Below are 72,089 nucleotides of genomic sequence, written 5' to 3' on the forward strand. Positions count from 1 at the left end.
ATTCCATCTGGAACCAAAGAGAAGTAAATGTCCGTGGGGGTGTCAAGCTAAAGAAGTTCCAGAAAGAGCACAGAGTCTTAAAGTGATATCAAGCAGCAGAGCTGGACATTTACAGTGTGTTTTATAAATGAATAAAATGAAACACAACTGGAATATGTTCATTTGCATGTTTTCTGGGACTGTGTTCAGCGCAACCCAAGGCACATTGGCTACTGTTCTCCACTGGTCACAAGCTCTGAAGGGTGGCTCAGAACTCTGTATCATTTCCAGAAGTCTGTCATATCTCAATCTGATCTGACCCCGCCAGAAACAGGGGATATATCATAACTGTTGTGAGTGCTCTGCTCCACCCACTGATCACATTTTATACGGTTAAAATTACAATGAAAAAAAGAAGAAGAAAAAAGCGTGATATAAACAAAAGTTCACTCTGTACTTTGAGGAACTCAAACTCAAAATGGTAGCCACAACACTTGGCCTGGGGTAACTCCAACCTGGAGCAATAGGCTTTCGCGCTTCAACAAGAGAACCTTCATTCGCACCCTGTGTATCCCGATGGTTCCGTATCAGGAGAGACATTGTTGCATGTTCTGGTTCTACAGGGTGCAAGGTGTCCCCTTGATCAGGGCAAGGCTTCCTTGTTCCTCCAGCTTGGAGTCTCCCCTCAGGATTTGCTGTTGTGTAAGCAGACCAGTGGTTCCCCTGAGACACTAATAAAGGGAGTGTGGTGTGTAGGTCTCTAGAGCTGGCGCTAAACTCCCGCACAGGTCTGGGCTGTTCTTTAACGTAAAAGAATTGAGTGTTGGATTCGTGGTGAATGCATTAATACAACATTTCACAAAATTCTCGCTGGTCCTGTTCATGTTTAATGAATTACAGAATGAAGCGCTTAAGGCAGATTTTGTTTATTATTCTGAGTGAGCTCCCCAGCCCCTGGTGGCCCCTCCCTTAACTCCAAACATGTTTAACCAAATAATCAGAACCAGAATAATCAGAGTAATGTGCTTCTCTCCTCTCTTCTGTCCTTTATACACTCAATGCTGTGGCAAAGGCTGAGAGAGAGAGAGAGAGAGAGAGAGAGAGAGAGAGAATAACAATGGAGTGATAGAGAAAATAAGTTGAGTTAAAGAAAGAGACAAATGAGAGTGAGAGAAGGAATAATGAAAGAGTGAAAGAGTAAAAGAGAGATGAAATAGAGAGAATGTGAAAGAGATGATACACAGAGATAACACTCCTTTGGAAAAGAGAGTGAGAAAGAAATGGGCGAGAGAGAGAAAAATAAAGAACCAGAAGAAGAGAAGGATGAAAGAGAGAGAGAACTGTGGAACAGGGACAAAGAGATAAGAGAGGAGAAGGAGAGGAAGAGAGAGAAGGAGAGAGAGAGAGAGAGAGAGAGAGAGAGAAAGCGCTGTCCAGCGGTGCTGCACTGATCTGTGATTAGCGGAGCTACATTGAGGGTTAATCCGGGATCTGTGGCCGGTTCTATCTGCTGCAGGTTATCAGCTCAGCCTCTGCCTGCTCCATGGAGCTGCACACACACTGATAAAGCCCCGAGCACAGAGCGGAGAGCAGGGACACGGCTAATGCCTGACCACAGGCTCATGCGCTTGACCACGAGTGTGACCAGGCCTCAGATTTACACTCCTAATTAGATTTCAACTCCTCTCAGCTAGAAACAACACTGCACGCCTTTATAGCACTCTCTCATTATTTTCACTGGGTCTATTACATTAATACAGGACAATATTAATATTCTGCTGTTCATCTGAGTATGTGCTGCATATTTCTCTGTGAATAGAGACTTACGTTTGAATTTCTTATTTTATTATCAATATAAATTGTATCAGATTGTTGTTAAGTATTTTATAATAATTACATTCTTAATGAGAGCAGTAATATGGAGGTTGAATGTTTTTAAATTAAAACTTACTTGTAATTGAAAATGAGGAAATAATTGATAGTTACATAGTATTTGATGGTAATTAAAATAATTATATAAAAATGATACTCTAGCAATTGATAAATTCTAATTGATAGTTACATACTAATTGTTGGTAGTTAGATTTATAATTGATAGGAGTTGCATTGTAACGGATGTAATATGACAATTGATAGAAGTTACTTTGTAATTGTTAATTACATTCTGAATGATATTAGTTACTTAGTAATAAATATTCCGGATTGAAATGCTACAATTTAAAGTGCGATTATAAATAGTTTTGGTTGTTATTCCTTTTCTTGTTATAATCGGTTTTGTTGTAATTACTACTAATTACTGCTAATAGTTACTTATTTTCTTTCTTAACTAATATGTAATACTAATGTTTTAGCTTCATAATATATCATAATTCCATGTGCTTTAGACAGTTGTTTTGTCCTTTGTTGTTTTTCTGTTGTTGATGCTATTATTAATAATTATGATTAGAAATGATCATGTGTTTATTGTTATCATAACAATGATGACCTATGTATGTGTTGCATGAATTGTCAGATGGTATTTGTCAGTGCATCTCTGGTAGCAATAATTAGTATTCCGAATCAGTATAATGAAAATTAAATTAACACATTAGCAAACAAACAAACCATATGCTATGAAACTGTGCTGTGGGGAATTAGTGTAATTTTTTGTTTTGGTTCTTTGTCATATTTACAATGCTATGATTATTCATCGTGTATGTTGTTGATATTATTTATCAGTCACGGATTTCTCAGATTAATGACACCCGTAGTCATGTGAGTCTACAGTCAGCATTGTTTGTCTGCTACCATATCAAACCATGCTGTCACATCACAACAGAAATATAGCATTCAGAGAGCCGTGTAGGTCAGTGATAATGACTTTTATTTTCACATGGCAGACACTTATTATATATGCTATATACTTCATATGTAATGGCCCTGTTACAGACACTATTTCCCCCTGCTTTTCTATTCATAGATCCTTATCAGCGAAGGTCACTTTGACGGTCATCTGCATGGTTTTGATGACTGAAAGTTCCGCAGGCTCTAGCCCACGCTGCACCTCCTCCATCGTTAATCACAGCGAGCTGCAGGACCATAAACGGGCCAGCAGACAATACTGAGCATCTTGGGACGGCTGCTCCTGTGAATAGCTGGGGCTACTAGTGCTCTTTAACACTTAGGTGCTATTTCAGTCCTTTAAAGAATATAATCTGGCAATGGTGCAATTTTTCAATTAGAGCCTGTTCTATTTACTGCATTGTACTGGGTTGTGTTTAAATCAGGCGGACCAATCAGAGCTCCATTGTCAGGGTTGCAAAACAAACAAATGAGCACCAGGACGGCTGTGTGTTCATAGCAGAACACAAAAGCTTATAGAACTAGCAACACACTGACTATGAAACAAAACGTAATCCTTTTTAATGAGAAGTACAACACATAGAAACAGAGGCTGAAACTCCCCCACTGACCTACGGAAATACCTGCGGATGAGGAATGAGGTGCTGGAGCTCCCATGGTGACCCAAGTGTGTGCAGTGTTTAGTTGCAGTAAATGGTAAATTTAAAATAAAAATGATAAATTCATCTTCACTGCTGCTGCTACACAAAGAATCAATTTATTTTTCTTCCAGAAATTTCTGGTATTTTCAGAGTGTTTAGTCAAAAACACGCTGGACTTGGTGTGAAGTTTCCACTACGTTAAAAGTCTAAAATGAAAACTATATATTTCATCTGAAAAAATTTGGATCGGTGGGAATAAGGTTAAGGTCAGTTTTAGAGTTAGGATTAGGTTTAGTTTTCCAGCTGTTCGTGTGTCACAGAGTAACCTGTATATCCACGCAGGACAAGCTACATTTTGTAAACATTGTAGAAATCCTGGGATGGTGTCTTGTTTCTCCTGGATTAGGGGGGAATTGTGGGCATGCAGAATTGATCTCCCCCTGAGCTTCAGGAGGGAGGAGGCAAACATACTGACTGGCATAACATAACAGAGGAGAATGCAAACTGTCCAGATCTGTCACATCAGCTCACAGACACACCCTCCCAGAGACTGAGGCTGATGTTAGAGTCAGTGCCTCGACCCAGCATTCCCTTCCATTATCGCCATTATTCCCTGTTGTTCAACACTGATCAACCTGCTGTATCTGAGTGAGTGAGTGTAAACCTGGGGTGGAGCCTGCTGTGGAGCTTTGGAATGGACCACATGTGATGATTTGTCAATGAAGCCTGTATATTGCCTGGTATTGGCCGGTGTTGGTCAGCGTTTCAGCGAGGGATGTGCTGATGGACAGATGTCAGGTTCGAGTTGAGGGGAATCCACACAGCTGGCCGCCACCACACAACAGTTTTCAATACCACAGCTGTGAAGAGAGCGGGATAACAAGGTCCCCCAAGCCCTATTATTTGGGTTTATTTGAGAAACTTTACCTGGATGTTTTTGTGAGTGTGTGGTGTGTGTGAGTGTAACTCTTGTGTCAAATGAAACAGACGAAGCCTCAGTTTTCACCTTCCAGAACAAAACACCAGCTCCTTTTGTGCTCGCTTTCCTTCGCGGCAATTAATGCAAATCCGCCTCGCCACCTGTCTGCCTTCGTGCCACGTTGTTATGACTTGGCACTCATTGGGGGTGTGTGTGTGTGGGGGGGGGGCACATTTTTTGAGATGCTTTCATTGAGCAAAGTTGGCAGGAGAATTACTCGCTTAATTCACCAAACACATAAACAAGCAGCCATCGCCACATTATTCACTCTCGTGGCAATTCTGCGAGACATCTTTCATTTCCCCTAATGCCCACCAACTGTAGCACTGGCACGTTTTATTAGTTAGGGGATATATTCAGATAAGGGGTTGGGATTGAAGGGGGAGACAGTACGTGAGTACAAGTATGTGTATTGGGCGGCACGGTGGCGCAGCAGGTAGGTGTCGCAGTCACACAGCTCCAGGGGCCTGGAGGTTGTGGGTTTGATTCCCGCTCCGGGCGACTGTCTGTGAGGAGGTGTGTTCTCCCCGTGTCTGCGTGGGTTTCCTCCGGGTGCTCCGGTTTCCTCCCACAGTCCAAAAACACACATTGGTAGGTGGATTGGCGACTCAAAAGTGTCCGTAGGTGTGAGTGTGTGTCTGTGTCGCCCTGTGAAGGACTGGCGCCCCCTCCAGGGTGTATTCCCGCCTTGCGCCCAATGATTCCAGGTAGGCTCTGGACTCACCGCGACCCTGAACTGGATAAGCGCTTACAGATGAATGAATGAATGAAGTATGTGTATTTCTGTATTTTCTGATACTGATACCTATACTCACCTAGAATTAAGCAGAGTCAGGAGCATTGTGTAGTAGTGTAGTTATTAATTAAAACATTTTTGTTAAGTTAAAAACTTTGTTTCTTTCTGGATACTGTCCATTTTTTATTGAGCATTTTCCCACATTACACCACCCATAATTACATCATTAAAGTATCTATCTCTAAACTACAAACATGAGAGCAACAAGCTCTTGCATTTGCACAGTGTTGTGCATCTTTGGTAAGACAGTTTCCGTTATACTAATACGGCTGGGAAGTTCTGCACCTGGGGGTGTTTATGTCTTGGCAGTGTTTATTTAAGAGCAGCTGCCTGATCTATGGTGTCGGCTCCAATTCAAAATTTGCGAGCAGAGAAAATAATTTAGTGTGAGGAAAAACCACGTCAGGCAACGTTCAGTGCTCTTGCATATCCTGGGAATACACTTTAAGTGAAGAAAAACCCACCTTGTTTGAGGACAGTCAAAATAGTATGTCATACTCACTGCTTTTGGGTGTTCCCGCAGTGCACTTTGCTTGGGTTGCCGTCACTGATTGTAAAATAGTTCCAGATTGCTGACATTTTGAGTTGTTTACTCATTAGCACAGCAACGTGCACTAGGCACAAGGTATCGGATGTTGGTATTGGTGCCTCTTTTGCTATTACAAGTATAAGTAAATGAACACGGTATCTGGTAAATACCCCATACCAGTATCGGTATTCATGCATCTCTACCTTTTATGGTAAGGGTTGCACAGTATTAAAAATGACAATTGTAATTGTATTCAACAAAATTGCACTTAAAAATTAAGTATTCATACACTACTGTATGTTCACGAATGCTAACATTGGAATCACCATGTTTAAATAGTTTAACCCTCCAGTGGACAGGAGCTTCTGACTATTTGGAGTGCTATTTTCAGTCAAATATGCAGTAACTTGTTTAGTTCTATTTGCCTGAGATATAAGAAAGCCTCAGATTTTTTACCACACTGACCCTATGCTCTTAAAAATAAAAATGCGATGCCACAGAAGAACCACCTTTTGTTCCATAAAGAACCTTGTTTGTTAAAGAGACTCCTGAGAGTGAAGAACCTTGTAAATGTTTAAAGAAACTTCACTTGTTTTAAAGGTTCTTTAAAAGTTTAGAAATTATCAGCAAAAATGATCCTTTATGGAACCAAACATGGTTCTTCTATGGCATTGCACGAAGAACCTTTGTAGAACCTTTATTTTGAAGAGCATATGAGGGACAGTGAGGGAGAATGGTTTACTTTACTTAACCCTATCTTGACTTTTGCCCTGAGCTGGATGTGTACAACTGCAAGCATTTTTAAAATCCTTTTGCCATGAGAATTTGATTGGATTCAGCAGTAAATACATTATTGAAGTCAGGTTCTGATGTTGAATGATTACTGGTTCTAGATCACAGATAACAGCCTAATTTTGAGGGCTCTAGCAAATGCTACGCCTTGAGCAGGGTGACCTGAAGTTCTTTTCACACCCAGAAGAGTATAGGGACTGTTACTGCAGGTGGAGATTGGATGTGGGGGAAGGGGCCTGGTATATTCTATGAGCATTAACCCTGACGGACGTGTACTGACTCTGGACAGCAGAACTCTGGACTAGCTCCACGCTGCTGAAACACATCTTTGGATGTACACGTCCTGATGGAGCGTGCACAGCTAATTCTCTGGAGGGCGTGGAGGTCAGGGCTAGAGTCTTTCTCAGCACTTACAGCTCAGGTTTACCATGTTGCTGTGCCTCTGTGATTGGGCAGACAGCAGGCTTTTGACCTTACCGTGTCCATGCTCTACCCCTGATGTAAAACAGCACTCCACTTTCACCAGATTGTAAGCTTTTGCATTGTCTTCCTGTTCTGTATTTTCCCCGGCATTAAGAGATCTTTGTGTTTTTATTTTCTGGGATTGTCCCTCTGGAGTGTTTATTTATCAATTTGCATAGAAATAATTGCAGATGTGGCCATCCTGAATGACATAGAGCAGTCCCTATCCTTATGCACCTTTCCCCAGTGTGTCATCATGCCCCTGTAACGTACTTGAACATTAGCTACATTTGAATTCATCCAGCTGTGTTTTATTTTGAACTCATAAACACAAGAATTCAGCAGCTCATGAGCCTAAGGTTCTTTTAAGGATATAATATAAAATATTAAAAATTGAGTATGAGAAATAGCAGGCAAGATATCTGTGTTTGTACATTATGACTTGTTATTGATTGTAATAATTTCATAAGGACACAGGTGGCGCTGTGACTAAAGCTATGCAAAATCCACAGGAAAAACCACAGAAACAGTGCTGTAAACTGCTGTGGGAGAACTTTTAAAAAGGATATAATTCTGCCGTTTAATTACATTTTTAGAGCTTAGAGGTTATGGTTAGGTGTTGTAGAGTATTGTAGAATAGTTTTTAATGTAATACAACTTTATAATGTAACTTTTGATTTTCCAGAACCATTGAATTTAACCAAACTTCCAATGCAACCAAGACCTTTATCAGGTATCATTTCTGAAATAATACAAACATGGCCTCTGCAGTTTTCTGGTTTTAAACTGCTGAGTTTGTTCTTTCACTCAAGTTGTTTTTTGGGGAAGGTACATTTACAATATTCACTACTTGGGCCTGTGAATTTCTTGATAATAGGAAAGTCTTTCTGGAGCACTTTTCATCGTTATATGAGCACTTACAGCTTTGGGGATTGTTGAGAGACGTTTAGCAATAAAGAGGATTAGAAAGTGAAGAGAAATGGATTAGGATTAGAAATAGTTCTTGTCTCTCTCTTTTTTTTTTTCTCTGTATTTTGAAAAGAAGAAATTACTGCGATTATAATAAAGCCGTTATTCAAATCCAGCTTCAAATGGGCATTAAGAAGTCACCTTCAAACAGCGGCACTTTTCTTTCCCAGTGAACACTGGGCCGTGAGCCTGGACATTATTGTTGATAGTGGTCATTATTTTTTTTTCTGACGCTTCAAGTGAAAACTGAGAAATGATTTCCTTGTTCTGAGTTTGGCGAGGTGAGCTGCGGCTGGAATTCTAAAATGGTCTAAAAATGTCAGTTAAAAAAAAAAGGCGAGAAACGCAGCAGGAGCATTAATATCACTCATTCCGACTGCCTTTCTCAGGGACATGTGCAGATCTGGCTTCATCCTCCTTTTGTCCAGTAATGTTCCTAATGAATAACGATGTGTAAAGTGAAGTCCTGGCGTGTGACAGTCAGATGTGAGGGTTAAAATGAACAGGCTGTTACTATCTGTCAGTATTACCGCTGTCAGGCCCTTGGTCCATAGAGGCTCACTATTTTCATTACATACCTTAACTTTCTCCCATTGATCATGAGGGCTAGGAGCACTGGAGCCAGATCTACGGCCTTGGTTCAAAGATTCGCAGACACTCCTTATATAATGATCCATTTAATCTATTTTAAATTCAAGCTAAATTTTCACTTATGTAGGTGCAGCAGCAAAGGTTCACCCAATGTCAAGTGTCAGCTAGAAGGGTATGAAGACCTCCACCACTGGAAGCCCATCCATTCTTGTTATGAGTTGGGGTGGTGTCTGTGATCAAGAATTAATCATCGAACAACAGTACGTCATCTCACGGAAATTTGTGGTTGAATCCGACAAGGTACACAAATGCCATATTAACACCATTCAGTTCAACTTGGTTTTCTGACATGGTGCTGGTTTGTAAGTGTGTGCTGTGCTGGTATGAATGGATCTAGAGTTATTAACCACTGTGTCCCCTCACTGTTGGACCACCTTGTAGAATGTGCAAAATGACCCATAGCTTATCTGTTGCTGCACAGTTTGTGTTAGTCATCCTCTAGTCCTGACCACCAAGGAACAAGGTGAAAGGAGGCTAATAAAGTATGAAGAGTAACCGATAGACTATAAATTGTAGAACTGCAAAGTGAACATATAAGGGCAGTGGAGCTGATAAAATGGACAGTGGAGTGTGGAATACTGGAGTGTGTGACCAGACAGTGCTAGAATTTTTCCTCATCTCCCTTTGTCTGCTATATGTTTGTCATCTGGACTTGTCCCAAAAGTAACACGTCCATCTTTCAAATGACCCGAGGAGAGAGAGAGAAAAGCCTGGACAGGATTGTTCCATTAAAATGACTGCAGATGTTTAACAGTATGAGGAGGGGTCCAACAGCAAACTTGTAAAACTAGAACAAGTCTTGGCTTTTGCTGATTTGTAATTGGTACCAGGGTCTTTTTCTTTTTTTTTTGGCTCCAATCCACATTTCTTGTTTGGCATTTTTATTTATATGAATCGAGTATTTTGAGACTGATATGGACCTCATCCGCCAAAGATTTCCAATCTCCAAGCCTAGCACACACTTGTCTTTTGTGATATTGATGTGACGACTGTGCTTTTATGAGCTTCATGTCTTCATATAGGCTTCATGTCTCTGGAGGAAAATTGTGGAGATACACGCTGATTCCTAGAGAAACTTCCTGCAAACTGCCCTCCGAGGGTCTCCATTTTAGCTCTGCGGTCTCCTGATTAGTGTCTGTGGTATCTGCTCTTTTAAAGTGCTAGTTTTCTTCATTGTCCTCCACGGGAGCCAAATAGCAGGAGACAGCGAATTGCAGCCTCTTCCTCAAGGTGATCTAGAAGATTACACCCAAGTGTGGGACTTGAGGGGAGTTTAATTCCTGATGAATGTCAAAATATCCAAAAGCGCAAGCACCTGAGAGACACTTAAGCTGCTCTGTCTAAACAAAGCAGCCAAAATCAATAGCATTAGGCGCGAGTGTAGAACGGCTTCCACAGCTGTTGGGGGCACAATGAAGTGGAAGGTTTGTCACGGTGAAATTGCAGGCTGTTCCAATTGTCCTTGAAAATTGCATCCGCAATGGATTTACCATGATCAGTTCCTCTATATATGAGCCTTACAGGCACATGGGCCATGGGCTGAATGCCAAAAACTGAGCTGGAGAAAGTGCTCACGTTACACTATCACCAAACATACCTCCTTCACCACAATATCATTTAACACTAATTACCTCACTACACTATCAATGACCTGCTGACTAAACGAATGCAGATGAACTTCTGCCCAAAAGAGATTCCAGCCCTGTGTACTCAACTATTTCACATTTCCACATTCCCTCTGTAGTATGGTTGCATTATACTTCTAACATAACTATATCCACATTCATTCACTGTCTGTAACCACTTCTCCAGTTCAGGGTGCAAAGTAGGAACACACACACACATGCTCGCATCGACGGACACTTTCGAGTCATCAATCCACCTACCAACGTGTGATTTTGGACCGTGGGAGGAAATCAGAGCACCTGGAAAAAACCCACGCGGACACAGGGAGAACACACCACACTCCTCACAGACAGTCACCCGGAGGAAACCCACGCAGACACAGTGAGAACACACCACACTCCTCACAGACAGTCACCTGGAGGAAACCCACACAGACACAGGGAGAACACACCACACTCCTCACAGACGGTCACCCGGAGGAAACCCACGCAGACACAGGGAGAACACACCACACTCCTCACAGGCAGTCACCTGGAGGAAACCCACACAGACACAGTGAGAACACACCACACTCCTCACAGACAGTCACCTGGAGGAAACCCACACAGACACAGGGAGAACACACCACACTCCTCACAGACAGTCACCCGGAGGAAACCCACACAGACACAGGGAGAACACACCACACTCCTCACAGACGGTCACCCGGAGGAAACCCACGCAGACACAGGGAGAACACACCACACTCCTCACAGACAGTCACCCGGAGGAAACCCACGCAGACACAGTGAGAACACACCACACTCCTCACAGACAGTCACCTGGAGGAAACCCACACAGACACAGGGAGAACACATCACACTCCTCACAGACAGTCACCCGGAGGAAACCCAAACGGACACAGGGAGAACACACCACACTCCTCACAGACAGTCACCCGTAGGAAACCCAAACGGACACAGGGAGAACACACCACACTCCTCACAGTCAGTCAACTCGGGAACTGTTACAGAAGCGTTACAGAAACTGCATCTCCTGTGGGCTTTCTGTCCACTGCGCTGTCAGAAAAACTCACTGTGCGTACCCTCAAGGGTACATGTTCTGTACTTTTAATTCGGGAAGGTATTTGTATCTTATTTTATTATAACTGTATATGCTCCGTTTCATCTCCAGGACTTGTGTTATTTTGTATTATTTTACAGAGTTTTATAATGAAAATGACATATATTCACCTCTCTTTCAGGAGAAGAGAATGTAAAGTAGCTTGAGGAAGCAGCTGCACATTAAACCACTGTTGTACCTTTAAAGGTACAATTACACTGTATGTACCTTTAGTGACAATAATGTAACTGTTGGTCCATGAGTGTTTTGAGAGTGATCTGTTTTCTCTGTCTGGTTTTCTTACGGTTTGTGTTTATAGTATGGCTTTGCTGTTTATCCATTTAGTATTGTTTTAGTTTGTTAGTTTCAGATTAATGTTAATACTCGTTTCATTATTGGTGAAAACTACACTGATTACTGTTCATTTGGTTTTGGAATAATAGCTTTTTGGTGCCAGTCTCTGCCTCCAGTCTCTGTTTATTACAAGAAAGAAGCAAAAAGAAAATGTAAAAAAAAGAGTAATTGGTAAAGATATTTTACTTTGAAAGAAAACTGAATAGAATTTATTTGTATGAAACATGCTCTGAAGGTATTTACTGCTGAGAAAGTCTTAAGGAAAGCTGCAGCCTGAACAGAGTTGTTAGCAACAACATTCAGTGGCGTGATACAGTGGTTGTGAAAGAAATGTGCTGTTGTTTCACAATAGGTTAGAATGCTTATCAGCCAATCAGAAACTGTACTTGAACTCCATCCCTGCAGGGAGAGGCAAACGATTGGTTGTACCCAGAGTTCACTGAGGACTTTCTACTTGAAACGTCTGATGTGTATCACACAGTGCTCCAACTTTCTGCCTGATGATTACAACGTTAGGCTGAGTGTTTTAGCTCAGTGCTTGTCAGGTCTGTAACCTTGACTGGTGTATTTTATTTTTGTATATGTTCATTATTACCGCTCCCTTGAGGGCGAAGGGCTGTGGTGCGATGGAACACTTGCCCATTAAATTCAGCAGGTTTCCAATCATGTGCTTAATGTCCCTGCTCACAGCTGGCCAGTCACCCCCCACCACTCTATAACAAGACCGTGCCTTTCATACCCAGACAGTCCTCTATGGCAGATGTGGGCTAAAGGATAGAGATGAATTTTAGTCATCTCCATTTCAGCCACTAGCTATATCTTCCCATAATTACCCAGTGCTACCAAGACAGGACTGTGAAGACTAGCATGTGCTTCCTCCAGGACAGTGCCACATGAATACAGTTCAACACACTTGAAGGAGGACGCTAATCAATTAACTACAAACGGGGGAAGTGGGAAATCGTGAAAGTTGTAAATCTTGTTCCAGTCTCTCTCCTGCTCTCCGGAAATCTTGCTTCAATCTGGCTTCAACTCACTGGAAATCTCAATCCTGTCTAGTGTCACTGCACCCACTTGTGAAGATCTCTCAACTCCCCTGGAAATCTTACTCCAGCCACTTGGAAAACTCTTCGAGACGCCTAGCAATCTCACTTCAGACTCACTCCAGCTGCTTGGTAATCTTGTTCCAGTCTGACTCTAATTCCATAAAAAACTCACTCTAGTCTCATTTCACTGCCTGGAAAACTCATTCCAGTCTCACTCCACTGCCTGGATATCTCATCCCAGTCTCACTAGAGCCACCTGGATATCTCATCCCAGTCTCACTAGAGCCACCTGTAAATCTCAATCCAGTCTCATTCCACTGCCTGGAAATCTCATTCCACTTTGAAAGCTCAATCCAAATGCCTGGCAACCTCACTTCAGACTCATTCCAGCGTCCTGGTAATCTCATTCCAGTCTGACTCCAATTGCTTGAAAATCTCACTATTCTTCAACCACCTTGGAATTTCACTCAGGTCACGTTCCATTTCCCGGAAATCTCACTCCAGTCTCACTCCACTGCCTGGAATATCACTCCAGTCTCATGCCACTGCCGGGAAATTTCATTTCAGTCTCACTCCAACCACTTCTCAGACCTGTCTCTCTACAACCATGTGGAAATCTCATTCCCGTATCACTCCAGTACCACTCCGGTCACCTGGAATCACCCTTTCCAGCTTCCTTATCAAAGTTGACACCCCTGAGCTTTCTGATGTACAGCACTTTATCAGGGAAATATATGCAGCACAGTTTTCAAACTAACAAGCATTAATCACAAACTGCAGCTTTTTACTTAAACAGCTTGCCCTTTGCAGAGAAAAAGAAAGAGAGTAAGAGCAACAGTTAATTTAGCTTGTTCTAGACAGGTCTATACATCTCTTTCATATCTTTGCTATAGGTAACATCCTGGGTTGCTTGTCAGGTGAGAAAATCTGTGCTGGAGCTAAACCAGGCCAAATTTTCCCTCAGGATAAGCGTCGCACTGTTGGACTATATTGGGGATGAAATTACCCTTGAAGATTAAAACATGGCGCTGTGCCGCTGAGCAAGGTTACTGCCTGATGCCTAGTGCAGAGGAGAGTGGAATGCACACACACATACATACACACACACACATACAATGCTACTCCATTTCAGGGGAGCCAAAAACATCTGGGATGCCTGTCATGCATGCAATTAAGTAATTACATTTTCTAAATCAAATTACACCAAGGGCCCATTAATAAAATGACCAATTGCCCATATACAATCACCTTAATGCAATGCAGCATTTAGCGCCCCAATTAAATCCAGTTACGGAACGTAAACCATCTCTCGGATCGCGGGTGATATTTCAGCTGTCTTTTCCCCCTCTTTTTGATTAAAGGCACCAGAGCAGGATTTCATTAAAGACATCGTTTAGCATCTTTTAGCATTCCGTCCCTTTGCAGGCTTGTCTGCATTCTGCTGATCGGCTAATCCCTTAAAAGTGGTGGTGCGGTAGCATTGATTTTGCAGAGAATTTCTCCTCCGTCCCTATGACAGCTCAAACCGGCGGACTCTGAATTATCGATAGATGGAAAACGGCGCCAGTTGCATATATGCATGAGTTTAGCATCCAGCTACAGTACAGTCACGAAGGGACAGCACTTGATTGGTTCTTTAATGTGTGAAGTTATGGAAGTTTAGGAATGAGGAATGGAGCTCAGGCGTTGTAGAAAGATTAGTCCAAATGCAGCTGAGACCTGTCTAGTGTCCAAAGGTTTTCTCTTCATTTTGGCCAGACCTACACATACTACAAAGACACGGTGTTTCTTTCTAGATCCAGTGTATTCTTAGGGAGTTTGTCGTAAATTTGCTGTAATAACAGCCTCTACTACTTTAGAAAGGCTTTACATAAGAAGTTGGCACTTCTCAGGTTTTAATTTGATGGCATTTTGTCACATAAATCTGCTGATGTTGGGAGATTAGTCCTAGATCATAAAATCCACTATACCTCACCCCAAAAATAGCAGATAGTGTTTTTTTTTTAATCGTGTGAACAGTCCTTTAATCTTTAATTTAAAAACCACTTTTGCCAACACATGGCATTGAACATGGCAACCTCAGAAGTGGCTTCTCCCAAGCATTTCATTCTATTGACAGTGCAATCATGAATACTTTTCACTAAACAACCTGCCATGGCATATCCACCTTGTTCAGTGCGACAGTGTGAACAATGGACACGACCCCATAAAGTCGCCATCTCGACGTGGTGTCGCAGGGCCAGGTCTGTGCAGCTACACCTCAACAAAAGGCAAGAGTCTCTGAAGGAGGAAATAAAAATAAAACATCCACGTCCAGCCTGTACGGAAAGGTTAAAAGATCTCTCTAAGATGTCCAGCCTAATTGCACCCAGTACACTGTAAGTGCACTTTCAGTGTTGACAGGAGTGCAGAATTCATATTCACTGAGACTTGGGCGGGCAGCTTTTTCTTGAGGAGGGGCCCCCTGGCCTCGAGGTCACCACGGTTCAGTGAGGTTCATGGTCATGGCTCAGTGACTCATTGAGTTTTCAGGCACCTCTTGACCACTTCAGCATCAAGCCAGTTTAATTAGCATTGGCTAGCTCTCTTCCTCTGCAGCAGGGAATGGACTAAAGCAGTATATACTAAACAGGGGATCACAATGATCTGCAATTATAGCGGCATGTCACAAGACTTTTTCCCCCATTTTGGGTCTCTGGGACTTCAACCTAGAGTGCGTTTTCAGTGGCAGTCATTGATGGCTACACTTATTGATTTGGACTTATCCTTGGCTAAGCGCCTGGAACTAAAAACCAAATAACCAAGTCTTTCACTTCACGGGCCATACCACTGCTGCACACGCGGAGCTCTCAGATACGTGACCACTTATTTAAATGGTAGGAAATCTGCTTCCAGAACAATCCCTATAGCAGTATATATTTATATAGAGTAGATTTGTGTGTGTATATAATATATAATAATTATATATATATATAATATCGTATTTTGAAAAGTAGATATTATAACAGTATATATAACAGAAGGGTAGTCAAATAAGAACATAGCAAACCACAAAAAGGAAAGATATTTAGCCATAGCAAATTTGACTCGTTACTCCATAACAGTGGGCACAAACACACACACACTCAGAAATGTGAAAGGACAAAACGTTGCAGGCCTGAATCATGGCTTGTGTAAAGTGAGGCTCAAAACATTAACAGCCACTTCAAGTGGCTTAATGCAACCAAAACAAAACTTTAGTTGGTGCGTGCTCAGTACTCACGACCTCTCTAGGGAAAGTTCTGGATCTCTGGTGCCAGCAAGAGGACATAGAGCCAGTCTGAGAGCAGTAAAGGGCAAAAACGAGGCCCATGGAATGGTGAAATGTCCGAGCAGTCCAATACAGCTCCCTGGTCAGCAGTTGTAGCACTGTGTAGCTCACTGAACTCTGCAGAAACACTCGCCGTGTCCTTATCAAATGTGCTTAAAAGTGTCACACTTTGGATGCATTTCAAGCATGAAAACTAGCTGTTGTGCCACAAGGCTGAATCAGCTTGTTGCTCTGGCGCTCTCTCTCTCTCTCTCTGAAATTTATCTCAGCAGAAATCAGTGAAAATTAAGTTGTATTATCACACATTAATTATTGCACTAATAAAAATGAACTTTCTAGAATTTCCTGTAAAACCTATATATTTACAAAATAAATTTAATAAATTTGATCTGGGGGCGGCACGGTGGCGCAGCAGGTAGTGTCGCAGTCACACAGCTCCAGGGGCCTGGAGGTTGTGGGTTCGATTCCCGCTCCGGGTGACTGTCTGTGAGGAGCTGGTGTGGTCTCCCCGTGTCCGCGTGGGTTTCCTCCGGGTGCTCCGGTTTCCTCCCACAGTCCAAAAACACACGTTGGTAGGTGGATTGGCGACTCAAAATTGTCCTTAGGTGTGTGAGTGAATGTGTGTGTGTGTGTGTGTTGCCCTGTGAAGGACTGGCGCCCCCTCCAGGGTGTATTCCTGCCTTGTGCCCAATGATTCCAGGTAGGCTCTGGACACACCGCGACCCTGAACTGGATAAGCGCTTACAGAGAATGAATGAATGAAATTCTATCTGGTTACAATTTGTTTGCCTCCTTTCACTCTGTTTTTCAATAGACCCCAAGAAGAACACCACAGAGCAGGTGGATCATTCTCAGCGCTGCAGTGACACTGACGTGGTGTGTTAGTGTGTGTTGCGCTGGTACGAGTGAATCAGACACAGCAGTGCTGCTGGAGTTTTTAAACATGGTGTCCACTCACTCTCCTCTCTGTTAAACACATCTACGTCCTTGATCCACGTTGTAGATGTAAAGTCAGAGACAGTAGCTGCACAGCCTGTGTTGGTCCTCTTTTTGGGGGTTAGTGGGAAAGGGGCCTTACAAAGAGTAGCAGACAGGCACCGGTTTGTAACTGTAGAACTGATGAGTGCATATGTGTACACACACTCCTGAATCCTTCCCACCTGTACAGCAGTAGTGTCTTTGTTCTTCTGGAAGCTAAGGCGAGAGTTGTAAGTGTGTGTAATTGTTGCCGTGGTTTTTGTGGGATGGGGTCAGCACACTCAGGCGGCTGATCAATGCCTCTGTAATGACTCCTAGTCTCTCTCTGACTGTGGCATTTAAAGGCAATCAGCACATCTTGGCTCACGTCGAGCTGGAGAGGAGCGATTTGGCGTGTGATAGTGCACCCCTCACGCCCCCCCTCCCCCCACACCCAGTTTTCTTTTGTACTCCTCAGCAGAATGGGCTGCTGTATTGATTGGACGCTGATGTGCTGGGAATATGTGTGAGAGGTGCCATATAACACCACTGCAATGGACAACTTTTCATAAACACGAAAACAAACTTTGGCCTAGAACACACTATGCATGGGTAAAATGACCTTCTCACTGCCTTAGAGTGGGTCTCACAGCATTTAACAACACAGAAGCCCATTGCCACATTATATCAGAGGTAAAAGATCCCACTGTCTTTTAAAATAGGGGGAAACGGTGGTAATGCTCTGTTAGCCATATTAGCATTTTTCATCATAAATCTAATAAAAAGCTGTTAGAATTGTAGCCTCCAATTAATTTTTCAGGTCTTGTGACTGAATATGAGGATGAGTGGACACTGTATTAAAACTTGAGCAGCACTGCTGTGTCTGATCCACTCCTACCACCACAACAGTGGTATTTTATAATTATTATGCTGCATATAGGGCTTTGAAGCAGCTGCACATGAGTAGTCTCACTTCCAAGCTGCAGTTGGAGTGGTGTCTGTGATCCAGAACTCCAACACCTACCTGACCTGAGTGAGGTTTATGTGGATGACTGCCTTCAAACTCTCACAGAAATCTTCCAGTGTGGTGTCCATCCAGGAGAAGGATCTTTGTTCAACAGTTGGACTTTTCAGGTTGACTTGGACTTAATGTCAACACTGATCTACTCAGCTCTGGTCTTTCTAGAGCTATTTTATGCTGCAGCATGTGATAATGCAGCGGAGAGGATATATACATGGTCCTGTGCACCTGGAGGTGCTGCTGTGACTTTTTCCGCAGTTGTCCGTTCACTTTTGGCACAACTTTATCTCTGTAAAGGCCTCAGAGGATCTCACTTATCTCTCCCACAGCAATGAGAAAAGCAGGAGAAATTACAGTCGTCCATCATCGCCAATCCTCCGCAGTTTACTGTCCAATTTGTCTGGGAACAGCGCAGGAGAAAAAAATAAAAAATAATAAAGAAAAAAACGTGCTGCTTTGTGCTGATCAAATGGACAGGAAGTGGGTCGGCCACCAGGGGACCTTTCTAAAACCTGTTTATCTGCCGCAACAATTAGGGAGAGAGAGAGAGAGAGTCCCTCTTTTTTGGAAGGGTGGGGTGGGGTTTGGATGCTGCTTTCACAGATGCTGAAAAATTCACTCGACAGCTTCAGTTTGCCTAGATCAATTAGACCTCAGGAGATACAGGTCCTCATTTTTTTTATTTTTTGATCTGTTATTTTAGTGCACCACGGTTGAATGTGAGTGGGCGCACACAGTAATGACACCTGCCAGAGGTCAGTAAATACACCAGCAGGAATGTGAGAACTGCAGGCAGTGATTTTTTTTGCCTCCATGCGTCTGGAAATTAGTTAATATGAGTCTCAATTCACAGCAGGTTTTCTCTTGATTGTCGCGGTACTGTATTAGTTCATGTGGCCAGTGGCATTTAATGGAATATCTGAGGGGTCATCAAAATCATTGGAGCTGCGGCCACTTCTTCACAAATAATCTTTGTACCAGACCCCAGCTCCAGAAGAGATGGATTTATTTTTTGGTAAATGCAATGAATACAAGAATCTGTGGTATGTTGAGTCATTAAAAGTTTATTTAACCAAAAGCCCTAAGAGACTCTTATTTTGTAAATATAAACACATTTTGAATTTGGCCACTGATTATAAACACTGTTTTTGCACAGTCTTGACTGCAGTCGAGCACAAACTCAGTGTCTACAAAGCTAGGTTGTTGTAGCACATACAGAATGGAGCCTAGCATTGTCTTGCTGAAAAACCCATGGACTTTCCATTACTACATGTCACCTGGCAGCATATGTCCCTCTAAAATAACACAATGTCCTTCCAAAAATATACAAGTCACCAAGGCCATGGACCATAATGTTGCACATCCCTTTACATATGTTGGCTTTTGCATTTTTCACTGATAACACACTTGTTTTGGCACAGAGGGCTTGACATTTTTCCTCAGAACAATCTGAAAAGATTGCCAGACTGACCACAGCACATGTTTCCACTGTTGTTTGGACCACGTGAGGTGGGTTCAACCCTAGAGAACTTGGCAATGTTTCTGCATCAAATTGATGTATGGCTTTCCCTTTGTGTATGTTTTCAGGGTACATTTCTTGAATATGGAATGTGTTTTTATTTACAAACTACATTCTAGATGTATATTTGTGTCAGTTAAATAAAGGTTGAATACAATTAACAAATCGCAGATTCTTATTTTATTTTAGAAAATGTACTAACACTTCTGGAAATGGGTTTTTATATAAACAAAGCGTCCAATAAGTAGTGTGTGGAAATTTGTGGCATCCCCAAAAGTCATATCCTTCAATTTTCTAAGTGAAAACTCATGTGTCAGAAGAAATGCTGTTAAAACAAAGCACATAATCAATGTTCTCTGCTGAATCTTGAATATGCACTTATATAAAGAGTAGGGAATTTCTCAGATGTGAGAAGCTCCTCCTTTTCCTGTTCCTGTTGGAGTGTGAGACAAGTGTCTGTGTTACAATGCTCTTGTTTGAATGTTTTGAGTATTGACTGTACACTATGTATAACTGTGTAAGAATAATGATTATTTTTATATATGCTGGACTACTCCTTTAAAGTCGCTCGATGTTTACTTTGTACCATAGCTTTCCTGAGGACCAGAGGCCAGAGTGTTCGGATTCCACACCTCACAAAACTGGACAAAATTGTCCTTAAGGTAAGCATTTCTTGCTTGAGTTATTTCCCCCATCTCAGCAGCTTGGTTTGTAGTTTTGGAGCTGGAGAGTGTGCTTGGTCAGCACGGACCGGACAGGGCGAGGAGTCACGACTGGGGGAGTGGACATGCTCTGGGCCTTTAGGTCACGCATCTGCATCTCTGACCGGCTCGGCTGCTCTAGTGCCCTTGGGGAAGAATCATTACCTCACTGAGTGATGTAGCACCTCAGTGAGCACTGAAATAAATCAGCCTTGGAGTTTACACTGGCACGGTCTCTGTTTTTAGAGGGGAGAGGAGAGGGAGAGGTCAGATACACACCATACTGTACATCACAGTACAATCTCCAAAATAATAAGGAAAAGCATCTGCAATTTTGAATGGAGTTTAATGGAAAAATTGAGAAATTGAAATACATTTTGGTGCATTTCCAAATTTAAAGGACAGGGTCATTCTTCAAATTGTGTCCAAAAAACAGATCAGAAATTTGAACACTGCCCTTTACACTGTGTCTTGAACAGAACAGAAATGTGTCCATGAACAGATACTATGTGGTGAGCACATGATCATTTTAAGGGAGCACTACTTAATATTAAGTGAGCACATAAGAGGCTCACTTTGTATTATTTTGTGCTCACTACATAGTATCTGGTGCTCACTAGTTAGCATCTAATAACCTCTGGTGCTCACTAAACAATATCTAGTTTAGTATATCTAGCTTACCACATAGTACTGAATCCTCAATTTTTAGTATCTTGTGCTCACCACATAGTATCAGGTGCTCCCAAGTTAGCAACTAATAGTACTCTGTACTCTGTACTCTGTTGATAGTATCTGCTGCTCACTCAGTAATGTTTAGTGCTCACCACAGTATCAGACATATTATCTACACATTATCTGGTGCTCACTAGTTAATGTCTAATAGAAGCAGCAGTATATCTGATGTTCTTCAGTTGTTTCAAACCAACAAATTTGAAAAATAAAAATGTATAAACAGCACATTTTGACATATCTTTTTATTAAACTGTTACACAGCTCCAGGGTGTTTTCCCTGTGTCCATGTGGGTTTCCTCCAGGTTCTCTGGTTTACCCCCACTGTCTTAAAAACACACATTTGTAAGTGCATTGGCTCAAAAGTGTCGCCTTGGAAAGGAATAGCTCCTCCCCCAGGGTGTGTTCCCTCGATTCCTGGGCGGCTCCGGACCCACCATGACCCTGAACTGGTTAAATGGTTACAGACTATGAATGATTGAATGAATATTATACATTTTAAAATAACAATTGTACACTAAAATATGTGGGAAAATTCCATACATTTCTTAATGTGGAGAATATACACAGTGATTTTCACCTGGAGAACTGCTTGTCATTTATCCTTCGCTGTTGGAATTCTGCTAATACCTCCACATGTAAACGGTTAGTGCACTGTGTCTGAAGACGAAGGAAAGCAGCGAGGCAGTGTTGTACCCAGCATGCTCGCAGGGTACAACACTGCCTAAATCTGTTATTTGAGATGTGCTGCAATGCTCTAGTTTCACAAGAGGCCATGAGCAGATCCTGAAATAACAGTGGAACAGTTGCCTGCGATGATAACAGGGTATCATTCGGATTGTTAAACCAACGTCACAGGCTGTACAGAGCTGGCATGAGTGAAGGCCATTGGTCTGTCTCCTCAGCACTCAACAATGGAGTGACCTATGAATAAACACTGCTTATATGGACCACGCCTGTGAAGGCTAAATCAGGGATGTGATATCAGATATCATTTTCGGGCAGGTGCTCAGAGCGGCTTCAGAATGTGCGTAAAACACCTCTCTCCACTTCCTTTTCTCTAATACGTTCAGACTCTCTCTCTTTCCACTTCTTTTTTCCCTCTACTTCTTTTTCTCTAACACTTTTTCTGTCTCTACACCTCCCTATTCTCACTCTCTCTCTCTCTCTCTCTCCCCTGTCTTTCTGCCCAGTCTAGAGTCCTACCTGTGAACCTGTTGGTTGCCATGGAGACTCTGGGGCCTGATTAAAGGCAGTGATGGACGGTGACCTCATGCCGGTGCTTCTCCACCCCTTTCAATCAGCTTCTCTTTCCTCTCCACGCCGCTTCACCATTTCCTTCCTTTACTTTTCTGAGGGCAGAGGAAGAGGCTTTTGTGGAAGTGTAGAGTGGGGCTCCAGCAGAGAGTTGACTGAAACGGTGTGTGTGTATGTGGGGGTGTGTTTGTGTGTGTGTGTGAGAGATGTGCGCTCAAGACCCTGATGGAATACGAACACACACACACACAAACACACACACACACACACACGCACAATGACAGCAATTACCTTTCGGTCCACCTCAGTTTCCTCCATGACTCATCTCGCCTCTTTCATCAGAGGCCTGCTCGCTGAAAAGCTGTGGGGCCTCTCAGAGCAGTCGGCCCCTCACTGAAAACTGTATATTAGACATCATTGGGAACGCTGACGTACAAAATTGTTCTCAAATAATTCTGCTTGCCAACTGCCCAGAGTGGCATCCACCTTGCAGTGGCCTACTGACTGAACCTGAGGGCCCCGGGGGTGTCTTAATAGACCTCTAATACCTTCTGGGATCTGGGATGCTGATATTAGTTGTGGACACTCATCCTTGCAGAGCTTGTTGATAATATACACATAGCATACAGGGGTAAACTATATTTTGTACACATTGTATGAATGCTGGGAATGGTGTATTAGTCAGACACGTATGAGATGATGTTGAGACCAGCCTGCAGCACTCAAGTGAACCTGGTCTCTTCTCTCAGAGCTGGATTTGTTTGGGTGAGAGTGGGTTCACCGTGCTTTTGGTGAACGGTGGAGTGGCAGCCTTCATTGTCCGAAAGGAGCTGAGGCGAGGAATAATATAGGGACGAATGGAGATTGATCTGGAATGAACTGACAAGATGAGGTCATTTGAACAGCAGGCTGTGATTAGACAGAATAAGAGGCAGTTAGGGGGAGAAAGGGAGAAGAAGAAAGGAGCACCTATTTTTCTCCTTTCGCCTCGAACGCTGTCCTGAAGCTGAATGAAATTGCTATTGACATTTGTTTTTCTCCCGTCTCCTGTCTCTTTTCTTATCCACCCATTCCAATTTTCAGTCTGCCTCTAATGTGCCTCCATATCTCTCTCTCTCTCTCTCTTTCTCTCTCTTCAGTCTCTCAGGTCAGAATCGCTTTATTAGCAGGACTGTGTTGCCAAAGCATTATAGCAGCAATAACAAGGAGAAGAATAAAGTAACAAATAACAATATTAATATTTTATTATAATTATTTTAAAATTTTCATTATAATTTAATTATAATAAGTAACAAAAAATCTAATTGAAATGATTAATTGAAATGATTAAGACTGGGGCTTGGGTCAGTAGGGCGGAGTTACAGAGTTTTGGGGGTGGGGTTACAAGGGGGTAGGAGTATGGAAGGTGTTACCCATGGTGTGTTCTCCCTGTGTCCGTGTGGGTTTCCTCCCTGAGGTGCTAAAACACACATTGGTAGGTGGATTGGCGACTCAAGTGTTCGTAGGTGTGAGTGAATGTGTGAGTGTGTGGCACCCTGCCAAGGACTGACGCCCCCTCAAGGGAGTGTTCCCGCCTTGCGCCCAGTGATTCCAGGTAGGCTCCGGACCCACCGCCACCCTGAACTGGGTAAAGGTTACAGACAATGAATGAATGAATGAATTAATGAACACTCCTAATAATATTAACAATTAAATCAGCCAAATTGTTAAAAATGTAATTATGACCAAATACTGTGGAATAAACAAAATTAGATGTTCATTAAATGTTATAAAATAATAAGGTACATTAAGCAATCTTTCTCTCTTACTAGCTCTCTCTCTCTCTTCCTCTATACCCCATCTTTTTCTCTCTTCTCTTCTGACTCCATTCTATCTCGTTCTCCCACTTTGTTCTCTCTCTCTCTCTCTCTCTCTCTCCCTCTCTCTCTCTCTCTCGTTCTTTATATTCTTTAATGTTCAACAGGAAATGGGTGACGTGAATGTATTGTTAGGAAGTTATTTTTTCCTGTCAAAGTGTAAAGAGGCAGAAGAATTCTGTTCTTATCGTTATTGTCATCAATGGCATCCAATTTAAACAGAAGAGCGGGGAGTGCTGCAGGGTGAAAGGCAGGAAGCACAATCACAGAAGCCGTGTTCAGCTTTAAAAGGCACGGCGTCAATTGCGGTGCATACCTAGAGCAGCATGCGTCGGATGAAAAGACTTCCAGAGGAGTGGCGTGATTAGGAAACCATGGATTCTCACCCCCCTGACAGAGTGACACGGGAAAGTCAATCACTCTCCCAGTAATCTGAGAATTTTCTTGCCATTTCATTCTCTTATATATATAATTATATAAGATATATATAAATATCTTATATATATTTACTATTTTTGTAGTTTTAAATTTCTACTCCTTATTTTTGTGTTTCCGCTCATTGCAAGGCTCTGTGAACTCCACCAGCTCTACCACACACAAATCCCAAGACATGTGAAACCCTGCTGTTCTTTGAACCTTGCTCCTGGCACAGTACTGGACAGTTCAACACGCTTGCAGGAGAACACTACATCCAGTTCTGTCGTATTTGGCCTTAAGTCAGTTTGGGTCCAAAACATGGACATTAGATTAGTCTTTAATGTGTCAAAGCTCTTTTCAAAAGCCCGTGTATGGTGGACTCCCCTTGTATTTGTTAGATACAGCTTCTTTTAAAGTTTAAAACAAAATGGGAAGCTCTAGAGCAGCACATGAGCCTAAGGTAACCACGCTTAAACCCAAGCCTCAGAAGGCTATAAATCAAATCAACACGGGGCAATAGAGCAGTGAAAGGAGAAATGTCACCTCTGAGATGAGTTGAAGTGCTGTCTGTGATCCAGACCTAACAATCCAGCAGCAGTATAAGGCTTCAGTAACATCCTCATGGCTGAAAGTCGTCAAATCCCCACAGCAACGTTCAAAATCTGAATTTCTACCAATAAAAAGGACACACTGGAGCAGAGTGTTACCACCACCATGTTTATCTCCAGCTCTGGACTGCTATGCCCAGACTTGCTGATAGTGGTCCCTGTAGGTTTTGTTAAAGGCGTATGTTGTGGGAAGACTTCCACGGCACCGTGTGAGTGTTAAATTACTGAGAGTAAATTTAGTTCCAAAGTCTCATGTGGGTCATAACAAAAAGACAGTCAATAATTATCAAGGATGAGAGGGGTGTCGGCAATCACGAGGTGTTGCACTGGCCTTTTCCAGTCTCTTGCCATCAAAGAAGAACTAGCAGCTTTGATTTCATGTTCTTTTCTTTTAAAACAACCTGTCGGAGCCTTTAACTGCCAGCTTTCAAGACTCGCTTCCTTTCTTCCTTTCTTTTTTTTTCTTCTGTGAACAAATTCTGACGCTGAGGTGATTTATATATATATATATACGTATCAATGATAATCAACATTCATTGACCCATTTTGGACGGGCTGATTATGTCATATTACATTTCAGATGAATACACAGCCTGCTCTCAATGTCAACGTGTGTGCATTGTTTATTAAAAGACATTCCTTTCATGGATTCATGAAATGTGTATAAAATATAGTTGAAGCTGTGCGTATGTACACATGAATTTCAGCCTTAACCCTAACCATAACTGTAAAATATAGTCCACACCATAATCCTAAACCTAAGCCTTAGTCTAGCCATAAAAATTAGAAGCTGCACAAATTTCCTCTTGTGTAAAATACTCCCATAACAGTTTACAGCACTGTGTCTGTGATTCACACTCCGTGAACACGTGAAATTGTCCACGGATGTAAGTGTGTGAGTGACTGGGTGAACGTGTGAAACTGTCCACAGGTGTGAGTGGGTGAGTGACTGTGTGAAATTGTCCACAGGTGTGACTGGGTGAATGTGTGAAATTGTCCACAGGTGTGACTGGGTGAGTGACTGTGTGAATGTGTGAAACTGTCCACAGGTGTGACTGTGTGAGTGACTGGGTGAATGCGTGAAATTGTCCACAGGTGTGACTGGGTGAGTGACTGGGTGAATGTGTGAAATTGTCCACAGGTGTGACTGTGTGAGTGACTGGGTGAATGTGTGAAATTGTCCACAGGTGTGACTGGGTGAATGTGTGAAATTGTCCACAGGTATGACTGGGTGAGTGACTGTGTGAATGTGTGAAACTGTCCACAGGTGTGACTGTGTGAGTGACTGGGTGAATGCGTGAAATTGTCCACAGGTGTGACTGGGTGAGTGACTGGGTGAATGTGTGAAATTGTCCACAGGTGTGACTGTGTGAGTGACTGGGTGAATGTGTGAAATTGTCCACAGGTGTGACTGGGTGAGTGACAGGGTGAATGTATGAAATTTTCCACAGGTGTGACTTGGTGAACATGTGAAATTGTCCACAGGTGTGGCTGTGTGTGTGTGACTGGGTGAATGTGTGAAATTATCCACAGGTTTGACTGTGTGTGTTACTGGGTGAACGTGTGAAACTCTCCACATGTGTGACTGGGTGTGTGTGTGTGACTGGGTGAATGTGTGAAATTGTCCACAGGTGTGACTGGGTGAATGTGTGAAACTCTCCACATGTGTGACTGTGTGAGTGACTGGGTGGGTGTGTGTGACTGGGTGAATGTGTGAAATTGTCCACATGTGTGACTGGGTGTGTGTGTGTGTGACTGGGTGAATGTGTGAAATTGTCCACAGGTGTGACTGGGTGAATGTGTAAAACTCTCCACATGTATGACTGTGTGAGTGACTGGGTGAATGTGTGAAATTGTCCACAGGTGGGACTGTGTGAGTGACTGGATGAATGTGTGAAACTCTCCACATGTGTGAGTGTGAGTGACTGGGTGTGTGTGTGTGACTGGGTGAATGTGTGAAATTGTCCACAGGTGCGTGAAATTGTCCACAGGTGTGACTGGGTGAATGTGTGAAACTGTCCACAGGTGTGACTGTGTGAGTGACTGGGTGAACATGTGAAACTCTCCACATGTGTGACTGTGTGAGTGACTGGGTGAGTGTGTGTGACTGGGTGAATGTGTGAAAGTGTACACAGGTGTGACTGGGTGAATGTGTGAAATTGTCCACAGGTGTGACTGTGAGTGACTGGGTGAACGTGTGAAACTCTCCACATGTGTGACTGTGTGAGTGACTGGGTGAATGCGTGAAATTGTCCACAGGTGTGACTGGGTGAATGTGTGAAACTGTCCACAGGTGTGACTTTGTGAGTGACTGGGTGAACGTGTGAAAATATCCACAGGTGTGACTGTGTGAGTGACTGGGTGAGTGTGTGAAATTGTCCACAGGTGTGACTGGGTGAATGTGTGAAAGTGTCCACAGGTGTCACTGTGTGAGTGACTGGGTGAGTGTGTGAAATTGTACACAGGTGTGACTGTGTGAGTGACTGGGTGAGTGTGTGAAACTGTCCACAGGTGTGACTGTGTGAGTGACTGCGTGAATGTGTGAAATTGTCCACAGGTGACCCACCATGACCCTTCATCCAGGACGTAAGATTAATGGAGGCACAGAGCACATCATGCTTTTGTTGAAATTCCGTTGGTTAACTGAGCACTAGGGGGTTTGACGAATTATCGTTTTGAATTCTTCCGTTTGAAATCCAATTAAATTCCCCTCATTTGAAGACATTGTCGGAAAGCTTTGTGATGTTGAAACTCATCCTTTTATTCCGTCTTCTACCAATTCCTTCACCACGGGCGACGTTCCAGGTGAGCAACGGCAATCCCTCCATCAGTGGTTGAGGGATCTGTAATGAATGGATTATGGACTTTCAGCTTCATAAGACAGAGTAAGGATTACAGGCGACACCCTCTTGAAAAGCACCTCGAGTAATTACTGACTATGATTACATTTCTAATGGCAAGGCTGGGGAGGGAGGACATAACTGCAGTGACATTAACCCAGCGTTTGACTGGGAAGTAATAGCCAGCGAGCGCTACTCAATCCTCTGTGGACATTTGATGATTGGGAATGAAATACTGGTAATGATGAGAATGACTTCGCATAATCATCCTCGGAGAGACACATCAGGTGATGGTCCTGTTGCTTTATATCTGTGTGGAATAGTTGGAACAGTAGGTGAAATATATAGTAAAAAAATTTATAATTTGAAAATCCACTTAAAATGTGCATTAAAGCATGAATGAGTATAAAAATATGCCATTTAATGTGTTGCTCTATTAATTAATTTCTTATTTAAATTTGATGTTGAGAGCTGGGCAGTTCAATACTTTGTTCACTCGTCAATTTCATTCGAAAGAGGAAGGAGCAGCCAGTGTGCACCACTTTGTTTCACAAGGGTCTGTTTTTGTGGAAGCACTGTATTGACAATGGCCAGGCACTAGTGGAGTATCTCTCTCTCGCTCTCGCTCTCTCTCTCTCTCCCCTTTTCTTTTTCTCTCATCTGTCCTCATCTTCTCCTTTTCACCTCCGTCTGTCTCCCCGCAGTCGGCCTGATAATGCGTGCGGCTTCAGCCAAGACGAGAAACTTCCGTCCGATTTCACTCTCATTTTCTGCTTCATTTCCCCTGCGCTTCCTCTCTGGCTCCTTCCACAGTCTGTCTTTTCCTCAGCCGTCTCACTGACCCCAGCCGCCCCTCGTCCACTCCTGTCCACTCCCGTCCACTCAGGGCCAGCGCTGAAGCAGAAGCCCAGAAGAGTTCAGCACAGGTGACGAGTGATGAGTGACTGAGCCAGTAACACTCATGACTTCCCTCTGACGCGCTCTCTCTCTCTCTGTCTCTCTCTCTCCCCCTCTTTCCCTCTTTCCCTCTCTCTTCAGTGTATTGTCGCCACAGGAGGGGAAGTGGCATGAAAAGCGCAGCAGGAAGAGAGGCAGGCCACATTATGTGGTGACACCTGCAGAGCCAAGTGACCTTGTGCAACTCTCCCCTCATTCTCTCTCTCTCTCTCTCACTCTCACTCTCTCAGCTCCGCTGATCTGTAACTCCATTGCCAAACATCAGCCTGACTGACCCTTTCATGCAATTACTGTGTTATCGTAGTTACATAATTATTACATTGTAATGACATATTCATAACACAAGAAATACACACAGACCATTTGTAGCTGTCATGTCATGGGTGAGTGACTGGGTGAATGTGTGAAATTGTCCACAGGTGTGACTGTGTGAGTGACTGGGTGAACATGTGAAATTGTCCACAGGTGTGACTGTGTGAGTGACTGGGTGAATGTGTGAAATTGTCCACAGGTGTGACTGTGTGAGTGACTGGGTGAATGTGTGAAATTGTCCACAGGTGTGACTATGTGAGTGACTGGGTGAACATGTGAAACTGTCCACAGGTGTGACTGAGTGACTGGGTGAATGTGTGAAATTGTCCACAGGTGTGAGTGTGTGAGACCATTTGTAGCTGGCATGTCACGTCAGAGAGACCACTGTAATGTAGGCTTTATGTCCTTTAATGCTAATACTAAATAGGTGGTTAGTAAAATATTAGAGAGACTCCACCGTTGGGGAGCTCAGGTGTCTGAAATTTCTGCCGGGTCAGTTTGAATATACCCCATTACGGCTGACCATGAATCGTAATGTCCACTTTATATGCCATGAATTATGGAGCCACTTGTCTGTGTTCATCTCTCAGGCCGGAGAGACCTTTCCCAGAAGTCTTCTACATTCCGCATCCAGCACATCACACATTATACGACCACCACTGGAAAAAAAAAAGCTGCGATGGTGAGAAGGCGGGCACCTGGAGGTGGAAATTGAACTCAGCGATGTGTATAATTCTGGAACTCGGTTTATGACAAAGCCCATGAGTTTTGGTCTGTGCTTATTTAAGCTCGTGTCCTGGTTAGGCCAGCGGAAAGGTCAGGACGGGTGGCTCTGAATTAAGTCAAGGAAGAGCTCTGAGGCCACTGATTCAAGGCAATCATCTGCACTGAATAATGGCAGGAGCTTTCTCAAACCTGAAGGAGAGAAGGAAAGATGTAGAAGAAACCGGGAAAAAAATTGAAAATAGACATTACATCTTTGCTGTGAGGGGTTAATAGCATTCAGCCATGACATCATTAGTGAGGCCACAAGTTGGTGCTGGATGATTAGTTCTGGATCCCAAACCCCGCCCCAGTGGCACTTTTCCCCTACATGGTACCCACTCGGTTCGGCTCTAATCGACTTTTTTGCTTTTCCATTAGGCAAATTCAGTCCCCTGTACTTGGAACCGGGTGCTTTTTAGTACCTGCTCTCTTGTGGTTCTAGATGAACCAAATAGTTACTAAACCATGACATGGAAAACACTGCAGAGTGCTGATTGGACAGAGATTTGTCAGTCATGATGTACTGCAGACATCCAGGACAAACTATAACCATTTGTAATATCTCCATGCCACACCAGAAATCAAACTTGTTTTTATCCAACTCTCAATCGTAGCTTGTAAAATTACACCATTGTCAAGGTTTTGACAGGATTCAAACGTACCTTGTATCGGTAGATAATGAAATAAACCAAAAAGAGCTGAATATCCAAGATATTGGCTAGAATTTAATGACTCTGGAACTGCTCCACAGCTCAATGCTGGGGCCTATATACCCTTCAAGATTTTGTGTTGTGCATGGTGACCTCAGAGTCATGTGAACATCCCATTCCATCTCATTTTGTCTTATTTAATGGAGATTACACAATGCCTACTTTTGGTCCTTTTTGGGGTCAATCAGGAGGTGCTCTTCTTGAGCTCTCTGTGGATCCCAAAGCCTGGGCGCAGTGTCAGGGACACTGTACTGAACGAATGACACTGTCCTTAAGATGAGACCTAAAATGTCCCGGTCCTGGTTCTCTGAGGTCATAAATGTGTGAGGGTGATACTCAGACATCTGGCTGTTTCTTACACTGTGCCTCTGAATCAAAAATTAATAAACAAATAAAATAAATAAATAAATGTGGCTCAGTTATTCTCCTGCCAGCTATAGTCTCTCTACCTAAGGGCTGGTGTATGGTCAGTGTACTGGAGCAGATCTGATGCAACTGCATCATCAAGTGGGTGCTGCACGTTGATGCTGGGTAAGGTTACTCCCTAATTTCCCAAAGAATTTAAAGTGCTTAGGGGTCTAGAGAAGTGCTGTATAAGTGTAGACATCAATCATTATTCCTGTGTGTGTGTGTGTGTGTGTGTGTGTGAGAGAGAGAGAGAGAGAGAGAGAGAGAGAGTGTAAGCAATGCAATGACACTCCTCATAAGCCTGTCCTTTAGTCCTATAGAGGTAAATTGTTCTCATGGCTCTTGGTGTAATTTCCATGGACGATGAGTTGCCCCTTTGCCATACACCCTTCACATTGACTTGCATCTAATGAAAAGGGATAACAGATATCAGATTTGTGCCCATGTAATTTTAAGACACACACACACACACACACACACACACATGACGAGGGTTAAAAGCTGCACCTACTTTTAAAGGTGACCCGAGCTGGGAATGACCAAACACTCATTTCCCAAGAGCCACAGTGAGCTGGAGCATTAGAGAGAAAAGCAAAATTACAGTGGACCGGAAAAGTACACACAAGCACCACCTGCAGCTTTTGTGCCCACCGTTTGTGAGTGCTTGTGTGTGTGTGTGTGTGTTTGTGTTTTTAAACGTGTCGCACCCTCCCTCTTCCTCTCGCTCCCCTGGTGGTCCCGCCCCCTTGCTGCGAGAGTGCAGGGCTAATGGTGCATTATGGTGTGCGCATCATCGCCTCAAGCCTGGTGGAGGAGTCCCACCAGGGGGTTTGCTGGGTGGGGTTGGGGGGGGGGGGGGGGGGGTGCGGCCACAACTGGCAAAATGTACTGTTGAAAGCTAGAAGTGAAGTCTGTCTACACTGAAGACAAAGAGAGGGAGCTCAGGAAAGGAATGCTAATGTGACTGAAGAAATGAACTGCAAAACCTAATTACAGCATTCGAGCCCACTGTACAGAACACACACAAGTTGCTATAGGAGCGTGTGTACATTTATATACAGTCTGGGAAACTACTCTGTAGACTCTGTAGAGTTAGCTGTTACAAAGTTAGCAGCCTGAGTTTGCCAATCTAACGAACTCAGCTTTTGGGATTTCAGGTAAATTTAGGTTTGAATTCTTCTGGTGAAATTAAGTAAGGATGGGTTTTGTTTTTGTTGATGTTGTACTAGAATAGAGATATACTTAGCTCATTAGCTATGAGTTCGCAAAAACATCATGGCTGCCTCGCGTATCCTGTGTCTGTTTTGCATGTCAGTTTTGTGCGTCCTCGGAAAATAAACGCTACACCTACACAAGGCGCAGTACACCTTTAAACAGTAGGGGGCATTGCAGGCGAAAACTGCATCAAAATAACAAAACATTTTAAAGAAATCTGTGTCAGAGTCAAGTCTGCAATTACCTGCATCCTCTGGTCTGCCCTCTAGTGGAAGCCTCCTGTTACAAGCACAGCACATAGGCAAGTTTGTGAAGTTATTTTCACAATGCAGACAGTTGTCTACCTGAACGCACGGCCAAACAGCAAGTATCTCTAATCTTAGGCATGCAAATATGTTTTAGCGTGTTCTTGTGGAGCATATAATTGTATTTTAAAATTTAAACATATTCCTAACTCTCTTAGTTTTACAATGAAAATGTACATTTTAGTAAAAAAACAACCATCACAAGTAACATTAAGCATAAATTAAGGTTAAAGTCACCACCTTTCAATCGTTTAAACCAAAACGTACATCTACTTACACCCCCAGGAAGAGAACAAATCAATGCACAGGCTTTTGCAGCTCTTTTTTTCCTGATGGAGCTCAAAATGAATACAGTCACTATATCATTGTTTTGATTATTTTTTAAATAAAATTACGGTGGTGCAGCAGGTAGTGTCGCAGTCACACAGCTCCAGGAACCTGGAGGTTGTGGGTTTGATTCCCGCTCCGGGTGACTGTCTGTGAGGAGTTGGTGTGTTCTCCCTGTGTCCGCGTGGGTTTCTTCCCACAGTCCAAACACACACGTTGGTAGGTGGATTGGCGACTCAAAAGTGTCAGTAGTGAATGTGTGTGTGTGTGTGTGTATTGCCCTGTGAAGGACTGGCACCCCCTCCAGGGTGTATTCCCTGCCTTGCGCCCAATGATTCCAGGTAGGCTCTGGACCCACCGCGGCCCTGAATTGGATAAGCGCTTACAGATAATGAATGAATTTGTCAGTAAACAACAAAAGAGTATGTTTGAGATTTTAAATGCCGTTTTATGTTAGAAACACACACACACACACACAAAAGTTTGAAAACATAGTTGTGCACCTATTATAATCCAGTTAACATTAGCCTGGTTTCAAAAACCATGTAATTTCCTTTTGGCTGGTAATTAAATCGAAATCAAGCTGCTCAGTGCACCTCAAGAGACAAGCTTTTAAACCAGGAGTCTCATCTAAAATTTTGACCACTGGAAATGACTATTATTTTTTGATGTTTGACTAAAAGACCATTCACTTAACTCGTACAGTGAGTCATAAAAATAGTTCACAAGTTTGAAACAGCATACTCTGGTCTAACATTCTCCCACAGCCTTTTCTGTATGTGATTTTATATTGACTGAGTGAACTCTACGCTGGACTCGAGGTACACTCTGCACCCCTTTAGTTCCTGTACATATTAAAGAAATAATGTAAAACAAATATAAGACATTTTTCTTTGGAAAAACAATAACCTCAATTTGGAAATCTGAAGTGGAACAGTAGAACTGTCCGACTTCTAAAACTATAATGTCATTGCAGCGCATTCTGAACAGCTTCCACCTCTGAGTATAATGTGCAGTCAGAAGTATCAGAGCGAGTGTAGTATTTTCTCAGGAGAGTGTGCGTATAGTGAATGTGCTCTTGTTGAGAAATGACTGCCTGTTCTAAACCGCTCCGTATTCATTGGTATGCTGCGCGATGGGCACATTTTCCTGAGCTGTTGATGACTCAATGAATAATGGATGCAAACAGCTCAATAAAACATTTAGCTGGGTTTGGAGCAGGTGCCTTTTTTTTTTTTTGCATGAAGACAGAGAGACAGAGAGAGAGAGAGAGTGGCTGTAGCCGGTGTAACACATTCACAACTCATTTGCCGTAACAGCTCCAGAGCCCTCAATAAACACGCCTTGACTCCAAATGTCAAAGCACTGGAATTTCCAAGCTTTCCGGGCCCTGATCGAAATCTTCGATAGGTTAGAGCCGAGACCAGGAGGGTACCGCTTTAATCAGCGGAAAATACACGCTCTTGCAGAAGATCGCTGTAAAATAACGGTGCGTAGAGAGAGGAGTCAGTTTTAGCAGTGTTCTAACAGCTTCACTAATATGCTGAAAACACAGTAATGTCATCAACTGATAGCTAATGGGAACTGTACTCTTCATTGCTGCTGTAGTGGTCCCATGGTGGGGGGTAAACACGTAACATGTGCAGCACATAAACACTTACTGTATACACAGTGTTTCCAAGTGTGCCCAAACGTTTGACTGCCCATTCACAGGAGGTGACGAGGTCTGGCCCTATGGGGACCTATAGCTTGTGCCCACAGGGCACCAAAGGTCCCAGACCCCTTTTTAATTGCCTCTGTAATAGGTCTTTGCTCTGGGAGCTGACTTTAGCGCTGGCCCATGGAGCCCTGGGCTCTCACTGGGGCCTAAGTCTGGTAAACAAACCCCTCTGGCCGCAAATGCAGAAAAAATTGAGATCAATGAAAACATCATGCAAGACAGAAGTACCACTGGACAGTTCAGTGCATTTCATCTCCTGACCTTGAGCTCATTCTGTCTGGAATTGATTTCTACAGAAAGGAAGAGCGTGAATGTCCAAATGCTGTCCAGTCGCCACCAAATACTTTGATTCTTGTGTGTCTCTAGGGCTATGGAAGCCTGGACTGTTCTTTAAAAGCTTGTTCTTTCTTTCAGAGCTACTAGTAGACACTTGAAGCTCCACCCCGGTGTCCTTGGTATCCCTAAGTCATACTGGTTATGGGCCGTGCTCTGAGATATGATTAGGGTTTAGGGTTAGTGTCAGAGACTTGCGGAGGGCGGACTGACGGAGGTGGACGTACACTCTAAAACACAGATAAACGTTATTTGCAAAAAGGAATAACGAAACAGAGACTGGGACTAGGGCAAAAACCAAAACGAGGGAAAGCAGAAACAGACAGACTCGAGTCTAAATGATGACGGAGAAACAAAACAATGACAGAGGAAACAAAGCGAGGCACAGACGAGACAAAACAAGGAACAGACAAACTGAAGGGAGCGTATACGACTTAGAAATGAAACAACTGGATACGAGACACAACCAAGGTGAAATGTCCGAGCAGAGGAAGTGAGAGAAGGGGACTTAAATACAAAACACAGACGAGACACACCTGAGACAGATAACGAGGGGGCAGGGTAACAAATGAGACACAGACGAGGAGGCGGAACAAAGGCGGGACTAGGGCAACAACACACAGAGCCATGTGCTGAGAGAGCACATGGCGGGGAAAACAGATATGACAGGACGACGGTGTGACAGTTAGGGTAAGCTTTAAGGTTCAGTAACACTTAAAGAAGGTTAGCATTAAGGTTAAGAAACACTAAATTTAACTGAAAGTAGAACAAAAATAAATTAAGTCCAAAAAAACACTAACCCTAACTTTAAACTCCAAAAGGTTAGAAAAGACTATGTTTTATGCCTAATTAATGCAATCATTAGCACCTAATCCAAAACCTTACTCTAAATCTAAACCTTGCCCTAATCATATTAATATTCTTTATAAACATAATTCTAAGTGTGCAAACTTTAGCAACGGCAGTGACCAGTTGTGCTTAAATGCTTAAATGTTTTTTTAGAATGGTGAGATGACTCAGCGGTACGTTCATATGGAACTGGTGGCACTGAGCATGCATTAACGGTGCCAGTGGGGCTAGGTACCGCTTCAGTTACTGGGGAGGCCAGTGTGGATTTACTGTTGTTGAAGGATGTTAGGGCTGTAAAGCTAGCTTGGAGGGGTATGGGTTTGCGATGCCAGAATTTTAATCTTGAGGTGTCGTGGGCTCAGTTCAGCGAAACACGGAGGGGAGGTGCCTACCTTATGACAACTGAAGAGCTACGAATCCAGTGGCTGGTACACAAGAGTTGGGCCCAGTGAGTAAGCTTCAGTTAGGTGTAGCTGGTTCCTGATTGGCTCATAAACAGCCACAGCCACCACATTGGTTTGGGTTAGGATTGATCTGAAGAATCTCACCATGCAAAGAATCATTTAATTAACCACACAAACAGTCAACATGGTTCTAATGTAGAACTAATGTTTTTAATCAAGAACCCTTAAAGGAATACAATGTAAGTATTGGCTTGAGCACCCCCTACCTGCTGCAGAGTGTAATTCATGTTTACAGTACTGTTGTGAAATCAAATCTCACACAGATCTCTCTCTCCCTCGCTCACTCATTTAAACATGACCAGCTCTTGCAAACACTCCCTGCCTCTCTCTCACAGACAAACACACACCACTCTCAATCTTTCTCTCTTTTACTCACTCACTCATAAAGTGACGTTTACAAATGTAGCGAGCAGCTCTGGGGCTCCGGCTGATTTTGAGACGGGAATGTGTGTAATAGAATAAAATAATGTTGACTACATGATCAAACCCATATATCACTCATAATACACACTGGTCCATGTTATTGTAATCATAAAGTGTAGCTTTGGTGGTACACTAGCCTTTTTAACCACAGCAACCGACAGTAAAGAGCTTATTACTCGCCCTCGTTCATCAGTAACTCTCAAAACCGGATTATAAACCTGTCCCCAACAAAGCTTGGGTTCCATCCACATTTAATCCACATAGCAACCAGAGAAAAGCACTTGTTACCAAAATCGAAGCGCGCAAACCTTGGCTCACTGCTCAGTAACTCTCAAAAACTGATTCTAACACTTTTGGCAACAAAGCTATCACTAATTAGCACTGCAACACATGAAACAAGGGCAGCAAATAATTACTGCTCGAACTTGTGTCCTCAGGTCTGTTTCAGCTCACTCTACTGTGTAAATTCAGTCCAGTATTAACTCTTGTACAGCTGCTCTCTCTCTCTCTCTCTCTCTCTGCCATACAATGTCTGTATCTGGAATACAGAACTAGATTCTTCTTGTAGCTATAGGCTACCACTCTCCTGTGAGCTATGTGCTGTTAAACGTTACCCATGTCTTGAAAGAGAGTCCTCCGCCCCGTGGTTCAGAAGTTGATTAGTGCAGTAAACCAGAAGAAGCTGCAATTTTAAGGTAGAAATACTACATAGTGTTCCATTAAGGAACAGTCTTTTTTCAAAAGAGGTGCAGAGAAAGTAAAGTTTTTCTATTACTCTCTAAAACTGTTAATTCATTTAACCACACAATTACACTATGACCTTCTGTGCCCCTCTTCGTCCCACAGTGTAATTAATCTGGACACACCCCTGCTTTGGTGTTCGCTTTGGATTCTGTTAACTATTCCAGTTTGTGATCGTCTCACTAGGCTTGGCAGTGAGATCAGAGGTGGGTTTGACTGCGAGGAGTAAGCCTGGCTTCTTCATGCCTTGTGGTTCCTGGATTTGTGAGAAGAAAATGACTGACTTGAATTCCAAATGGGATCCCTTTACCCAAAAATGGAGGGGCTCATTCCAGTTCAGTGATGCAACAATCGATGTTAGTGTGTGGGAGTGTGTATAAGATTATAAGAATGTGTGTGTGTGTGTGTTTGTGTGTGAGAGAGAGAGAGTGTGTTCTCTTTCAGGTAAAGTGAACATAATGTTTTATTCATCTCTTGGTCTCTGCTATGTATCTTTTGGCATTCCTCTGACTCCACTCCCCGCTCACTGTGTTCCTCTCTGAGTGAAGTGACAGCATGAAACCACTGGGATCCATCCTCATACACACTGAGTGTACACAGAGGCCCAGCTGGAAGCACACACCCCGAGCAAAGCATACCTTCAACATGCTTATGATGTGTATGTAATTACTGCTGTTTTTCACCGAGGCTTTATTGTGGTTTAACAGGCACAGCCAAATCAACAACGCTGATGACATGTGAAGCCAGATACGGTCTCTTTTGAAATATCTGATAATGCCTCACCACAGCTCAACATGCTTGGAGGAGAAGGTTAATTATCCAGATCTGTAACCATAGCATAGCCATAGCACCACACCAAGACATTCAGATCCACTGAAGCTAAAGCAGGTTTGGTCTTGGCTAGTATTTGGATAGAACATCACCTAGGGAAATATATATATGGAAGAGAAGAGGCCATCTCTCCACCTAAAGAGAGAGAGGGCGGGGGGGGGGGTGCAGTTGTGTGCGCTTGGACTCCCAACCTCAAATGGCTGAGTCTCTAGGAATTGTACAAATGTTTTGATGATAGGGCCGACCACAGAACGACTCGGGACCCTTTACATTTCAAAGATGTGGTATTTTTACACTCTTCCAAAAATAATTTAATCAATTTTCTTCATTCAGAAATAACTTCTGATACATTTCATCCTTCCAGTGTTTTGTTTAGTCAGTGGTTGTTTTTTTTTTTATATATATATTTATTGATTTTGATTTTGTATTTGTAATAACTGTGTAATTACAGATTAACAATATTGTAAACACTGGTAATAGTCACTGCTGGAGATGGCACACTGCTTATTAAAATAATTATTCATGTCATTACAGATGTTTCTTGACATTACTACATAATTACATAAAAATATACACATCAAAATTGAAGGGTCCTGCTTTATAGGGTATGTATTAACTATGTAATAACCAATTAATAATAAAAAAAATAATTAACCAATAGCTGCAACAACAGTGTGAATACTGGCCATATATTTACCTTGGCAGGTGAATGTTTGTACTAAAGCTCTTGAAAATGCACTTAAATCGACTTCCATATGACTTAATCATTACTATGTTATTACTGTGTAATTGCTTCATAGTTTAAAATGTTGATTATAACAAGCTATGCTCCTGAAACTAGTTAATGCATAGTCAGTTGTTGTTTATGTTGTTAATGTGTAAATCCACAAAGTTTGGCAGTGGGTGGATTTTCCTTTGTAACACACATTCCAAAGTCTAAACTCACACAGAGCCAGATTGGGTATGGGTTTATTGATGAGGGAAGTGAATTCAGATTTGCATCCTCTGCGTGCTTTGAAGAAGACATTGTCTATGCTGTCTGTGCTCACTGTAAAGGAGGAAGAGGAGAAGTAGGACAGATGATTTGAAGCAAATCTCCTGGTGATATCCTCTACGCTGTGTGTGGAGTTCTTTACTCCAGGGAGCCGCTTGGCCCCACAGGTGAGGGGCCAGATTGAGTGCTGCATACCCGACACAGAGCACAATGGATCCTCTCCATGTCCCTCTAGGCTTAGAATAGACCTGCACATGTGTCTTTAATGCTTCCGTCTGCTCTTTTTTTCTTTTTCATATCAGCAATCTGTGAGCGTACTGTGAGCTATGACATCAGCCAGGCTTCAGACTTCAGGTGGTCTTGCAAGCAGTGTGATGTGAATATGTTACAGCAGGAAGTCTGTAGCTCCTTTATATCCAGCTGACCCCTGGAGATAGAACTGATTCCATTCAGTCGAGTACCTTTCAATAGGAGTTAATGAAACTAGACTTTATTCAGTCTCACTTTATGTCTCTAAATATATCAAATAAAGTACAGTAGATTGTGCATCTGTGATTAGACTGATTACTGATGATGCACAGTTTCAGATGGACTATAATATACATACATATATGTATGTAGTATACAAATACATACATTCAGGGTCCAGTTCAGGGTCACGGTGGGTCCAGAGCCTACCTGGAATCATTGGGCGGAAATACACCCTGAAGGGGGCGCCAGTCCTTCACAGGGCAACACACACTCACACATTCACACACACACACTCACACCTACGGACACTTTTGAGTCGCCAATCCACCTACCAACGTGTGTTTTTGGACTGTGGGAGGAAACCAGAGCACCCGGAGGAAACCCACATGGACACAGGGAGAACACACCAACTCCTCACAGACAGTCACCCAGAGTGGGACACGAACCCACAACCTCCAGGTCCCTGGAGCTGTGTGACTGCGACACTACCTGCTGCTCCACCGTGCCGCCCTATGAAAATACACAAGGTAAATATTTTTTAAATTAGCCGGTAATTATATGTAATAATATAGTAATTATCCACATGTCCACACTACTATTGCAAGTGTTTTGCAATTTGAAATGATTTAGCCATTACAGATATGAAATGTACAGATTGATATGTGCCACAGAATGTACAGATTCCCTTCTTTGTTTTACTCATGTAATTACATTAAATTATTTAGTAACTATGTAAGACATAAGCATGTAATAACATGAGTAAGGACGGAAATTGGTACAAGAATGTGTTTAAATAAACTGTGCTACTACAATCCCTCTGGAACAGTGATGACAGCACCAGTCAACAAAATTTGGTATTTGTCAAAAACATCAGCAGTTGTAGTGACACTGATGAAGTACAGTTTTAATGTGTAGGTAAAAAATGAAAAGGTAGACAATTAAAATTAGTTAACGTATTTGAATGTGTTGTTGATATGTAATTACATAGTTATTACAGACATTATTATTAAGTAGGACCTGCTTAAGATGAATATGTTAATGTGTATAAATTACAGCTGCATGTACTGTTCATATGCCACAATACAGTTATTGCGAACACTATAAAATGGGACTTTAGATTTTTCTGCAAATTTGCACCAATTCCCCGATGCGGTCCTATTCCTGCCTGTGGTTTGTTTATGGGAAATGTTGCATATGCCAAAGGCCTTTTAATATTTACTTTTGGAACGCAATGCCGACGTGAGCGTGCCCATCCCTGATCGCATTAAGCCATTCTGCCTGTGTTAAGCAAATGGCAAATTATTCAGAGGTGTTAACTGATGCTGATTCGACTTAATAGACAGTAATTGCTTGTCTGGTTGCCAGAACCATGCTGTGTTCATTTCTGTGTTAAAGAGGGCAAGGACAGGGCCTATTGTGGGATATTTGGAATGCATTCATCACAGCTTTCAGGGAGCTGCAGGCTTCATACGTATCAATAATCTATGACTTCAGTCAGTATGCAAACTAGAGCTGCCATTTATTAGGCTGCTGATTCACAGTATCTTCTGAAATCAAGGGTACCAGTGGGATGTTGGTCCACATTGTGCCCAGTCTTTAGATGCTGCAAAATGTCTGAGGATTTGATGTTGAATGGTTAGTTCTGCATCGCAAATGCCAAACCCAAGTTATTTAATGAGGTAATGAGCATGGGTCAGTGGAAGAAGGTGACCTGATCTGATGAATTGTTTTCTTCTACATCACGTGGATAGTGTGGTCCATGAGTTGCGTACTTGAGGAAGAGATAGCACCAGGGAAGAACGCAATCCTTCAGAGGAAGAGGGATTTTTTTGGGTAATGTTTTGATGGGAAACCTTGGGTCCTGGCTCATTCCAACAGATGCATCCTAATGTTTCTTTTTAGCAAGATAATGCACATTGCCACACTGCAAAAAGTGTTCAGGAACTACTTGAAGAACATGACAAAGTGGTCAAGGTGTTGACTTGGCCTTCAAATGCCACCGAAGTTCTCTTGGCTCACTGATATTTAGGATGTACTAGAAAAACTAATCTGAAGCCTCATGACAAAGGGTCTACTGCTTGTGCTTCTGGAGGTGTGGTTATGGCTATTTGAACTGAAAATGAAACAAAGCTGGATCTATGGTTGGTAATGTCGATTCTAAGAAGGTAGCTCACACCTATAAATGTGAGACACCTCAGTGATAATCCTGGAAGGAAGGGAAGGAGATGGAAGCGTAGAGAGACAGGCAGGCAACGAGGGCTTTCATGTGAAGTGAGAAGAGCTGTCCGACACATCTGAGAGGCTGCCATGCAGACAGACAGACAGACAGACAGACAAGTAGATTCCAAGTCAATTCCAACACTCGCAAACACAATCTGTCACTCGGCCGCACCTGCCTTTTGTACTCGTCTTCATCCTCCACTTATCCGTCTCCGGCTCCCCCCGGATGAGTGGGCTCTATGGGCTCCAGGCTGATTCCGAGCTTTAAGACTTTTTTTTTTGCCTGAGGGTCAGGTGCCATGGTGAGGAATGTTAAGCCTGAAATGGAGTCCTGATCCACTTTCTGGGCTCTTTAGGCTCTGATCTCTGTCGTCTGATCCTGACAACGAGGGGGCTTCTGGGGAATCTTCTATCAGAACAGATCCATTAGAGCACTTTGTTTGAAATCCAGCTTTGTTTTTAGAGAGATTGTACAGGGATAGAGTTTTAATGGTGTTTTTTTTTTCAACTTTTGTATCTTTTCTCTATTTGCCTAGAAATAAAGATTAATAAATCAAAGATGATGATGGAAAACATACAGTTATATAATGTCAGCACTACAAGTAGGTCCACAAATCAGAAACTGGTAACACTCCTGTTAGGGAACACATAAAGCGGGTTTATTAATGTGTGTAAGAATGATGTCAAGTACCCAGCATTAGGCTGTGAAGCTGAAGTATCACCATCCAGTACATTTGGGATGAGTACGAGTGGTAGAATTAGTAAGCCAGCATCAGTTCCTTACCTTGGGGTTGTGCTTGAGGCTAAATGACATCAAAATCAATAAGGAAAATGGTATATGACTATATTATGTACAAATGAAGAAGGTCCTTAACATGTGCAGTAAAATAGAATACACATGGTACACATGACTAAATCATATAATTCACATCATCACCAAGGACACCGGGCCTTGTTTCTGAATAGCAGTGTGGCACTTAACATTACAGTACATATTTGAAATGATGTACATAACATCATGTAATAATCCCTGTGCAGCGTGAAACAGAGCTACTCTCAGCTGTAGAGATGGAACACTTGGTAAAGATGAGTAAAGAAGGTCAAGAAAAAAAGAGTCATTATGTTTAATTATCTCTATCTCATGCTGGATATTTAAGAAAAGAATAGCCACTCTTCAATACTTGACCTTCTCAGATGCTCCAGGGTCTTCTTGGTCCTCAACATACTCCAGGAAGACCGTGTATATTCTGTGCATAGAACTGTTGTTGTGTTTTATTTATTTTTTTTGTACACATTGTGTCATTCTTTTGTTGGAAGATCTGAGTGTTGCCCAATAGTGCTGCACATATCTAAGGGAATTTGGCCTCATCTCATATTTATATTCCATTGAAAACATCATGCCATACACTTATTTATGTTTTATTTCAAAATTATATCATTCTGTTTCATGTTTTTTTTATTAAGTGTCTTTATTAACTGTGTAATTACACATAAACAATGCATGTATTAACTGCTGATATATTCACATTTGCCGTAGTACAGGTTTTGCAAGTACTCATATTAAGCCTATCTTCAGGTTTTACTACTTTGAACTTAATTTCATGTAATTACATTGTTACAGGCAAAATACATACATGTAATTACATGCCTAATAACGGTCTTTGTAGATATGCACATTTACAGAAGCTGTACTACTGTAATCCTTCTGTAACTTTGGAAACGTCAGCAGCAGTTACAAAGTTATTACATGCGTATTAAATGTTTATTAACACAGTTATTGAAGGTAATTATAAAATGTGGCTGACTCTTTTTTTTAACGTTTGGGCTATTTAATAGGTGGCTACATTTTGTCATGACCTTCAGTTATCTTTTACGACTAAGAGAACCCATGGGTTTTCAATCTTATCTAGAACTCAGTAATTCAACAAGACATGCTAATATTATGTCAAACACATTACATTCTCTGTACCTCTGATTTGAAGATGTCAGAAATTCCATTCTGTCTGACCACACTGTCCCTGGACAGAATCAGTGCAGGCAGCAGCTGCTGGGGTTTGGAACATGAAGTTATGAGGTTTTTTTGAGACGTGTGTCGGAGACAGCTGCTCGATCAATGACGCAAGGACCCATGGCGATAGCACAGGAGCCAGGTGATGTAAACAAATGTGCAGTACTGTATGAGACGTGCTCCCTCTGTGGTTTTTTTGCCGAGATCGATAATCCCCCAGCAGTGCGGCAGGGCAGCAGAAGGTCAGATGAACTCGATGGACAGAAGGACGAATGGGGCCTGAATGTGAGAAGAATGGAAGGGTGAATCCAGACTGGATGCTGTAAGTGCACCCAACTTTGCACGAGAATTACGATCTAAACAGACTTGGAGACCTCCTTCTTAAAAGATCAGAGGAATCCGCTGATAAAGCACTCATCTGCGCTCGCTGGCGGAGGGACGGAGGCCGTCTCCTGATGGGGGATAATGGCCGCGATTAAGTCCTTGGATTCGGTGCCCATGGATCTGCGGCTTCACCAGAGATGGTGGACAATAATGGACACAAATGCGTCCACAAACACCACGCAAAGCTTTGTGAGCTACATTTTGTGAGCTGCTAATCTTAACTGCAAATAAAGGACAGTCCATTTTGCCTGACTGGCTTTTAACAGCACACTACAAAATCTGAAGTTTATGTGAGAACTGATTGGATATCAGTTATACAAGGGTTCTTTATTAAAGGAATTGGTTCTATTGAGAACCCTGAACACTTGATTACAGGCCTCTTAGCATTGTGAAGGGGGATCTTCAGACTGATGGAGGGTGGTTCTAAATATCACCATTTAGAAAGAAGCTTAGAACCCTTCTTGATGCCATATAGAACACGTTTCTAAAAGTTGCTATATCTAGAACCCTCTATAGAGCATTCTCCATCAATCTGAAGAACCCCTTCACAATGCAAAGAACCCTTTAACCAGGCAAAATGTTCTTCACATGTTCAGGGTTCTATATATACAACTGTGTTCTTTACCAAAGAACCTTGTATCGTTCTTAAGAGTGGGCATTTTGTCCACATCGTACCCAGAGCTGTCCTTTCTGAAGCCTGCAATTTCTCGAGATCCCTGCTCAGATACAGAGATTGAAGAATGGACTGCACACAAGCAATTAGAGCAGCTCTTTGTAAACTACTCTGTGGCCATATTCCTCAGCTGAACATGAACTACTTAAGGAGCAGAGCACATGCATATCAGACCCTAGAGACTGTCGCACTGACCTCTGCTGGTCCTCTTCCATTAATCACCCCCCAAAAGCATCATCCTATTTCATCCTTCCTTTGGCCTCTCAGACTCAGGAAGACAACAACCAGGGCTTTATGATATGACTGTAGACGTAGGATTAGAAAATCGAATGCTCTGGAGCTACTAAACCTGAGTCACCATGCCTCATGCCAAGCATTGGTCAGAGGGATATACGTCCCCCAGCATCGGGCTGTGGAACAGTGCAGCTGTGTTCTCAATATCTTTGTGACAGTCTGTGTGGATCCCAAAGCCTGGGTGCAATGAAAAGAAGCACTGCTCTTCATATGGGACTCAAAAAAAGCTTGAGTGTTACCTTGATGTCCTGCTAAATCTGCCATTGTGGTCATTTCTGGCCACCTATTCATCCCAATCTTCAAAACACATCTGAGTCATATCTTCTTCTATTCCCTTTACTTAAAATCTGATGTGTGATGAGTGTACATTAGTGACTTGGCTGCCATCACATCATTTTGGTGGATGCTGGTGGTGGTTGTGATTACTCCCCAATGTCCTAAACACAGCTAGGGTTAACAACTTCTTTAGAATAAGAGTTTTTTCAGAAAAAAAGTCTATGCGTTTCTATAGTAAAATCAACTTAAACACCTTGAATACACATGGACAGATTTTTGTTTTGTGTGATGGCTATGCTACGTTAATATAGTTTAAACTTTTGCCCTCATGTTGCCTAGCAACAGTGATCAATGTTAATGGACTACATTGTGTGGTGGATTTTATTTTTTATTTTTTTGTAAATATATGCAACTTGGAATTCATTAATTCATTCATTTTCTGAAACCGCTTCTCCAGTTCAGGGTCGCGGTGGGTCCGGAACGAACCTGGAATCACTGGGCGCAAGGCAGGAACACACCCTGGAACGTAGGAAGAAACCAGGGCAACCGGAGGAACACCGGGAGAACACACCAAACTCCTCACAGTCACCCAGAGCGGGACTCAAACCCACAACCTCCAAGTCCCTGGAGCTGTGTGACTGCGACACTACCTGCTGCGCCACCGCGCACCTTGGAATTGAACATCTTAATATTTGACAATACATTTTTTTTCAATTGTAATAAGCCACTTTTTAGAGACTGTTAATTATGGTGAAGAAAGTAAAAGCGTTCCAAAAAAAAACATGCTAAAAAACATCATCATTCCCCATGATACCACCGCAGTAACTCATAGCCTCTCATGATTTACTGCTTGATTACAACAAAATTGTCCACAAATACTGTCAGAATTTCCTTTTTTATACAGGAACTTCAAAGATACTTTAGCTAATGAAGGCTTGTAACTTATAATTATAATTATACTTCAAACTCTACCTCCACCTGATCATCAACTGAGTTTGAGCTGATTCAACTCGTTCAGTCTCAATATCCGATCTTGAACCTGGATAATGGTTTATGGCTGAATTACTCTCACTCAGCTTTGACTCAGTGCCCACATTTCACTATCAGTGAAGTGCAAAGGGAAAGCAGTCATTATCCCATAGTGCCTTTCTTTCGTGTCTATCTGTATGATCTGACATTGACAGGCATGAGGTCAATCAGGATTTTATTGCTGTATCTGCTGCCTTTGATCTCGATGTACCTATGTTCCTCTCATTGCAGAGAGATGCCCTGTGTGTTGTCATTGATTTGGAGCTGTCAGGAAGCTGGATTGCATGGTTTCCATGGCGGGTGAGTGTGTAATCTAATGACGGGAGATCTTTTATCAAGTTTGGCATTGCCAATAGCAAGAGGTTCATGCACACCATTTTATTGAGAGGTCGACTTAACTTATCTTCGTTTATCACTTGCCCATATCACATATAAAAATAAGCCCAACTCAGAATGTGTTTACTGGCCACCTTAAGTGAGCTAAAAATAAAAGACACTTAGAAGTCACTGAGATGGTACACTTCATACTCCCTGGGCTTCAAGCCTTCGCTCTACTCTCATGAGGGTCCCAGTAATGCCTCAGACTTCTGAAGCTGGAGGTCCAAGAGAGCACAACTATCCTTGCACTTTATGGGTGGGTAGGATGACCCTTAATTTGGACTGTGGGAGGAAACCTATGCAGAAACTGAGAGAACACCCCATACTCCTTATAGAGACACTGAACCTGAGATCCCAGAGAAATGTGGCTGTGACTACGTGTAACTCCATCATGCCAAGTGGAACTGACCTTGTCGAGACAGGAGATAAACGTGGGTAAAACCAGAAAAATAATGAGTTTCATGATAAAGTACATCCACAAAGATTTCTGTCTGAAAATATGAATGCACTTCATCTTCAAAGTACACAAGTGAGTAGTAATTGAACATTTATATCAAGGTGAATTCAGTGTATTGAGTTTGTTTTAACATTAAAATGTTTCTCACATGCCCTGTGAAGGACTGACGTCCCCTCCAGGGTGTATTCCTGCCTTGCGCCCAATGATTCCAGGTAGGCTCTGGACCCCCCGCGACCCTAAATTGGATAAGCGGATACAGATAATGGATGGATGGATGTTTCTCACATGTTCATTTTCTTTCAGATACAAGTTTTTTAGGGAACAATAATACTTACTCTGGCTCAAAGAACTCTTGGTGGCACCTGTATTTTCAAGGGTGATGTTGTCCTATTAGAAAGGAAACCTTTCCTGTGAAATTTAAACTCTAACACACCTCACAAATTTGAAGGTGGTATGTTCCAGCTCTGTTTGAATGGACGCAGTGCCTCTGTCTGATAGTGAGGTTAATTATGTTTTCTTCTGGAGGATTTAGCCGTCAAACAATGTCCCTAATGATGAGGCCTGGGGCATCAGAGTCAATCTGGTGCCTTGGGCAAAACTGCAAATTTCTTTCCCAGAGGTGCAGGATCTGATTTCCTCTGGTTGCTCTTGTTCTTAGAACTACATCTATCAAGCAGATCCAGGACCAACAAACATCGTATCCAATCAGATGTAGCATCTCTGTGACGTCATTACAACTGCGACCATGTAAAGTTACCATAAAGATTTAGTTAATCTCATTTCCAGCTTTAGTATGGAATACACTGTTTACAGGAAAGATCATATATTTTCTGTAATTTGTGGTAATGCGTTTGTATGTGAAATTAAAATGTGGCTTTAAGGCTATTACATTGTGGATGGGAAGCAAAATCTGAAAGAGAATATACACAATAGCCCAGTTTTGGGAAGTTGATTTTAATGCTAACTTCTTGATATTAGTTTATTGCCTCACACATTTTCAAAGGCAAGTTCAAGCTTAGTATTGAACATTGGTTTTACTTACATAATAATCTGTCTCACAGCTTGCTAAACTGAATAACATCTGATTAAAAGTACTTAGCTTTATACTATTTACTTCGTCTGAACAGGTTCCTAACTTGACACCTTTTTGCACTGTGAGAAAGGAAAACAATTTTTCATGGAAATCGTATGATTATTTAAATAAAGCCAGCATACTGTATTTATGCCTGTGTAATCTCAGTGCTTAGTTAGTTCATGTTTCATCATTTTATTCGGACACCTTTGTATCTCATGTTTTACATGCTGTGTCAATTAAGCCTTATTATTTGAGCCAGGAATGTTGTCCCTGTTGTTGTGCCAGAATGTCTGTAGTTGTAATTTGATAAGGTGCTTGAGAAGAAACTGAATAACAAAGGCAGATATTGTTTTGTAATAACTGAACTCATCAATGTGGACTGTGTAACTGATCAGAATGAGTATTTCTTGTTCTAAAGGTAAAAAGTGAATATAAGAATGTTAAACATTTAATTAGAAATGATCAGGCACTGGTTTGGTAGAGATACTAACTTTTGTGTCGTTTCTTCATTGATCCACAGAGCGGTTCACAGTGACGCCCGGCCTGTGTATCACTTACTGTCGGCCCAGATGTGCCCTAGGTTTGGTGCCAGCAACAGTTACACTGTCAAAAAACGGTCACTGTGGTGGTACCCTGAAAAGCACATATTCTGTACATTTAGTTATTGAACATAATTGTACCTTATTCTATAATAATTGAAGATTTTAAAGTTGTGCTGATTTCATATGCCCCATTTATCTCCAGGACTTATACTCTGTTCTTTTATTTTACACAGTTCTATAATGAAAGCTTACACATATTCACCTCTCCTTCTGGAAAACAGAATGTAACCTGAGAGTGTACATTAACACTGCAATCTTCAGCAGAAATGAGAACAACAATCACAAAGAAAGTCAGAAATCTACTTGTTTTGCTCTGAAAAATGTCGACTTATTGAAGTGATGTTGGCCATTATTGATCAAATTTGTGTAAAGACTGTGCTGGTTTCTCCTGCATACTGTTGTCAGTCACCCGTGACAGAGTTGTAGAGATCAAGGTGAGACTGATGTATGTCAAAGTGAAATTAAATTAAATTAGCGGTCATTTTCAGTCAGATTTGACTGTACACATCTTTGAAGAACAAGGGTTACTGTGTTTTAAGGTGATGTCTCCATGTTGTTTGTTAATAATTTGTTATCTACAAGCCAAGAAAAAACATGTCCTACTTTTCTTAAATTAAGTTTTACGTGATGTAAATTCAGTAAACTCCTAATTTATCCTAATATCCTAAATAATTTATCCTAATATCCTAAATAATTTATCCTAAATTATCCTAATAATCACAAGAGCGGTCATGAAGTCCATCATGAATAAGAAGACTAGTTAATACACTCAATCACCTCATGGTCTAGTTTATGTGTATGGGGTGATGTTTTGTTGTTAAATAAATGTAAAACAGATAGATTGTGTTGTGAAACACAGAACTCTCGTTCAAGAAAACTCTCCGTAACTGATTTTTTAATAAAATCTTTACTGTTGGAAAACTCTTTTGTCGTGTCTTATCTTAAAATGAAGTCATGTGATTCCAGGGCTGATGTTTTGGAGGTATCCTGACTATTCCTGAAACACCAGGTTTAAAGAGGGTCTAAATCAGGGGTCCTCGAACTTTTTAATCAAAGGGCCAGCTCGAAGATTTTCAGTCTTTTGGACTGAATACACAAACTATACACTGTGTCATAAAGTCACGTATTTTTAAGTTAAAGTCATTTTCATTTAGAGATTAAAGCCATACTATTTTGAAAATTGTAAAGTCACTGTGGAGGACAGGAAGGCAGTTCATTCCACTAGCGCATCTACACTAGTAGAGTTTAACGGTACAGAGGTGTGAGTGCACAGGGAGAACTTCTTGCTAAAAGGCACAGATATTGAATCTCAAAAAGAGCTGGACTGAAGTTACTGTAAAACATTATTGCAGCTGGTGGCACTGTTCCTTTAATTAATAGGTCCAGAGCCTACTCAGAATCACTGGGATGCACGGCAGAAACACACTGTGGAGGGGGCACCAGTCCTTCAAAGGGTGACAACACACACACGCACACGCACTATGGACACTTTTGAGTTGCAAATCCTCTTACCAATGTGTGTTTTGGACCGTGGGAGGAAACCCACATGGACACAGGGAGAACACATCAAACTCCTCACAGACAGTGAGCAACATGTCGGTGTAAGCTGTGAATATAAATGCATTTGTTTATTAAATTACTTGAGGTAATTGAGGTGCATTGTGTTTTTAATCAAATCTGAGCCAGTACAGACTCCTAATCAAACTCGTCCAAACCTCCCAAGAACAGCCAGGCACTTGTAGAATCTGCACATCACACATCAGTCCCAAACACACACATCTGAACCATGCAGCCTTAAGGTCTTTTGTCCTGTAGGTCCACGTGTTGTTGATGTCACCGAAGTGTAAACTGGGAGGAAGACCACATGCTTAAAGCTCAGTTCTGGACAGGGCAAGAGAGAGTCTTCAGTGTGATGCTCACATTACCATTTAAAGGAAGAAAAATATAAAAACAACAAAAAAAAAAATAAAATATATAAAACAGATAAAGTTCAATTTGGGACTAAAATGATGGCTTGTGCTTTGTATACTATTCCAGATCCCATGTTTACAGTATCTCAGGGGCTCTGCTATTAGCATAAGTGTGAAGCCTGCTCCTAAAATTTACTTTAATTTCAGTATAATCACATCTGACCAATTTTAAGCTTGAAGTCCTCATCGTTGACTTAAAGACGAGGAGTGTTTTACAGCTTTTGTCTGTAGAAATAACATCGTTTGTTCATAAGATTTTACTTACAGTCAGTCACCATGGATGAGAAAACTAGTCCAAAATTTCTGAGAAAATTTATATTTAACAAAAAAACAGTGGTGTTTCATTCAGCTTTCAGTCTCAATATATATTTGGGCTTTAAGGACTTTAGATAAAATTCTAGAAAGAGACAATACACTGAAGAAAACAAACAAAAGAAATCCACGACAGCTTTTGAACAGCTCTTGATTTCAGACACTAACATGACAGGAATGAACACAGCATCCTGAGTAAGAATCAAATGATCAAACTAGAGGGTGGGTTCAGTTTGATCAAGCTTAGCTCAGAGCTCTAGTCTCCTCATTCATGGTGACTAAAAAAATCACATGACCCATTCAGAACCGCCCACACATCTCCCCTCAACCTGAGACCGAGTGTTAAAGCAGAAGTTCTGTAGAAAGAAACCGTGCCTTATTAAATTTGGGCGTGGGTCAAGCTGCCTCTTCCTCCCACTGTGGGTGGCGCTGAGGTTACCCGAACCTTCAGTTTGGGTGATCCTCCTGCCTGCATGCCTTAAACTCTGCCCAGTGTGGGTGGGGCCAGTGGGACCACCCACTGCTGGTATGCGCCACCCACTTTAGGAGGAGATGCTAGTTGCCAGCCTCAATTGACCTCATTCTCTGCCCACTCCAGGCCAGAGAGCATTGCTGGTTTGATGTGGACCAGAATGTGCTTCAGGCCTGAAGGAGAATGAGGTTTTCCTCCAGATGGGGGAACAGTCTACTGTCCCCCACGAGGAAGACCTCAAGGAAAATGAGTTCCTGACTGGGGGAACACCACACCAGCCTCATGGATGGAGAATAAGATCAGACTGACAGGCTCAGCTTTTAAGAAACCATTTGAAAGAAGAATCTGCAGTCGCTGCTGATACTTAGTCTGTGGAACTAGTTTTCTCTGTCATGGTGGGAATTCTCTAAATATCTGACTTTTTTCATTTTCACCATCATTGAGAACCCTAGTCATTTCACAAGGCATATAAAGACTCATTTTAATTGCCTTTGCAGATTGGCTGGTTTGGTAAAATATGCAAATTAAAAAAAGAAAAGGTCAGCTGGGGTGAAAAAGTGCATGAGATATAGGGTGAACTGCATTATGGGAAGACTGTTTCCCCCAAATAGAAACGCAGGAAAACAACAGTGTTCTTCAGTGAAGATCCAGCGTTCCTGAAAGACACACCAATTAAAAATAAAGGTCATTGAAATCAATACATACTACATGCCATTTTCAATGGTAGACTGTGTTGACTCTACAGGACTCATTTTTTTATTAGTTTATTTTACAAAATTCTATAATAAAACCTCAAAAATATTCACTTCTGGTGTTCCTTTAAAAATGCATTTTCATTGTTTGTACCTTTAGTGACAATAGTGTATCTGTACAGTTCCTGTTTTACTGAGAGTGTAGGAAAAAAAGCAAGTGGTTTTCATTGAATTAAAAAAAAAAAATGCTAAGAACATGACCTGTCATGATATAATTCACTGTCAGTTATAATCTCTGGGAGCTTTAGATCTTTTTCTTTGTTTCAATTCTTCTTTTTGTTTTTCAGAGTTAATTTAAGAAGATTTTGAGTCTTTTGGACAATTTCTGTTGTTTTGTTCATCATTATACTTTCTCACATTGTAAAGATCAACTGATTTTTTTTAAATTATTTACAACAATGAACAATGGACATAAAGAGATTAGTTCCAGCAACAAATATATTTATCTTTATAAACGTCAGTGTGTCAGTTTTCCTGCTCCTAAACTAAATCAAGGCTCTTAGACTCATCAAAGCTACACTGCAACACCATATTTAATAAAAGAATTAAACTGTATCGAAACAGTATTTTCACTCAAAAGGGTTTGATCTATTTTTTCAAGCTTGCACATATGTCCTTATGTTTTTATATTTAGATTAATATTAATATAAGAATATTCTACAGAATTCTATTAAGACTACTACATTTAATAGTAATTTTCTTAATACTAATTTGGAGCTAAACATGTTTAGGTTACCTCGGCCACTAGGGGGCGCTATAACTGACAATTAATGTATGTGGATTTAAACATGTGCAGTTATAAAGTTAAATTCATTCAGTTTAAAACCACATTCATTTGAAATATGTTCATTTAATTAACACAGCTGAATACATTTAGTCACAGGATTTTGATCACAGCACAAAAATGAATTCTATAGCATTTAAGAACAAATATTTAAAATAAATATAAAAACAAAATTAGATCAAATATTCTGACTGATATTTCACGTCAGCCTCCAGGGGGCATTATTCCAATCCAATAATGGAATCCTGGTGTTGACAACAAACAGGTAAAGTTAAGTACAATTCAACTTTTAGACAAAAGAGACACATGTGAGTTTTAATTTTAAAATATCCTTCAACTGAATTAGACAGTTGGCTAAAAAAAATTCAGACTGAATGAATATTTTGGTTTGAGCACAAAGATTAAAGTTCTAAAGCATTTTAAAAGCTATTTTCAAACTAAGAGTCCTTTGTAGAACCAATTTATTATCTGCATTGGTTTTGTTTCATTGCAATCTTAGATCTTTAATGTCTCCAAGAAATGTCTCAAAACCAGAATATTTTAATTGGATTATAATATTTAGCATTTTGATCCAATCTATGTTATGTGTCATTGGTCGTTTTGTTCACTTAGTTTATGTTATTTGGTTGTTGTTGCTTTGACTATAATTAACTAACTTCTTGTTTATTGGTCTTTTTTTTTCCTAGAACGAAAATATCTTTGTATGTTAATGATTTAAATATAACATTTTAGTATTAATCAGTCTCTGAAGCGTGTAGAATGGCAAAAAGTTAGCCAGTTAGACAATGCTAGCTAATGTTTTTAGCATGTAAGTTAGCATATTAACATGAATAAAGTACAAAATATTAAAAACAGCTCCCTCTAGGTATCTGTAAACAGAGCCAAAGCTTCACCAAATCCTCACAGTTTCTATTTTTGTTTGTGTTTACATTTACATTGTCCCACTGTTTACTAAAAAATGCATTGTTTAATTTTAAAACTGTGATTATCCTACCTGACTCTGGAGCTATTCGTCCTCCTCCACTTTAGAGTCGCTCTTTCACAAAGTCCACTGTTGATTGGCTGACTTTGTTCTTGACTACTTAATGAAGATGTAGGTATGAAAATTAGAACAAGGTTTCCTATTCTATTAGTTGACTAAGATTTTCAACCCAACTCAACTAAAGTGGTTTCAAGCTAAGGCCTTTCCAGTGATTCAAATGGAGTTGTCTGCTGAGTCATGGTGTCTTTTGCATGTGGGAACACAAGAAACCATTTCAGACGTCTTTACAAGGACCCAAAAGTGAACTGAACTCAGACCATGTCATGAGAAGGTCTTAGTTCGGTTTCTTTGTGGTTCACTCTGTGGTTGGCTTGTTTCATGTAATGTGAAAACAAAGCCCCTCTCTGTTTTGTGTTCTGATTTACAGCCTCAAAGCTGTCTATAAAAATCACCAGTGTAGAAGAAACAAACCACATCTTGTGAACAATGGCTGCATGTGGGACCATGTGGTTGCAGAAAAATACAGCAGATTTTTTCTCCAGTGTCACATCAAATTTCTTTTTTAAAAATGAGACAAATGTTGTTCCACTTTCAGCTGCTTCAGCAAGGGGTTTTAAGAGTGGATTACCCATTAAACATCGATTGTTCATGACTCCACACTCATTATACATACAATCACTCACCATGGATGAGAAAGGTAGTCCAAAATGTCTGAGAAAATGTATATTTAAGAAAAAGCAGTGGTGTTTCATTCAGCTTTCAGCCTTAATGTGTAATATATTTGGGCTTCAAGGACTTTAGATTAAATTCTAGCATGAGACAATGCTCTAAAAAAAGAAAAACAAACAAAAGAAATCCATGACAACTTTTGAATAGCTCTTGATTTCAGACACAAACATAACACAACAGGAATGAACACAGCGTCCTGATTGAGAATCAAATGATCAAACCAGATGGTGGGTTCAATTTGATCAAGCTTAGCTCAGAGCTCTAGTCTCCTCATTCATGGTGACTAAAAAAAAACCCAGTGTTATCACATGACCCATTCAGAACCGCCCACACATCTCCCCTCAACCTGAGACCGAGTGTTAAAGCAGAAGTTCTGTAGAAATAAACCGAGCCTTATTAAATTGGGGCGTGGGCCAAGCTGCCTCTTCCTCCCAGTGTGGGTGGCGCTGAGATTACCCGAACCTTCAGTTTGGGTGAGCCTCCTGCCTGCATGCCTTAAGCTCTGTTCAGTGTGGGTGGGACCAGCCACTGCTGTATGCTCCACCCACTTTAGCAGGAGATGTTAGTTGGCCAGCCCAAATTTACCTCATTCTCTGACCACACCGGGCCAGAGAGCATCACTGGTTTGATGTGGACCAGAAAGTGCTTCAGGTCTGAAGGAGAATGAGGTGTATATCCAGATGTAGGACTGTCTACTGTCCCCCACAAGGAAGATCTCAAGGAGAGTGAGAAACACCACACCACCCTCTAAACCCTGATACTTAGTCTGTGGAACTAGTTTTCTCTGTCATGGTGGAAATTCTTTAAATATCTGACTTTTTTTTTCATTTTCACCGTCATTGAGAACTCTAGTCATTTCACAAGGCATATAAAGACTCATTTTAATGGGCTTTGCTGATTGGCTGGTTTGGTAACATATGCAAATTTTTAAAAAATAGTCAACTGGGGTGAAAAAGTGCATGAGATTTAGGGTGAGCTGCATTATGGGAAGACTGTTTCCACCAATAGAAATGCAGCAAAACACCAGAAAACAACAGTGTTCTTCAGTGAAGATCCAGCGTTCCTGAAAGACAAACCAATTAAAAATAAAGGTCATTGAAATCAATACATACTACATGTCATTTTTAAGTTGTGTTATGACCTATTACAGCTCTCACTAAAGACATTTTAACTCCTGAACTATTGAAAACAGACATTGGATTCTCAGCAGAACCATAAACTAAAGACATCTGCAATTTAATTATTATTATTATTCCATACATCTTATTTAATTATTCAAATTCCTCCACCAGCAACACTCACATTTAGGTCTATACACAGTCTATGTTTCTAACGTACAACACACTGCATTTGTACAGTAAGAAAACACAGACGACCAAAATCAAAGTTAAACCAAACAAAGATAAAATATTCACCAAACAAATAATATGTTTTACAGTCTACACTCTCAGTAAAACTGTCACTGTGGTGGTTCCCTCAAGAGTACATAAGCAGTCCTTCAGTTAGGGAACATAATTGTACCATGCTCTATATTAATGGTAGACTGTAAAGTTGTGTTGACTTTACAGGACTTGTTTTTTATTAGTTTATTTTACAAAATTCTATAATAAAAGCTCACGAATATTCACATCTGCTACATCTGGTGTTCCTTTAAAGATACATTTTGTTTCTGTTTGTTCCTTTTGTGACAATAATGTATCTGTACAGTTCCTGTTTTACTGAGAGTGTAGCAGATAAATGTGGATTTTATTCCTGTTTCCAGTAAATAGCTCCCAAACCAAAGCAAGTGGTTTTCATTGAATTTAAATGCAACTAAAACAAAGAAACATGTAAAAAATTATTCAAAGAACATTACCTAAACATATCCTACTTATATTCACTGTCAGATAGAATCTTTTTTTTTTATCTTTTCCATTTGTAGTTTTTCAGAGTTAATGTTATCGCCCCCTGACGGATGATGGATGATGTTGACAGATTTAATGATTTCATAGTTCAACGCTGCAGGGAATATGATATAAATATATAAATAGTTAAATTATTATTATTTTAAATAATACAATTAATAAAATATTCACAATGCACATTTGAATAACGACTAAATAAATCACAAAATTATTTAAGCTTTAATTTCGAAATGTACTGATTAAATTAAGCATTTAATTCATTATTTCTCTATTCATTTATTTGTATAATATTGTCACACAAAACCCCTCCATACCTCGCCTGGATAAAGGAGGAAGGTTGGATGTAGAGTTAGCAATTCCACTCCAGATAAGTCTTTAGATTAAATTTGATATTCTAGCAGTAACAATACAGGAAAGATTTGAGTTATGTAATGCAGGTCTAGACTAAATATAATGATAATGTGCAATTATTTGTCATTATACAACATACAACGAAACATGTCTTCCGCATTTAAGCCATCTGTAGCAGCACAAACACAAACACACACACACACACACACACACATCCACTCCAAGGGCTGTGAACACACACCCAGAGCGGTGGGCAGCCATTCCCAGCCATGGATGTGTTGACACATGATACATCGTTTTTCTCTGGTGCATTACACAATCTTAGTTCACTGTTATTGTTTGCTTGAGTGTTCTAAACCTCCATCCATCCATCCATTATCTGTAACCGCTTATTCAATTTTAGGGTCGCGGGGGGTCAGAGCCTACCTGGAATCATCGGGCGCAAGGTGGGAATATACCCTGGAGGGGACGCCAGTCCTTCACAGGGCAACAAAGACACAGACACATTCACTCACACCTACGGACACTTTCGAGTCGCCAATCCACCTGCAACGTGTGTTTTTGGACTGTGGGAGGAAACCGGAGCACCCGGAGGAAACCCACGCGGACACGGGGAGAACACACCAACTCCTCACAGACAGTCACCCGGAGCGGAAATCGAACCCACAACCTCCAGGCCCCTGGAGCTGTGTGACTGCGACACTACCTGCTGCTTAATTAAATGTAAAAAAATTTCTAATCACAGCAATAATCTTATATATATATATATTTTTAAATTAGGGGATGTTTTAAATGTTTAACTTTGGGCAGTGCATATCTCCTGCCTTTAATTCTGTGGGGCGCATTTTCTGATACACTACAGAACACGGTCCTGGGGATTTCAATCACAAAAAAAAAAGGATAATGTGATAAAAAAGTTAATTTGTAGTTCTGAACATATTTAGGGTGTTTAGCGACGTCTACGACAGCCTATAGCTACTTTCCTTTTTGAGGAGTTGGCAACACTGGGTGAAGAAGAGAAACTCTCATTGGAGAAATGGCGGACAACAAACAAATCAGGCCTCATCTGTTTTCATGTCGAAAGTTTGGGCCCACTTCAGCTTTTACGACATTGAAGAGATATACCAAGCAGGCAAAGATTATTTGATTTGCAGGAACAGTCTTGTTAAAATTAACTACACGGGCAACACAACGAACATGCATAACTGTTGAGAAACATTTAACGTTAACACTGTCCCAAACGCCAGAGCCCCCCGGATATCATTGTTTATATCCGTCAGTATATCTGAAGTATTACAGGTGCAATAGATACAGCCAAAGTACCGAATCAAGGCCTAGAGTCTCTGCTTTTCATCCATTTGGCCATTTTATATATAATTCCACTCGGAAAATAAGCATTTTAGTCGAAACATGCCTTGCTGTGAAAGTTATGAAACATATTAGTGACAGTTTAGATATTCATATTTTTCTATAGAGCCATATTTGAGTCAATGTCTACATATTATACATCAATGGACCGAGCAGGGTTATAATGATGCGCAACTGAGGAGGTTGGACGTACACAAGCCCACACTTCAGCAGAGCGCATGCGTTTTCAGCGCCTAACAGACCCACGCAGCGCGAGAGAAAAGGTTTTATTTGGCAGCCACAAGCTCAACATACAATAATCAAGATAATAAACATGTTCTCAAACCTTAGATTTCTTTCACTGGCTGCCTTTCCTCCACTGAGACAATTTAAACACAGGAGGGGGAGTGAGGGAGGCCGCCTCGCTCTACAGCCAATCAGGGAGAAGCTCCCGCCTTCCAACGCGTCTCACAATTAAAGGGACATAGTACTAAGTTAGAACCCAGTGTAAACATTAGAAATAAACAATAAATCAAGTTTTGTGAGGGTAAGGCCACTTGGAAAGGTACATGAGACTAGATTCTCAAGGAAGGTAGTGAAAAACATTGTTAGATGTTGGTATTAGGTGTAGATACGACATACTTAAATAATAGAAGTTAATAGCTTAAATAACTTCAGATCAGTATGAGGTGTCAACTCCAAATTTTGCATAATGAAAACAGAAAATTTGTCTGGATCATGAACTCAGTTTGAAGTCACTAACATCTAGATTATATATATATATATATATAAAAACATTCAGAAAACAAGCCTACATTTTTTTGTGGTCTTCATCAGATATTGACCACTTTCACTATCTCTAAATGGTTTTTGTTTCCATTTTGAAGGGTTTTCATAATATTACATCATGAAACTGCCTCTAGTTTATTTATTGCCTGATTAGGAAGCCTCAAGATTTGGGCATGTAATTTCAGATTGAAAATGGACAAAAAGGCCATTGTTGAGCAGACTAAGCTATGCACATTATTATACATTGTTTTATATTGGTGTCAGATGCTGTGTAACTGACACCAATAAATACATAATTCCTGCTATTGGTTTATTACTGAGTATTTTATCCTTTTCATTTAAACAAATGCTATCACATCATATTGGGATGGATCGTAGAGGATTGTCTTGTAATATACCGAATATCGCAGAATCAAAGTATTGTGATATCATCATTATCGTGATAATATCTCAATATTGTCAGGTGCCCTGTGATTCCCAACTCTACACAACACAGGTCATTTGGCCACAAAGACCCCTTTGAATCCTTAAATGTTTTAAATTATTCCTGTAAAAGATTTAAACTGATTTATCTCCTATCAATCTCCCATATTCTCTTTTCTGTCAGCAGGTGTTGTTCGCTCTTTCCAATGTTCCATTATTCAGACAAGATTAAAGCCCAATTTATACTTCTGCATTGACCCTACGCCATTGGCAACGCGTTGATGCGAACCCTATGCCGTAGCCTGGGCTCTAAACGTGTTGGATTATCAGTGTTAACACATAGCGTATAACTTCATGTTAACACGCTACAATATTTACATGTTAACACGTTTCGAACGTGTATATGTTTGGATTTTTGTTTTGCTGTGGGTAATCATGATGTTCGTGAATCATTGTTTAACTGCCACCTACTGGTGTATGGCATTATTGCTGAAAAATATAAAGCCTTAACTTACGAAATAATGGAAAAAATCCAACATTTAATGTTCTGAACCATGTCTTTTGGAAGATTTTGTATAAACATAAACATAAATACATTATATTGTTGAACATTTTAAAACAGGGCAGCACGGTGGTGCAGCAGTTAGTGTCGCAGTCACACAGCTCCAGGGGCCTGGAGGTTGTGGGTTCGATTCCTGCTCCAGGTGAATTCAATGCTGAAATAAGCAATTTTTTATTCAGATTTTTTTTGTTCAATTCCATTTTAAAGAAGATTTAATCTCTCACGTTTTAATGTATATACAGAAGTAGATATATATAAATAAATAAAACATGAGAAAATTTAAGAATTTTTGAACACATTCCACATGTTTACAGAAAGAGGAGGATCTGGAAAGTTCATTTCACTATGGGTTTGTATTGACACTGTATTGTTTAGCAGTATTCCATTAAAAGAATGTACGTAATTTACTAATATGAGTTAATTATGCCTCAGTATGTGTCACACACAGTGTCAGAGAATAGTGATGCTTGTTTAATATAAATATGAACTTATATAATAATAAACGCATGTTTACAAATTTTAAGGTATTAAACCCTTTTTATTGTGAAAAATAACCTTCCAGTTGCCATGGGGATACGCTTGCTAGTATTGCTGTCTTCACACTGCTCGCGTAGGTCAGAGGTCAGCTCAGCATGTTATGAATAATTAAGATGAAACGTAGGGACTACGTTCACAGAGGATTTATGTTTTGTTGTCAGCTACAATATTTGATTTAGGTTCTATTATGGATATTTGAGTGTGTCTGGATTTGAGGCCTCCCATTGGCGGAAACCTTAAAAAGTGTGTAAACGTGTTCTTTTTGAACAAATAAATAATCAAAGTAAATAATGAAACTGGATTTACATCAACAGATAAACTGCCATTCTCACAGTGCAAAACGCTGTAAGTAAATAGTAAAAAGCTAACGTCTAGTCTGATGTTTTTCAGTTTATTTATAGTGCACCTTTCAGACAGAAGGACAATTCAAAGTGTTTTACAGAGTCAAAAGAAATACATAAAAGACATTTAGATTACTTACATTTGGCAATAAAACAAAAAACGTGATTGAAACAGTTAAAATGATACAATAAAAGAAGAAAGTCAAATAAAGTGCCGTTTCAGAGTAAAAAGTGAAGAGTGTTTTAAACTGAGCCTCTTCAAACAGGAATGTCTTTAGACATGATTTAAAAGTGTATAAAGTCTGGGCTCTTCAAATGTTCTTGTGCAAAACCAATGTTTGATACTAACTTCAAAGAAGTCCACTAGCCTTTTAAAATGTAAAATGTGGCAATAATCTAATATTAACAAATTAGCAATAAAATCATCTTCAAAACAGGGCTGTGGTGTGTATGATTTCTTTCAAATTATGCACCCATCCACAACTTTAAAAGCCTAATATCCACATTTTAATTTAACTTTAAAACGTATTTCCGTGCTCATAAACAGTGTAGTCCGTACTGAAGCTGGAAATGAGATTAACTGTTGTTTGAACCTTTGCGGTTCTTTTTACATGGTTGCAGTTGTATTGACGTCACAGAGATGTTACATTAGATACGATGGCTGTTGGTCCTGGATCTTCTTGATAGATGTAGTTCTAGGATCAAGAGCAACCCGAGGAAATCAGCTCGTGCCCCAAAGCCCATCCTACAGCAGAAGGAAGGAGGTTTTCATCATCTTGTTTAAACCAACACGTCAATCAAAACAATGCAACTGTCTGCATCAACTGAGAAACATCTTGAAACTACAAATCACTTTGCTCTGTCCACAATGGTTGCAACTTGAAGTTGCTGAGTTCACTAGTTCTCTGCTGCATCACTCTTCTAGCTGATGTTCACTCTCTAGAGCTTCATTTTTTTTTAATACTTAGAGTGTTATCAGCGGCGCTCATCACTGGGAAAACACTCCGCTAACACATTTATTCTGAGAACAACAGATCAGGTTTAACGCCGAGGGGAGCTCATTCTAAGCCTGGGTACAAGTGCTTGAGCGAAGTCCTTTCTGCTCGCCTTCAGCCGTTCCAGGACTGGCTGATCTTATTTGTTCATACACTCAAAGCAAGTTAAGCTTACGGGTCTGCCATAACTCATCCTTTCTTCCCACACAAGAGCTGGTGGTGTGAAGCACTTAAAAGCTGCCAGCGGTAAAAGCGGTGTATCTTACAGAGGCAGATCTCATCCATTCCTTTCAGTTCTGCTTCTTCCCGAGGTAACCGAGTGGAGCGTCCAGCCTGATGTTAGGAGACCGTTTATACAGCCTTTCCATCGGATTCTTAATCGATAAAGCAATTACAGAAGGCACACCATGTGGCGTAAATGTGAACTTGTTGCCTTTTGGCAAAATCGAAATATCTGCCCTGAGATTGAGTAATACGCCCTCTAGAAATAAATATGATGAGGTGTGATTATTGACAAGGGAAGGGGTGCCTGTTTCAGGCAGTGAATGCAGAGGGAGAATTCCCCCTTGTTGTGTAGCATGTGGATATGTCATTGATTATGTGTACTGTTCTTGTTGGCCAATCAGAACTTGGGATGCCATACCATAAAGATTAGAGGTATGTGACTGGGAAGGAAAGGTTGCCGGTTCAGCAGGAAAAAAGAAATTAGGGTGAAAAATAAAGTGCTCTTCAACATGGCATCGAACCCCTAACTCCTTAAAGGAACAGTATGTAATATTTTTACCTGAAAAGTACACCTGGGGCGGCACGGTGGCACAGCCTGGAGGTTGTGGGTTTGATTCCTGCTCCGGGTGACTGTCTGTGAGGAGTTGGTGTGTTCTCCCTGTGTCTGCGTGGGTTTCCGCCGGGTGCTCCGGTTTCCTCCCACAGTCCAAAATGAATGTATGTGTGTGTCTGTGTTGCCCTGTGAAGGACTGGCGCCCCCTCCAGGGTGTATTACCGCCTTGTGCCAAATGATTCCAGGTAGGCTCGGGTTAACCCTAGCTTCATTTACATGTAATAGAGAGAACAGAGGCTCTGGGTTTGCTAGTCTGGGCTCAGCACTTTAAAAATTGCACTATGTACCTTCTACAGGACGGTAGGAGACCACACCCAATACACGCCACCTACGTTTAGCAGTTAGCACTGGAAGCTTCATTTTGAGATGGTTATGCATTGCAGAGTTACTTTTATTGTACTTTTACACACAACTGACTGTAGACTTGGAGTCACCTCTTTTGAAGTAAACTGCATAAGTTTGATAAGTGGAGGGTTTTTGTGGAAAGCTGCCTTCTTTGCTGGCTGCATGGATCCCTGTAGCGATTAGTGGATGTCCTGGTCGACTGCTAAACCCACAACATGAAAACACCGGAGGGGTTTACTCAGTACAAATGAAGTTAAGACTGGACTGGAATTCACTGTTTTATCAGTCACATGTTTCTATAGAGGTGTAGGTATTTCTACATCAATGACGTTTGCAGCAAAAACCTAGTTCCTTTTTATGAAGTATATATTATTACTGGTTGATAAAATATAAAGGTGCTTGTTAAACATCACCAATACATTGTAATCTTGTCGATTCCTGTGATGATCAGGAATTTTCTGGTGTAAAAGAGCTGCCTGGATGTCATTTCAGTACAATGAATTAGATTTTGTAATTTTGTATTAACAGCAAATTACATGAAAGTAGTTTCTTGTGGGCAGGAGGAGTGTGTGAGTGTTTGCAGCTTCATGGGTCCAGCCCTAGGGCCAGTCTTGTTGCCTGGATACTCTCTCTCAGCCTTCATTTAGTGGCGGCACCAGCTAATGAACGCAAATGAAGCTAATATTGCTGCTTCCTCGCCGTGCATCGGAAAGAAATCACATTGGCGTAATTCACTAATGAATAATGTATCCTACTGTTAGTCCTAAATGAAATTAATGGCCAACCAAGATGGCCCATTCCGAGCAGAGAAGAACACATGAATAAGCCCCTCTCTAATTAGCTTCCAAATGGGCTAATTGAAAGAAAATGGAGTCGGAATTGACACGGCAGCGTCATCCATTAAATCAGGATATCAAAATATTTATCATCGTCGCAGTCGGACTGACTGATGAAGCACCCAGCTTTTGGATTAACACATCTCACACTATGGGGCTGAGTATGCCTGCTGCTTGCCTGATTGGTTGAAGTGAACTAAGCCCCTCCCCTTCTCATTTTGCATAAGAGAAAGCCTCGGCCTAAACACCCCTTCCCGTCTTTGGGAGCTTCCTCATTAATGATACATGCATAGCCTTGATTAAACAGCATTTAAACTCAGCAAGCAAAACCCACCCCAACTGCTGTTGATTAAGTCTTTGAGTGTCAACACCGCGTCCCTGAATTTGAAAGCAGGCAAACATAATCACCAGCATGTCTGATGAGCATCCTCGCCATCCTCTTGCTGTTTACTAAAGCTCATGCATGAGCCTGGGTCAAAAAAGGGCTTATGTGAAAGGGGGGGCAGGGGGTATAATCATTAGGTCACTATCAAGGTCTCCAACTTGTGTAAAGTGACCTTGAGTATTAGACAAGAACTATAGAAATGCCACTTACTATTATTATTATTATTAGTAGTAGTATTAGTATTATTTTTATTATTATCCCCAAAATGTAGGACATGTACTATGAAAAGAAGCAGGTCAGATATTCAGAACATTTATATATTATTATTGTTTATTATTGGTATTTTTGATACAATCACTAAGCAAGCTCCTGTCCACTGGTGGTGCTATTTTACTGAATCCACACAAACTCTGTGTTTTTGGTCCTGAATAAGAAACCCAGAAACAGTGCTGTAAACTGTTGTGCAAGAACATTACACAGGAGACATTTATTCAGTTATTGTCTGTAACGGCTTAGCCTACCCAAAATCACTGGGCTCAAGGCAGGAACACACCCTGGAGGGTGGGTGCACCAGTCCCCTCACACATTCACACACACTCAAACATTCACTCACACCCAGGGACACTTTTGAGTAACCAATCCACCTACTAACTTTTTTTTTTTTTTTGAACCGTGGGAGGAAACCAGAGCTCCCGGAGGAAACCCACACAGACACAGGAAGAACACACTACACTCCTCACAGACAGTCACCCGAAGGAAACCCACGCAGACACAGGGAGAACACACCACACTCCTCACAGACAGTCACCCGGAGGAAACCCACACAGACACAGGAAGAACACACCACACTCCTCACAGACAGTCACACGAAGGAAACTCATGCAGACACAGGGAGAACACACCACACTCCTCACAGACAGTCACCCGGAGGAAACCCACGCAGACACAGAGAGAACACACCACACTTCTCACAGACAGTCACCCGGAGGAAACCCACACAGACACAGGAAGAACACACTACACTCCTCACAGACAGTCACCCGAAGGAAACCCACGCAGACACAGGGAGAACACGCCACACTCCTCACAGACATTCACCCAGAGGAAACCCACGCAGACACAGGAAGAACACACCAAATTGCTCACAGACAGTCACCCGAAGGAAACTCATGCAGACACAGGGAGAACACACCACACTCCTCACAGACAGTCACCCGGAGGAAACCCACGCAGACACAGGGAGAACACACCACACTCCTCACAGACAGTCACCCGGAGGAAACCTACGCAGACACAGAGAGAACACACCACACTCCTCACAGACAGTCACCCGGAGGAAACCCACGCAGACACAGGGAGAACACACCACACTCCTCACAGACAGTCACCCGGAGGAAACCCACGCAGACACAGGAAGGACACACCAAACTGCTCACAGACAGTCACCCGGAGGACTCGAACCCACGCAGACACAGGGAGAACACACCACACACCTCACAGACAGTCACCCGGAGGAAACCCACGCAGACACAGGGAGAACACACCACACTCCTCACAGACAGTCACCCGGAGGAAACCCACGCAGACACAGAGAGAACACACCACACTCCTCACAGACAGTCATCTGCAGGAAACCCACACAGACACAGGGAGAACACACCACACTCCTCACAGACAGTCACCCGGAGGAAACCCACGCAGACACAGGAAGAACACACCAAACTGCTCACAGACAGTCACCCGGAGGAAACCCACGCAGACACAGGGAGAACACACCACACACCTCACAGACAGTCACCCGGAGGAAACCCACGCAGACACAGGGAGAACACACCACACTCCTCACAGACAGTCACCCGGAGGAAACCCACGCAGACACAGGGAGAACACACCACACACCTCACAGACAGTCACCCGGAGGAAACCCACGCAGACACAGGGAGAACACACCAAATTGCTCACAGACAGTCACCCGAAGGAAACTCATGCAGACACAGGGAGAACACACCACACTCCTCACAGACAGTCACCCGGAGGAAACCCACGCAGACACAGGGAGAACACACCACACTCCTCACAGACAGTCACCCGGAGGAAACCTACGCAGACACAGAGAGAACACACCACACTCCTCACAGACAGTCACCCGGAGGAAACCCACGCAGACACAGAGAGAACACACCACACTCCTCACAGACAGTCACCTGCAGGAAACCCACACAGACACAGGGAGAACACACCACACTCCTCACAGACAGTCACCCGGAGGAAACCCACGCAGACACAGGAAGAACACACCAAACTGCTCACAGACAGTCACCCGGAGGAAACCCACGCAGACACAGGGAGAACACACCACACACCTCACAGACAGTCACCCGGAGGAAACCCACGCAGACACAGGGAGAACACACCACACTCCTCACAGACAGTCACCCGGAGGAAACCCACGCAGACACAGGGAGAACACACCACACACCTCACAGACAGTCACCCGGAGGAAACCCACGCAGACACAGGGAGAACACACCAAATTGCTCACAGACAGTCACCCGAAGGAAACTCATGCAGACACAGGGAGAACACACCACACTCCTCACAGACAGTCACCCGGAGGAAACCCACGCAGACACAGGGAGAACACACCACACTCCTCACAGACAGTCACCCGGAGGAAACCTACGCAGACACAGAGAGAACACACCACACTCCTCACAGACAGTCACCCGGAGGAAACCCACGCAGACACAGGAAGAACACACCAAACTGCTCACAGACAGTCACCCGGAGGACTCGAACCCACGCAGACACAGGGAGAACACACCACACACCTCACAGACAGTCACCCGGAGGAAACCCACGCAGACACAGGGAGAACACACCACACTCCTCACAGACAGTCACCCGGAGGAAACCCACGCAGACACAGAGAGAACACACCACACTCCTCACAGACAGTCACCTGCAGGAAACCCACACAGACACAGGGAGAACACACCACACTCCTCACAGACAGTCACCCGGAGGAAACCCATGCAGACACAGGAAGAACACACCAAACTGCTCACAGACAGTCACCCGGAGGAAACCCACGCAGACACAGGGAGAACACACCACACACCTCACAGACAGTCACCCGGAGGAAACCCACGCAGACACAGGGAGAACACACCACACTCCTCACAGACAGTCACCCGGAGGAAACCCACGCAGACACAGAGAGAACACACCACACACCTCACAGACAGTCACCCGGAGGAAACCCACGCAGACACAGGGAGAACACACCACACTCCTCACAGACAGTCACCCGGAGGAAACCCACACAGACACAGAAAGAACACACCACACTCCTCACAGACAGTCACCCGGAGGAAACCCACGCAGACACAGGAAGAACACACCAAACTGCTCACAGACAGTCACCCGCAGGACTCGAACCCACAACCTCCAGGTCCCTGGAGCTGTGTGACTGCAACACACCTGCTGCACCACCCTGTGGCCCACACAAGAAACAATCCAGCTTTATCTTTATTTATATATTTATTTATTTATTAATTATTATTTTTATTTGCTGTTTCAATTAAATTATTTATGGTGTAACTAACTCCAGATTTGGGAGACTGTAGCTAACTTTGCATGAAAATAAACACAAACCATATGTGCTAAAATATTAAACAGCTCTTGTTACGAATGACTTTCTGTGCTAATTCAAACAGTGCCTGTGGTTATGAAAGGTGGGCTGCTCTGCTTATTGCAGTAGACTCACTACTTGCTAGACTACCCCCCTGAGCAAGTATGAAACATCAGGGAAGAAAGCGGAGCCAGAAAACGGAAAGCCGTGGATCTCATCAGACAGCCTGCACTAATCCCGGCTGTCTGCTTCCAGAGCGAGTGAGGTGGCGCTGTGTGCACAGCTGCAGGCCTGGAGCTACCAGCAGCGAGCGCTGGAGGCGGAAGAGATGATCAGTGACAGCTAATCCCTGGCTGGTGCGCGGGCCGCTGGGTCTGAGACAAAGACACACACTCTCAGCTTTGCCCTGTGAGTCAGCAGGAATACCCCCCACCCACCCACTACCACCCCAGCCACCCCCCAAACCGCCCCCCCCCCCACCTGCCTCTGGCTTGCTGCCTGCTCGGCCTGGCTGCTGGCTGCTTGATTTCAGCTTGCTTATGCTAGTATATATCAACAGAGGGCATCTGGCTTATGTGTAATTTGCTGTTACTGTTTTTTTTTTTCTTTTGCCCGTGCCATTGTTGCGCTGAATTATTCATAGCTGTGTGTTGTGTTGTTTACCATGGCTCATGCTGAGAGGAGGAGACGAGAGAGTGAAAGAGAGAGAGAGAGAGAGAGAGAGAGAGAGAGAGAGAGAGAGAGAGAGAGAGAGAGAGAGAGAGAGAGAGAGAGAGAGAAACATGCCCTTACTGACATTCTGAGGTGTTTAACCTTGCCGTGTGCTGTGCTGAGTGGGTTATTATTTGTGTGTGTTTTGGGGCCTGATGGGGGTAGCATGGTCAGATAGAGTCCAGCAAATGGCACCCCCATCCCCACCCCCCCGCCCCCCCAAACACACACACACACTTTACCCCTGTGGTACATGTCCTCCTCTTGTAATACATTCATATAGAAATCCCAGCACACACTAACACACCAAATTATGCATGTTGTGTATAAAATAGAATTTGATGACAGGAAAGTTCAAATTACTATTATGGCCCTTTCTACAGCAGGCATTGGTCCTTCATCAAAGGCCAGCACGGAACTGTGTGCAGCTAAAGCATTGGGCTTTGGAAGAGTGGAACTCTTTTCTCCAACAGTTTGAGTCCAAGAACACGTGAGTAAGTGGATTGTGTGGTGCACTGTGAGGCAGTGTTAATTTCACTAATGGAAAGTATTTGTTGATTATCTATTTTTCACAACAAAGCCTAGATGGGAGCTGAGTAAAAGTAATAATTTGAAATAAGAATATTTTGCACAATCTGAAAATATGAAAAACTGATAAATGACTTGCCATTTATGGAACAGGAAAATGTTTCGCGATAAGAGCAGCCTGGTTAACCCTATAACTCCCAAAGAACTGATTCTTCTGGGAGTCTGGGAGTCACTCGTATCAACTGTTGGACAATGATTCATTGTTGAATCGCTCGACTCGTCAGTTAAAATGAAGTGGTAATTTTGAATAAATGCAAAGCGTATTTGAATAAAATAGTCCTTAAATATTAAGTAATCCTTACAAATTTCTTCAATAATTTTGAATGAGGGCGGCACGGTGGCGCAGCAGGTAGGTGTTGCAGTCACAACTCCAGGAACCTGGAGGTTGTGGGTTCGAGTCCTACTCCAGGTGACTGTCTGTGAGGAGTTGGTGTGTTCTCCCTGTGTCCGTGTGGGTTTCCTCTGGGTGCTCCAGTTTCCTCCTACAGTTCAAAAACACACGTTGGTAGGTGGATTGGCGACTCAAAAGTGTCTGTAGGTGTGAGTGTGTGAGTGAATGTGTGTGTGTCGCCCTGTGAAGGACTGGCACCCCCTCCAGGGTGTATTCCCACCTTGCGCCCAATGATTCCAGGACCCACCGCGACCCTGAACTGGATAAGCACTTACAGATAATGAATGAATGATTGGGTATTAAAACTAATACCCATTTTAGTCAAAAGACTAAGACGAAAACTCAATCAAAATCAGCATTCAATGAATCCAAGAAACTCTGGAATCACTGTGACCCTGAACAGGACGAAGCATTTACAGAAGATGAATGAATGAAGCCATCATCCAACCTCCATGCTTCCCTCTACTGCTGAGTGCATTCAAATGGTCACAGAGCTGTTTACATCTAATTGAATACATTGGCTGTCGTGTCAACTTCAAAAAATCAATGCAATATTCCTTTATTCAAATAAAAATGCAGAACAAGCTACATTTGACTGACTTTCAAATCTCCAACAGCTTTATTACCCCATGGCCTTGAGTTATCTTCCCCCTAAATCCCTTTCTTCTGGCTGAGTGTTCCTCTCCATTCTTACATCAAGAAATGTCCGATCAAAAGAATCGTCAGAGGTTAGGGATAAACAGCAGCCCCTCGTTGTAAACACTGGGCAGTCATGTTTTAGTCTACTTCACTGTCAGCTAGCGTCTGATTGACAGAGTTGTTCACTCTTTTCTGAAGTGGGGGCTTAAGTGTGGCTTTGAAGGGCTTTTCTTCTGCTTTGTTGATGTCTTCATCATGAATCGTGGCCTCTGAAGTTCTCCAGTAAACTTTTATAGGACCTGAGGGTGGTTAGCATTAGGTCAATACTGTCAGAAAGATTGTTACTGCTGTGGTAGCATTCCTTGTCAATGTGGTGGGACCCTATATGATCTTAATAAAAATAATGGGTATAATGTTTTGCAGAAATTCATTAACATAAAAATGATTAAATATAAAAAGGATAGCATAAGTATAAAAATGAAAATCATCATTTTAAATCAGAAAATCGTAAATAAACAGGAAAAATATATTTTATACATAATAATAAAAAAAAAATAAAAAAGTTATAAATTAAATACAATATTAAAGTGGTTTAAATTATGACTTGATGCATTTATTTGAGAGAATGTAACTCTCATAAAATATGTACATTTTATGCACTTTAATTTATTTCATAAATATCATTTCAACTCCAGACTTTAATTTTACTGGCTATTAGTGTTTATACAACTGGACATTAAGGCCCCTGCTGTACTTTTATACGTGGTATGGATCTAGAATTTGCAACAATTCAAGGGCATAGAAATAGCATGGTCAACATCTCATTAACCTACAGGTGCATTCATTCATTCAATCATTCATTCATTATTCAGGATTGCGGCCTAGAGGTGCAGAAAGGGTTAAATCACATACTCTGCTTGAGTCCTACCTCCACGTAACACATGGCCAGTGTGATTGGCTGTGCCTTTCTCTGTAGTTTGGTTGTCAGCAGCGCCAAAACTGGAAGGAAAACTTTCCAGTCATATGTGAGACCTACTGTGGAAGACTCAGGTGTATTGTGTGTGACACACGGGTGTCAAAAGCGAGTGACGATGGCAGAAAAAGTGAAGAAGTTGGACATAAGGAGCTACTTTTCTATTTAAAGTCAGGTTCGCTAATGAAATGAGTCCATCATAATAACAGCTGGCTAAAATGGTCTGTAGCTATGAATAACATGGTTTGGATATTAACTGCAAAACAAACTGGCAACTGTCAGTTCTCTTTAACGTTA

General features: G+C 41.9%; 1 long non-coding RNA gene across 1 annotated transcript; it reads left to right on the plus strand.

Annotated features, from left to right (window-relative positions):
* Nucleotides 1-8,770: 8,770 nt before the first annotated feature.
* Nucleotides 8,771-49,839, plus strand: LOC136689813 (uncharacterized). Its single transcript, XR_010801737.1, has 4 exons — nt 8,771-8,879; nt 20,165-20,235; nt 46,922-46,990; nt 49,121-49,839. It is a non-coding gene; the product is annotated as an uncharacterized lncRNA (long non-coding RNA).
* The last annotated feature ends 22,250 nt before the right edge of the window (nt 49,840-72,089 follow it).

Source organism: Hoplias malabaricus, chromosome 1, assembly GCF_029633855.1.
Source record: "Hoplias malabaricus isolate fHopMal1 chromosome 1, fHopMal1.hap1, whole genome shotgun sequence".
Classification (NCBI taxonomy): domain Eukaryota; kingdom Metazoa; phylum Chordata; class Actinopteri; order Characiformes; family Erythrinidae; genus Hoplias; species Hoplias malabaricus.